The following is a 72,089-nucleotide window of genomic DNA, read 5'->3' on the forward strand; positions in this document are numbered from 1 at the left end:
TAGGTTTCATTCGCACTTGTGCATGAACAAGACAAATAGAAACATGAATTATAGACTAGAGTAATAGACATTTTACAACCCCAAGCAAAGGCCCCTGACCCAGAATCTCTTGCTAATTTTGTGTTAATCAGAGCTGACATAGCAAAAGAGAATACCATAGCAGCATTTTAAGAGTAAGATAGGATAGTGACACACTGACCTCAAACACTGAGGTAGACTTGGAAAGTCAGAAGCAACATAGGCATACTTCTACCTCTTGAAGTCCAACTCTCTGAAGGCAAGGCCCCAGGGGGTGAAGATAAGCAGTTTCCCCAAACCTAGTGAGGCCTGGCCTAGGTATGAATTGGACAAGGTGGTTCTAGTTTGCAGCTGATATATTGTAGGGTTGATATCAATCAAAATCATGGGGTATCCATTATTCTGTATGTCACAGACTCTAACAGTTATGAAGATAACCCTCATTTGCTTGGTTTAGATAAAGGGGATAATTAATGCCTGCTGTAACCACAAAAAAATTAACCCAGTGAACTCATCATTTTTCATGTGTTCTTGGAGATCCTAAGAGGAAGATGGGGAGTTGGCATGGGGAAGAATAAAGTCTAACATTGACATGCTTGTTCCCAGGTTTGCTTAGAAGAAGTTTAATGGACACTGTCAGGCCAAGCTTTGCAGCACTTCCAGGGATTCTTGCCACAGAAGGAAGAGAAAAAGAATGAAGAATGAACTCTGGGTATGGTTTTTTGATGTCCCTGGATGGCCCAAACAGATGTTGTGTCCCTCTTGTGAAGAGCTGCAAAAGAGAGAATATATAATAAGGTAGATAATTTTATTCATCAGAGTTCAGGGACTGTTTTCAACTTAAATTGAAATGCTACCTGGGATTCCAGGTAGGAGACCAGGCTGAATTTCTCAGAGGTGCAGGAGGCTGAGAGTCACTGGCTAGGAACAGGGTTATGTGAGTGGCATGGGCTGTAGGTGAAGGAACTTATCAGGGGTTTAGTCTAGTGATATGGAAACCTCATGGTTGAGAAGAAGGAAAAATATAAGCAGCTACTGTAAGTGGAAAAAATATTTGGAAAGAGAGAAATATCTAGGGAAGATTTTAGGCGTTTCCTGTTAAATATGCTGTGCAGATCATTTGCAGGGACTGCTTAAGAAAGCTTATGTGTTATTCTTAAGTGCTTCAGCTGTCAGTTGATGTTTTCTTAGATTGCTGTTACATGCTTGTACTGAACCATGTGAAGCTTCAGTTTTATTTAGGTTACACTCTGAAATATAATCGCCCACTGCTCAAAAAAGCTTTCCTTGACTTGGCTGCCTCCTTAAATTACTATCATCTCTGATTACTCCATTTCAATGGCAAACCTCAACAAACTATATCATCACTTTTTCAACTATCAAGTTAACAAAACAAAATGCAATAATTATAATAAAGATTATAAATATAGCATTTTTATAAAATATATAGCATTTTTTGTCAGACACCATGTCTTGATGATTTACCTACATTAGCTAGTTTACATTTTACAACAATTCTATGAAGAAGATACTATTATCGCCCCTATTTTATTTTTAATTAATTAATTAATTTATGGCTGCGTTGGGTCTTCATTGCTGCATGTGGGTTTTCTCTAGTTGCAGCGAGCGGGGGCTACTCTTTGTTGTGGTGTGTGGGCTTCTCATTGCGGTGGCTTCTCTTGTTGAGGAGCACGGGCTCTAGGCACATGGGCTTCAGTAATTCTGGCGTGTGAGCCCAGTAGTTGTGGCTTGCAGGCTCTAGAGTGCAGGCTCAGTAGTTGTGGTGCTTGGGCTTCATTGCCCCAAGGCATGTGGGATCTTCCCAGACCAGGGATCAAACCCGTGTCCCCTGCATTGGCAGGAGGATTCTTAACCACTGCACCACCAGGGAAGTCCCTATCACCCCTATTTTAGACATGGGGATACCAAGGCACAAAACTTAAGTAACGTGTCTGAGCTTATATAACTAGGAAGTGGTACAGCTGAGATTCAAACCCAGGTACTGTGGCTTTAGTGTCTATGCCCTTAACTACCATATAACTGTATCCTTGTTCACTGCTGGTGGCATCATGTATTTGTTCAACCTCAAAAAATTAAACATAGAGTTACCATTTAACCCAGCTAATTCTACTCCTATGTATATAACCAAGATAATTGAAAACATAGGTACAAAAAGTTGTACATGAATGTACATAGCAGCACTATTCATAATAGCAAAAAGTAGGAACAATCCAAATGTTCATCAGTTTTGAATGGATAAACAAAATGTGGTATACCTATACAATGAAATATTACTCAGTCATTAAAAAGAATGAAGTACTGACACATGTTACAACTTGGATGAACCCTGAAAACCTTATGCTATGTGAAAGAAGCCATATACAAAAGGCCATATGTTGTATGATTCTATTTATATAAAATGTCTAGAATACACAAATCTATCGAGACAGAAAGCAGATTAAGAGTTGCCAGGGGCTGGTGGGGGAAGGGGGACTATGGGGAGTGACTGCTAATGGGTATGGGGTTTCTTTTTGGGGTGATGAAAATGTTATGGAATTAGGTAGGGGTGATAGTTGAACAACATTTTGAATATACTAAAAGCCACTAAACTGTACTCTTTTAAACGGAAAATTTTATGATATGTGAATTATATCTCAATCTAAAATTTTCTAGGTAGGGAGAAAACAAGATTTGAGTCCACTGCTGCCATTATATTACAGTGCCATATGGTGTCACTTGAGGAATGGACAAAGTCCAGAGAAGGCTGTCCAAAGCTCAGTGATGCTCTGCTGGTTCAGATTGCGCCCAGGCTACAGTATGCCCCATGAATGAAGTCTAAAGTTAAAATTCAGACTGTGTTCCAGAGTATGCGCAACACAATTCCAGAATAGCTTAATACTGAAGACTTCTATCATTATCCCCACACATGCTCTTCTTCATAGACTGAAGTTCTTGGCTAAACCTGTTTCCCATTTTAATGAAGAAATTCACACTCCTTTCAAAAGCATCCCCTTAAAAGGGAATACCTCTAAGCACATCTTGAACTTTCAAAAACTTTTAAAAAATTTATTACTCTATAAACTTTTATTTATTATTCTAAATATTCTTTTTTAAATTCTGGGGCTTCCCTGATGGTCCAGTGGCTAAGAATCCATGCTTACAATGCAGGGGGCCCAAGTTCCATCCCTGATCAGGGAACTAGATCCCACATGCCACAACGAAGATCATGCGTGCCGTCACTGAGACCTGATGCAGCCAAATAAATAAATAAATAAATAATTTAAAAAAATAAAAAATAAATTAAAAAAAATAAATTCTCATTGGAGTATAGTTGATCTACAGTTTTGTGCCAGCTTCAGGTACACAGCAAAGTGAGTCAGCTACACACATACACATATCCACTCTTCCTTAGATTCCCCTCCCATATTGGCCACCAAGGAGCACTGAATAGAGTTCCTTGTGCCACCCAGTAGGTCCTCATCAGTTATCCATTCCATACATAGTAATGTGTATACGTCAATCCCAATCTCCCAATTAAAAACTTTGTTTTCTTAAAAAACTACTTTATGGATATACAGGGAAATATTGAGTAATTTTACTGTCCTGAGGTAGGGGACTTTAAATGAGTTGAGGACTTTACGGATTTTACATCAATTCTTTCTATAATATGTATACTATTTAATCCAGTATTTCCAATCAAAATATTAAAAAGCTATATATATATATGAGGCGATCATCATGATGTTATTTTTTTTAGGGTCTGGGAAGCCATCTAATTCTTTTTTTAAAATTTTTTATTTTATATTGGAGCATAGTTGGTTAACAATGATGCTACTGACAGTAGCAAAAAAAATCAGAAATATCCAGTGATGGATATTGTATACATACTTGCTGAAAATCTTACATATATTAAATGGTATATATGAATTCCATTTAACAACATGAAAATCCTTATGCTATAATACAAAATGATTTTTTAAAGTACCTATTTGTATGTGTGTATAAAGCATATATACATACATTCACAAATTCATACAATTAGAAATAATATACACACCAGTTAGTTATATGTCATTTGATATTGAAATAATTTTCCTTTAATCTTCTCACCCCACAGTCTATAAAATGTGTTCAATATCTATACCAAGATTTCTCTCAATTCCCAGAGTAGATATTCTCATAGTCACTTTTTTCACTTATATTTTAAAATACATACAAGAGTATTTATAATGTATGTGTATAAAGTGTATCCATTGGGTTTCCATCAGGAATCAGAATTCTACTCAGTTGGTCTGACTAAAGAGATCTTAGATGCTAATTAAAGGAGTGGGGGTAGGGTTAAGAGAACCATCTAGCTCCCAACCACCAAGTTGGGGTGAAGAACCATCAGGCTGAGAGTATAACAGCAGCGGGAAACCCATAGCATCTCTAGGCTGAAGAGCAAGGGAGGAGAGCATTTTCAGAGCTCTGTGAGCTGGAGCCACAGAGGAGGGGCCACGGGTCAAGAGCTGAAGTTGTGGAGAGACACAACCACTGCCAGATCCTCAAACAGAGAAAGAATGGATAAAACATACCCTACCTCTCTTTTCTACTGCCTCCTGTCTCCTGTGGATGCCTCCAAAGTCCCAACCCAAATGTAAGCCAGCTGAGAAGAGCCCAGGTGCTGTTTTCCAAAGAGGTCAGCTGCTGGGGTATAGAATAGGGCAAGGAAGGGAGGAGAATGGATATGAGGGGAGGCAAATAGAAGACCGAGATAGTCTACCTGTTTTGCCACCCAGTATTTATTCTTTCCCTTTGCTCAGATGGAGAGAAACTCATCCCCTAAACATGAGAATCACAGAGTCCTACCAAGTACTATATTGCTTTGAGGTGACGGCAATACTCTGACCTAGAAACTAAATTATAATGTTTGTCTCCATCAGTATTCTTCATCCAAGGAAACAGGGAAAGGAAGGGCAGGGAAGAAATAATCAATTAACGTTTTATATACAGAGCTACAGTAGTCCCTGCCTCTATAGCTTGTTGCTAGGCTAAAATTGATAATCATAATTTCCTACTTCATTCACTTTTGTTTCCCTTACTCTATACAGTATCTTAGTAGATTAGGATTTTTTACCTGGTATGGTGATACAACACTTTAATCCCTGTATGGTCTGAAATTTAAGTGCTCCTGACTTTATCAGGTTACTGTAGTTATCTAATGATCATTATTATTGCACATGGGAATATTAACATATGCTCAGTGAATCTTTGGGAGTCATGCACATTTCTCCTTGCCCTCATTGTATAGCTGCAACCCAATTTCCTCTTTGTAATTAGGATCAGTTATTCCAATTCCATCATCATGAGGAACCAAAGTGATCAAGGGGCAGTTTCAGCTTCCAATTCAATGGAGCTATGGCTGGGTCCTCTAGTGGAAGCATTTCTTCCTTTTGAACTAGGACATCAAAGTATGATAAGCCCAAGGTTGTAGAAATGGTGTGCTGGATATTTTCATTTGTCCTAGGAACCTCTACAGACTGTATGGACCTGGCTCCCCTATCTTCTGGCTTTCTTGTGGATCCAGCCAATGGAAGATTTCAGCAGGATTTCCGAGCATGGAAGGACAGAAAGATGTATCTTTCTTTTCCACCCTATCCCCACTTGGAGCTGAGGTGCTAGCAGTGGCTACAACTATAGGATCTTACCCTCCTGGGCCAAAGGTCAGCATCGACTGCTTTCCTGTCCTGAACAACATAGCTCCTGTTGGTAGCCCTCTTATACAGCCACAGCTATGGCTCTCGCCTGGTTTTAGTAACTGCTCCCTTACCTTTGTTCCTTCAGACCTAGAGTTAGTAACAGGATCCCACTGTTGCTGGTTACTACTGTTTATTTAATGCTAACTGTGTGCCAGACATGGTGCTAAGTGCCTGAATATATTATCTCATTTAGTCTTCACAATCCAATAAATTAGATGGCTTTAGTCCTATTGTAGAGACAATAAAAGTAAGTTTTGGAGAGGATGAAGAGTGACAGTGATGGAGCTGGAAATCAAATCAAATATAGGTGTGCTTATGCTAGAGTCCAAGCACTCAAATGCTATCATACCAATTGTTATCCCCTCTTAAAGAGTCAAAGTTCCATATGGCTTTGCTTCTACGGTGCCCCAGTCACTCTGGCAACAGGTCGGTGTGGTGTTCGCTCACATACAGAGCCTAGGGAAGGTTAGATCCCTTCTCCACAGGTGTGATGGTCAGCCAGGGCTAAGGGCAGTGACCTTCCTCATTGACCTTCCTCAAGGCCAGAGCCTGGTGAAGTCCATGGTATTCTTCCAAGCCATTTAATAACAAAGAACAGAATGCCAACAGTTCCTCAAGTATTCTCTCAATAAAGCTGGGAGAGAGGCTTGACTTACTCAAGATAGAAATTACTAGTGGGGTGAGAAGAAATGAATCTCTCAGAACAGAAGGAGAGAAAGATAGCTCTGTCAAAAAAAATTTTTTTGATTTGGTAACTCTGGTCAAGTCTGCTCTTTTTCGTTTCCTGTCTTAATCTTTTTGCCACTTTAATGGTGGCAGCTCAACAGATGGAGTAGGCTGAGGCTCTAACAAATTAAATAAACTATGCCTGTGCTGAGATTTAAATGGGGAAAAAAAGTCCACGCTCAACATAAACCTATTCTATAAGAAGAAAAGCCCTTACAAATGTTTGTAACTGTGGATTATGCTTAAGTGACAACCGCTCACGAGACACATTCTCTTCTAGAAACAGAGCCTACAAGTGGTGGTTGACATCGTATGTGAACAACTGTGAGATGGCTCATTAAGCTGTATGGAGGTTTTAGCTCTGCGAGGGAGCATGGATTGCTCAGGCTCCTCGTGGGTAACTGACAAACCTCACTGAGGACTTTAAGTGAGATTTCCATTATGCTTCTTCTGCCTCCCCTCAAAATTTGAGTCGCTGGATTTTGAATTTGCCTTTTTAACCCGCCCCTTCCAGGCGCCAGGCGGGAAAGAAAACACCAGGCCTCCTCGGTCAGGCAAGAGGGCCCTTTAAGGAAGACGAGAGCTGCGCTGATAGGCTGAGGCTCGGAATCCCTGCCATGGCCAGCCAATCCCAAAGCTCTGCGGGGCGAGACCCGGTCCGTGAGGCGGTCTCGGACTCCGGCCTGGAGGCCTCTGCTTTGATCAGTGTTCCCGCACTTCCACTGCCCACTGCCCAGTGAGTGAACGCCGGCCGTGCGTGCCAGGCCGGCCGCAGGCTGCTGGGGAGGGCGGGTCCGCGGGGCTGCGTCTGCGTCTGCCGGCGCCGAGCTCAGGGCCTTGGGCTTGCTGGGCCGCGCTGGGGGCCCTCTCCTCGTGAGTGCCCTTGGCTCTCCCGCTCCTAGTATCGCCAACTTCGTTTCGGAGGAACCGCTTCTAGTGCTAAGGCTCCAGACCTCTCCCATACCATTGTAATTAAGTTGGGGGAAGTAGGCAGAGCGTTATCAACGGAAATCAGCATACCACTGCAGGAATTCCCAAGTTACTGTGATTGGGTCCAGGATGAGCGGGTGGAGTTATAAATTACAGAAAACCTACCTGAAGCTGTGAGTTCTCGGCTGGAATTTGCAGGGGAAATGGGCTAGTTGGAATGGAACCCAAAGACTTATTGAAAATGATTGTAATCATGCAACCAGTCAGAAATGTAGGTAGTTAATGTGTCATTCGATCAGGAAATGAGTCAGCGCAGAAACTTGGATGACAGAGGTTATGGGTCATGGAATTATCCTTTTTTTTTCTTTTTAAAGTAAAATCAAATCCTGGCTCCTAGATGCAACCTGAGAAGGGCTGCCTGGGACTTGTGGTCCCAACACTTCTTCCTCAGAAATACCCACGCCTGTTGTAATCTGTAGCACAGTTGAGGCAGGGTTGGAGCATTAAAGAGTCCTTTCTAAGGTCTCAGGAGTAACTGAAGGAAAACGGAAGGCAGAAAGGACCCAAATCAGCATTCTTAGCCCTCTGACACACGCTGGTGTCAAAGTTTTAAGTAGCAAGGCGTTTGTCACCAATGACAAAGTGTTAGCATTTTTGAAAGACTCACCTTATACAATTTGGTGAATTCAAAGTTACTCCTATTGCAAGGTCACTCCTGTTTATTTTCTGATATGTATTTTGTGAGTGGGAGAGTGAAAGCTGAGAGTATTGTGGATACCCTAAGGAACCTCCCAGACTTTGGAAAATGGCTTTCTTAGGGTGGGAAAAGAAGGAGAAGAAGGTTGAAAATACCGAATTCCAGGGCACAGTTCACAAGGTGTGGTGCACTCATTTTCAGGTGTGGTCTCCTTTGGGAACCAAGGGAAAGCTCTTCTTCCTGCTTGGCTTCTACCCTTAACCCGTGGGAATATCCCCTGATACATCGAAACTACAATCCAGACCCAAGAGAGCAAGGACAAGAAAAAGGGAAGCCTAAGTCCTAACTTTCCACATAGTTTCTCTTCCCTGGATGACTGACATGAGGATTGTCACTCCGCTTCAGGGAAGAGTCCACCCCCTTATAAATAGGAGCACTCTAAGGGACATAACTCTGACATACAGGGTGTGTGTGTGTGTGTGTGTGTGTGTGTGTGTGTGTGTGTGAATGGGATTAGAGGACAGCTGTTTTCTTTATAAATGTTTGCTGCATATGTAAAAATTCAATGATCTACTCCTACACGCAAAAGAAAAATAAGGAATGGCAACTTCCTGAGCTACACTTTCTCTTGTGTCACTCATGCTTTCTGCTCATTTGTGGGAAAGAGACACCTTGGTGACTGCCAAAATGGATAATATATTGCTTCTGCCTTCAGGCAAGTTCTGCTCTGCTGTTGGAGACAATGGACTTGGGGCTGTCAAATCTGGAGACAGCAGAGAACTTCTGCTAGATCTGCCCACCCTTACTGGGTGACTCTGCCTCTGGTCACTCACAGGATGGAGGAGGGCAGCGGCTGAGGGGTGGGGTGGGTAGGGAAATCTCATGACCTCCCAGGCCTGTTCAGGACTCTGCCTCTCCTCCTCTGGCTCAGCCTCCTGTGCCTAGCATTGAAGCTGACTCTGGCTCGGAGACCCCTATAAATCCAGGGTGCATCTCTGGCCAAAATACAGGGAAGCCAGTGAAGTCTGGCTTGTAGTATACACTTACTTGGAGCCCCATTAGCAGGGATAACCCATTGCGTCTGGCATGAAATATCCTCCCTCTCCCATCATCTTCTCACCAGTTAGCTAGAACCCAAGATTTTCTGCTGAGGCTATGGAAAATAGGAACTCTGTATGGGCTTCCCACAGAATATTGTGAATTCTGGGCAGAAAGCATTAGGAATGGCCACTCTGACCTGATGTTCACAAAGTGCTCAACAGCCTACCAAAGAGAATCAGCAACATCGCTGAAGCGGGTAGAGTAGTCGTAACTTCCCTGAGTTCTGCAGTCTTCTGAAGGTAGAATCAACAACTAACTGAGGTCTTCTGTACCTACCCAGTTGACTTAAGAACAGAAATTGGAGTTCTGGACCATCTAGAATTGCCAGCCCACTTAAGAACTTCTTAAGTAAGATAAATAAGATAGACGATACCATGTATTCATTTAAAATTTGTGTTTCCCAGAACATTTAAGTATCCTTAGGTTTTCCCCCTTTTGAGAACTTCAGTAGTAGCTTAAGAAGAAAAAAGTGAGGCTAGAGGAGGATGGCCAAGGGATGTTAGCAGTGGGTGGATGGAAAGAGCAAGTGGGTAGGAGAGGGGTAGGGATTATAGGAAGAGTATTGATATAGTAACCTTGAGATACCTAAAACGTCCTAAAATACAAATGCAAGGAGCACAGAGAAATCGGTCTTCAAGTTGTACAGTGCATCTTCTAAATCACTCCTCCTCAGAAGCAAAGGTTCTGTCATCCAGCTGTACAGAAGGTAAGAGGGTGGATGGTATTCACCCTGCCCCTCCTAAAAATGAGAGCGTTTTTCTTTTTTGTTTGTTTGTTTTTAAGTGCTCAGTTCTTCAAGATATACAGTGGAAAGAAAAATCAGGAAACATGAAGCTATAGAGCAGGAAAAGATTTTGGAAATCATCCAGTTCAATCAGCTGTTCTTATGTAAGTAAATGATGGCCAGACTGGTTAAGTTTGTCCAAGATCAGACAGCTAGTTAGGAGCAAAGACTAGTGTCCATACTGTGTTCCCAGGTCAGAAAATTTTCTTTTTTTACTTTGTCTTAAGCTCATGGTAGCCTGAAAACAGAGCATATGAGGATGCATGTAGAATATATTGTTTTAAACTTTGCTTTTTTACATTTTAGGTCAAGATGGGGTTTATATTTTCAAAATCTATGAATGAGAACATGAAAAGCCAGCAGGAATTCATGCTTATGAATGCCCGACTTCAGGTACATTTTAATTTTTTTAATTAAAAAAATTTTTATTTATTTTTGGCAGCGTTGGGCCTTCGTTGCTGCACGTGGGCTTTCTCTAGTTGCAGAGAGCGGGGGCTAGTCTTCACTGCAGAGCATGGGCTCTAGGAGCATGGGCTTCAGTAGCTGTGGCATGTGGGCTCAGTAGTTGTTGTTCACGGGCTCTAGAGCGCAGGCTCAGTAGTTGTGGCGCATGGGTTTAGTTGCTCCGTGGCATGTGGGATATTCCCAGACCAGGGCTTGCACCCGAGTTCCCTGCATTGGCAGGGGGTTTCTTAACCACCGAGGGAAGTCCTTCAGATACATTTTTAGATAATTAAGCTTTTATGTTGTTACAGTGGTTAAAGTTTCTGTCACATGTGCTCCAGCACTATGTTATCCTTAACCTCCCAAAAGGTAAAATGCCCTCGGTGCTCTACCCTCAAAGCCAAGATGAAGTAGACTACTAATTATCTGGTGAATGGGCTTGTTTAAATCTCTAATCTAGATATCTAATGTAAAAATTTCCATACTGCAGGAAGAGATAACTGCTTAGAGTGTATGGTAGAATAATGCCCCTCCCCCACCCTGCCAGAAACGACATCTGCATCCTAATCCCTGTGAATATGTTACCTTACGTGGCAAAAGGGATTTTACAATGTGATTAAGCTGAGGAGTTTGAATTGGGGGAGACCCTGGATTATCCTGGTTTATCTGGATGGGCCCAGTGTAATCATAAGGGTCCTTATAAGGGAAAGAGGGAGGCAAGAGGGTCAGAGTCAGAGAGAGAGAGAGATTTGAAGATGCTATGCTGATTGATGACTTTGAAGATGGAATAAAAGGGCCATGAGCCAGAAGATTCAGGCAACCTCTAGAAACTGGAAAAGGGAAGGATACAGATTCTCCCCTAGAGCCTCCAGAGGGAATGCAGTCCCTCCAGTCCATTCCAGACTTCTGTCCTTCAGAACTGTAAGGTAATCAGTTTGTGTTGTGTTAAGCCACTAAGTTTGATAACTTGCTATAGCAGCAATAGGAAATTTTAATACAGTGTGAACATTCGACATTGGATTTATACAATGGCTGGATAAAAAGATCAAAGCAAAGTAGAAGATTGTCTAAATGCCTAATATAGGTTATCAAAAGGTATTTAAAAATGTTGTACGTCAATCAAGTATTAAAAGTTTGACTGAAATTATTTTCCTAAGACGTCTAACAAAGATCTCTAGGCCTCTGTGGTTCATTATGGCCCTGGGAATAGACGGTCCTATTGTGAGACATATAGTGAGTGGTTAAAAGTGAGGACCAAAGCCAGGCAGCCTGGGTTTGAATCCTAGTTCCACCTCCTAACTAACTGTGTGGCTTCTGCTTCAGTCTCCTAACCTGTAAACTGGAGGTGATAGTATCCCCCTCAGAGGGTTGCTATGAGGAGTAAAGATGACGGTATATAGAGAGTGTGTAGAACAACGCCTCAGGTCTTTCGAACAATGTCTCTCACTCTATAAGCATTAGTTGTTGCTGTTATTATTGCTACTAAAGAGTGATAAGACTGTCTTGTGCAGGATAAAGATCTCTTTGGGGGGAATGGAACTGTTGAAAGAATAGGCAATTGAATTGTTTAACAGAAGAAAGTGACCTAGAGGAGACCAAACATTAGGTTTATGAACCAGCAAAGTATGTCACATACTCAGAGAGTCCTTGTCCAAGACCTCTGGAAACTACAGGGCTTTTACTTTTATGTCAGAAGTCAGGGTCTGTGAAGGGTTTGGGATTTTACCCGACTTGCAAGCTAAGAGATTAGCTTATTACTATCCCATGGATGCTGGCTGAACACAGGAGACACCTACATCAGACAGAGGACTTTATTACTCACAGCACAGCAAGAGCATAAGCATGAGGTTCGTGTCAATTCCCCATGCCTCTCAAGTCTCACAGAGGTGACAAAGATGGGTTCACATGGGTGCTGTGCACTCAGTGGGTTGGGGCACCCTTGAACTTTGGGAATCTGCTGCTTTTCTAGTTAATGAGGAGCTGGTGGAGTTGAGGTGGGGAGAACTTTAACCCGTTCCTGAAGGTTGTTCCCTGCAAACATAACCTCAAGAAATGGCCTGAATAAACAGCAGTCTGGGCCTTGCATTCTTGGCTTACCCAGAATGTGGGGGTACCTTCAGGGACCGTGGCAGACTGCCCCCTCAGTGCAATTGACCAGAGCTTTAGAACAGCCTTGACTTCTGCCCACTGATCCCAGCGACCATTATAGCTGGTGCTGAGGGTCAAACTGGCCGGAACACTATCAGCACCATTAGTTTTCAGCTTAGCTGAACCAAAGGTGAACCAGGCCCAGGCATTTAGGACAGTCTCTGTGAACCCAAGGGCCTTTTGAGCCAGTAGCTTTGCTTCAGGTGGCAGAGTCAGGGATAAAGTTTTCACCAAAGGGTAGCTACTACTCCTTTATGCAAAACTGAGATGACATCAGGGCCAGGCTAGGCACATCCTCAAATACATTATTTTCATTTGACCAGGAAATGGGTGCTTTCCTTGTAGTTGTCATCTCCTAGTTGACCCACCCAAAAATGGGGATGTCAGGCCTGAGTCATAAATTCTCCAGCGGTAAGGTGTTCATTTTTAACAGGAGCTCAGTCAGGCCTGAGTCATAAATTCTCCAGGGGTAAGGTGTTCATTTTTAACAGGAGCTCAGTAATAGGCCAATAACTTCCTCCCCATTTTGAAAGGGATCTGTTATGGGTTTGTGTCCCATCCCCGCCCTCCAAATTCATATGTTAAAGTCCAAACCCCCACTACCTCAGAATGTGACCTTATTTGGAGATAGAGTCTCTACAGAGGTAATCAAGTTAAAATGAGGTCATTAGGATGGGCTCTAATCCAATACGACTTGTGTCCTTATAAAATTTGGACACAGAGACGTGCATACAGGGAGAAGGCCATGTGAATATGAAGACACCATCTACAAACCAGGAAGAGAGTCCTGAAACAGAGCCTTCCTTCACAGCCCTCACAAGCAACCAACCCTGCTGACACCCTAACTTTGGACTTCCAGCCTCCAAAACTGAGACAATTTATTTCTGTTGCTTAAGCCACCCAGTTTGTGGTACTTTGTTATGGCAGCCCCAGAAAACTAATACAGGATGTATCTGGTGCCTGTGTCCAGCGTGTGGCGCTGCTGTACTGGGCAGTGGCCTCTGGAGATGGCTGTGATTTTCTTTTTCCCTGGGATTCTATATTGTTTCTATTGGACCACTTGGAAGGGGTCAGAGAATCCCTGAATGGGAGAATGTCCTCTCATCACTATGAATGTTTACAATAAAAGCAAGCAACACAGAATACATTATATATTTATATTCAGGGGACACAACTGCAGTACGTTGAATCAGCTGAATGTTCTTTAACTTCCCTTTCTCACTGCAGACTGCTCAAAGCCTATCAGTTGAATTTTGCTCTATGGGAACACAGATCAAAGATATTAACATAGGTACTTCAGGGGTTATCATGATAGTTTCAGGAGATTAGGCTGTTTCCCAGCTGGGGGAGATAGAGAATACAAATGTGTATTTGCCCTTTGGTTTCTCATCCCAGAATTGGTATTACTTCCTCCCCTGGGCTCCCCTGGCTTCTGGAGAGCACTGGGGCTCAGGGGCATCATTGTTTTAGCCAACACTGGTGCCACTGCTCTGCCCTGTATCCTCAGCATTTTGGGCCACCCTGGCACTTAGCACATCCTCCCTGCATGGGACCAAGTAGACATGGGTGCCCACATCCAACAAAGCTATAAACATTGAGTTCTTCCTCTCCCCTCCCTGAAATTCCCTGGCACACTCAGCCTTCTTCCCTAAAGCAGCTCAAGTTAGAGGAGTGGAGGAGGGAAAGAGCAGCTCGGTGCCAGTCAGCAAGGGTTTGAATTTACTCTGTTTCAAAGGGCCTCCTGTCGCTGGACTCAACAAACAAATTTCTAATGTATTTAGCCTATGCAAAGTTCTATATCTTCATTGCTAACACCATTATTTCAGCCACATTGCATGACTTTTGGCTGGGGTGTGGGGCTTGCTGTCCCATTGATGTCATGAAAACATCCTTTCCTTCTCCCACTCCAGAGGAGAATGTGCCACAACCAAAGCACCATCTGGGAGTCTTGTTTGGACCCTACCTTTTGTTTCTCAGCCTCATTTAACACATAAGATAGTGAGAGATCTTCACTCTACCCTCTTACTTTCACCACCACCTATGCAAAAGCATTTACTTCCAGATCTCAGGGAGCCTTCTGATATCCTCTAACCCGACCAACAAGGGCCCTCTTCCAGAACGCCATCTCTATCAGCATCTTATCCTTGTCACCCAAACTGGCAGGCTGCATGAAGGGTCTGGGATTTTACCCTACTTGTAAATTAACAAGTTAGCCTGTTACTGTTTCACAGATGCTGGCAGAAGGTTTTGTTACTCACAGCACAACAAGGAGCGTAAGCATGGTGTTGCTGCCAGTTTTCTATGCACTCCAAGTCCCGTGGAGGTGATGGAAGTGGGCCTAGTTGTATGCTTAGGTGGATGCCTGGGTTTGTGACATGGGTGAGGAACAGTGAGCTTATAGAATCTATCACTTTTGTCATGAATGGTGAGCAAGGCTGCTCTTTGACTGGGAAGAGATGTTACTTCATCCCTCGAAGTTGCTTACTGCAAACACAACCCTGACAAATGACCTGGGCAAAGAGTAGTCAGAGCCTGCATCCTTGGCCTACTCAGCAAGAATGCTTAGGGCCCATGGCAGATTGATTCTTCCAACACATGTGTTGGTTAAGATGATTAGTTTTTCCTTGTTGAGCAGGATATATTTTATTAATTATCTTTTAATTTCAAGGAAGGATGACAAAAAGAATATAGATCAATACAGTTGAAGCAGCCTTCCAACCCTAAAGCTGCTTGAGTTCTCATCCTAACTGGGGCAGCCAAGGGAGAAACATACTCATCTGTAGCAGTTTTGGAAGATTGGGTTGGTCCTTGAATGTTCCTCATTTAAAGAAACTAAACATCTAGCATCATTTTAAGGCTTAGAGCTATTCTCCTTTATATATATAAGAAATATCATGAAATATTTTACATATACAAGAGAATATATTTATAAATTATGAAGCATAATAAAATGAACACCAATGAACCCATCACTAAATTGAAGAATTATATTATCACAATACCCCTGAAGCTACATATGGGTTCCTCCCTATCTGCTGAATGAACCCAAACAGCTAAAGTTGGGCTGGAATGTCCCAGGGTTCCTAGAACTAAGCATGACTCTGAAAATGGAAGGAATGGGCCACTGGGGTGGGAGATGGCATGTCAGTTCTTCAAAGGGGAGGTTTAAAAAACACCAGGCCTACTAATATCTCTAGCCTGTGATGGCATGTCTTTTGGCTTTTTTCCTATTTGATGGCACTTTAATTAAAAAGGATAAATAGAAGAAATAAAGCAAAACATTTATTAAAAAGAAGCCTAATAACTATAATCCTTTTCCCAGTGGGTTTTTTTAAGTTCTACTTTTATTTTGGTAAAAAAAGATAAATCATAACGTGATAATTCCATATTATTGGTGCTTATCTTTCAGAATAAAGCACCAGAATTAGAGATTCAGCTACATCTTATACCAGGTTCCCGCCTCTGGCTGTATATTCGATTCAGAGGGGCTTTTGAATGTACAGGTCCCACCCCAGACCAATCAGATCTCTTCATGGCCAGACATGTAGTTGCTTTAAGCTCTCCAGGGGACTATAATGCACAGCCTGGGTTGAGAACCTTTGCCCTTTCCTTTTGCTACATAATTGTAATTGGTGATTGGCAGTGATTTAATATAGCATACATTGGAGATAAACCCAAATAAGTTTTCAATTTAGGTAAGTTAATCATGAAATTAAATCAATCACTGGAGTCTGGTTAATAAAAATTTATAAAAGGCTTCAAATCAAAATGGTTTCTTTTTTATTAACAAGTTGGTTCCAGATGAGCTAGAGGGGATTCATACTACTCAGTATAATAATGTTTTCAGATCATCAGCAAAAGTCAGTTTCTCACTGCTCTGTCTAGCCTCTGTTACTGAGGATGGTGGATGGATGGCTGTATTCATTAAGCCAAGTATCAATCAGGTAAAAATGAATACTTCCTTAAAAATGCCACTAGATGGCACACCTAAACCAATTTTATATGACCTAAGTGGCCAGAAAAGCATTTTGATGTTATAAAATAGGATAGAAACTGGAAGTATAAAGCAGAAAAAATGAGGGAAGATTCCATGGGTTTTTGCTGTGCTGTAGTGCTTTGTAGGAAAAGCAGTCATGGTCCATGTATAAGATTAGTAGGGCAGTTTATTCATTGTTCACTATGAGCAGGCAACAAACTAAAGACTTAAAAAAATATATGAGGGACTTCCCTAGTGGTGCAGTGGTTGAGAATCAGCCTGCCAATGCAGGGGACACGGGTTCGAGCCCTGATCCGGGAAGATCCCACATGCCGCGGAGCAACTAAGCCCGTGCGCCACAACTACTGAGCCTGTGTTCTGGAGCCCACAAGCCACAACTACTGAGCTTACATGCCACAACTGCTGAAGCCCGCACGCCTGGAGCCGGTGCTGTGCAACAAGAGAAGCCACCACAATGAGAGGCCCACACACCACAACGAAGAGCGCCCCCCCGCTCGCCGCAATTAGAGAAACAGCGAGCCTTTGACCTGTAAGTCTATGTAGTGTTTGGTGTTAAGAAAATGAGGTATAGTTATAAACCAAAAATACAGTTATTTAATATATGAAATAATGTGCTACATGCTAAGCAGGATTCAGATGTGTATAAGGTGTGGGCTCTATATTCAAGGAACTTCTCATCTTATTTGGTGAGAAGAAGGTGAGGTATGCTGCAAATAACCAGATGTTTGTGGCATGAATGTGACAGGTAGAATAATGACCCCCTAAAGATGTCCACACCCTAATCCCTGAAACCTGTGAATATATTACCTTATATGGCAAACAGACTTTGCAGATGTGACTGAGGGAACAGGCCTTGAAATGAGAAAATTATCCTTGATTGTCAATGTGGACCCAATCTAAACACACGAATTCTTAAAGTAGAGAGTTAAAAGAGTCAGAGAGATGTGATGTTGCTGGCTTTGAAGATGGAGGAAGGCACCCCCAACCAAGGAATGCAGGTGGCCTCTAGAAGCTGGAAAATGCTAGGAAACAGATTCTCCCCTAGACTCTCCAGAAAGGAACACAGCCCTGCAGACATCTTGATTTTCGCCCATTCAGACCTGTGTTGGACATCCAATGTCCAGAAGTACAAGATAATAATCTGTGTTGTTTTAAGCCACTAAGATGGTAGTAATTTGTCTGTACAGCTATATATGTTAGGGTTATTTTTACAACATAAAATATAGTGTAGACTCAATAAATGCTTTTTCAAATATTTAAAAAGTAAAACAGCAAATAATAGCAAATAAGTTATGAGAACTTGAAATTGCTTAAACCCCTATAACTCCCAACATCTATAATTCTTGTGCCCTCCCATCTGTTTTTTTGAGGTGAAAGCTGTACCAACATCTTAGAATAAAAAGGGCTTGATGTTCTGAGGAAAGCAAGAAAGTACAGTGTTTGCTTTGTATAGAGTCTTGTGGTGACAAGGAACCCAAAATGTAGCGTAGGTAGTGAAGAGGAGAGGAAAGCAGCCAACTCCATCTATAGCAAAAAGATGACCAAGTGGGAGTTGGCTCAAGAACTAGAAGTGTCAGGAGACTTAACTAGGAAGTGCCTTGGAGAAAAAGGCAGCATGATCAACACAAGTTCACCTACAGTGGGAGCTACAAGGAAGGCTACAACAGCTTAATTCTTGTGCCTGGATTCATAACTGTCTTCAACTTACCCCTCTGAAACTCATTTCTGCCCATGTCTCCATCCTGGTTACCTGCTCTTAGCCGCCCTCTTCTGAGATTCTTTTTTTTTTAATTGTGGTAAAATACACATAATATAAAATTCACATTTTTAAAGTGTGCAATTCAGTGACATTTAGTACATTTACAGTGTTGTGCAACCATCACCACTATTTAATTCCATAGCACTTCCGTCACCCCAAAAGGAAACCCCATACCCATTAAGCAATCACTCCTCATCCCCTCTCCTCTCAGACCCTGGCAACCACTAATCTGCTTTCTGTCTGTATGGATTTGTCTGTTCTGGACATTTCATACAAATGGAATCATACAATATGTGGTCTAATGTGTCTGGCTTATTTCAATTAGCATAATCTTTCCAAAGTCCATCTGTGTTGTAGAATGAGTCAGTATTTCATTCCCATTCATAGGTAAATAATATTCCATTGTATTAATATACAATATTTTCTTTATCCATTCATCGGTTTAAGGACATTAAGATTGTTTCCACTTTGGGCTATTTCCCACTTTGGGAATAGTGCTGCTATGGGAATTCTTGTACAGGTTTTTGTTTGAACTCTTGCTTTTCAATTCTTTTTGAGTATATATACCTAGGAGTAGAATTGCTGGATCATATGATAATTTTATGTTTAATTTATTCAGGAACCACTAAATGTTTCCCACAGTGGCTTTACCATTTTACATTCCTACAACAATGTATGAGGGTTACCATTTCTCCAACATTCTCACCAATACATGTTATTTTCAGTTTTTGTTTGTTTGTTTTTAAATTCTAGCCATTCTAAGTGGGTTTACAGTGGTATCTTATTGTAGTTTTGATTTGAATTTCCATAATGACTAATAATAACATTAAACATTTTTCATGTGCTTTTTGGCCATTTGCATATCTTCTTTGGAGAAATATCTCTTCTAGTCCTTTGCTCATTTATAAATTGGGTTGTTTGTCTTTTCCTTGTTGAGTTGTAAGAGTTCCTTATATATTTTGGATACTAGATCCTTATCAGATATAAGATTTGCAAATATTTTCTCCCATTCTGTGAGTTGTCTTTTTACTCTCTTGACAGTATCCTTTGATGCATGTGAGTTTTTAATTTCTATGAAGTCAAATTTATTTTTTCTTTTGTTGCTTGTACTTTTGGTATCATATCTGAGAAAGTGTTGCCAAATCCAAGATCATTAAGATTGTACCTATGTTTTATTCTAAGAGTTTTAATGGTTTCAGCTTTTATATTTAAGTTTTTGAGTTCATTTTTGTATATGAAGTGAAGTAAGGGTCCATTTTCATTTTTTTGAATGTGAATACCCAGTTATCTCAGTACGATGTTCATTCTTTATGAACATGAAGTTAGACATTGCACAGTAAAGATTAGGAATCACATAGTAAGTCTGTTACTGACACAGATGAAGAAGCTGTTCACCTGGGTCCAGGCCCTCTGAAATGAGCATCTTGACTTGTTAGTGGCCTTCAAGTGCCTGAACTTCAAGATGGTAGTAACCTGCTAGTGTCTTTCTTTACCAAAGTTGGAACGAATGGAAATAAGTTAATTTAACTATATTATGAAGGATTGGGTCTAAATGCACAGAATATACTTAATGAATTTCCTGACTTTTAAAGAGACTTCTAAAAATGTTAAGTCTGTTTAAGTGTGGGATAAGATATTAATATGTCTGGAATCACTTAGAAGAGTTAATAAAAACACTAAGATTTCCTGTATATTGTCTATGTTGAGAAATGGTAGGAAATGAAAGTAAAATAATTAATAAAAGTCATTGGTAATAGGTCAAACCCCCAAGTTGATCCTTTGCTGCCTAGCCCTTCCATGCTGACAAGTTGGTCCAGGACCCTTCTCACACTCAATTCTCCAAGGGGGACATTGGTTTTAAGTTTGTTCACAAACTTAAATGAGATCAATAAATCCAGTTATAGATGATCAGAAAGCTTTTCCTTTTAGTTTCCTCCCTTAGCTACAATTCTATTTTCATAAATCTAATCAGAGTCAATTTAATTTATTTCTAGTTCTTCATTGCTTGAGCAAGCAGGGGATGGAGGGTTACTTTACTTATTCATTAACTTGAGCGTTTACTGAATGCCTAGTATATAAGATTTTGGGCCCAAAACTATTAATTAAAAAATGATCCTATGGTTTTAATAATTATCTTCACTTTCCTCTATAAATCTTCATAGTATGTACATAATGTGTACACATATACACACTCACTTCATCTTATTTTGAAAAGAATGTAAAGTAGGCTTGCTGTTAAAATCTTTAGACTTCTCATATGTGTCTTGTTTCTACTTCATTTTCTTCCTTAAGATAACTGACGATATAGGGCAGCAGGGGGAAAAGGATTTTAGAGAGAAAAAGAGACCCATAAACATCCTTAATATACAATTAATAAAAGGGAACAAGCTTAAGTGTCATTATTCTTGAATAAATTTACTAAAATGCAGAATAATAGTGAATCCAGGTTTTAAGAAATGTTTTAATTTGAAATAATTTTATATTTGCAGAAAAGTTGCTAAACTAGTAGAGAGTTCACATATACCCTTTGTTTAGCTTTCTTTAATATTAACAATTTACAAAATTATAGTAATGATCAAAACCAGGAAATTAACATCAGTACAATACTGTTAACTAAATTACTGATCTTTCTGAAATTTCACCAGTTTTTCTCCTAATATTCCTTTTTTGTTCCAGGGATCCAAGATCTCACATTGCATTAAACTGTTGTTTCTTCTTAGTCTCCTTTGGTCTGTGACAGTTCCTCATTCTTTCCTTGGCTTTCTTAAGTACTTTTAATAAGTACTGGTTATTTAGTATAATTTCTCTCACTTTGGGTTTTTCCAGTGTTTTCTCATGACTAGATTGAGGTTGTGCATTTTTTACATATTATTCTTAAACCACAGGATGCTGTTATGTCTCTCTCATTACATCATACCAGAGGATACTGTTGGTATAACTTATTACTAGTGATGTTAACCTTGGTCACTTGGTTAAGGTGGTGTACACCAGGTTTCTCTACTGTAAAGTTACTATTTTTCTTATTGATAAATATCTTTGAGGAGTTACGTTGAGACTCTGTTAATATCTTGCTTCTCGTTAAACTTTTGCCCACTGATTTTAGCATCCATTTGTGGGATCTTATATGGAACAATTATTACTGTGGTAATTTTTGCCTAATGGTAAATTTTGTATTTCCTTCATTCCATTTATATTTGTTCATTGGAATAGCTGTCCCTTCTCCATGTATTTATTTATTCAGTTATTTATATCAATATGGACACATGGACCTACTATTCTGTGGGTTATAATTTAGTACCATCATTATTTATTTTATGGCCTAAGTTGTTTTGGCTATTGGGAATTCCTTCCAGTTGGTTCCCTATGTCCCTTTGACGTATCCCATCCTTTTTTGCTCATTTTCTGTATCATAAGTTAGTTCATATATATTGCCCAGGCCTGGAATTAATCACTCATTCAAGGAGTCCTAGTTTTTTAATTAGAGAATGATATTTAGAAATCAAGATCTGGGCTCTAAGGGTGCTTATTGCTATGGCCACTGTTCCTAGATCCTTTCAGCAAAGACATGTACTTATATACTAACCCATGTATATACACAGACTTATACATAGAAGTATTTCATACTATAAACCATGAGTTCATACTGATACCTCTAATTCCAATGCATTATAATGTTTCATTCTGACCTTTCCTTTTTCTTTATTTTTAAGTTCTTTCTCAGACAATGAAAAGCCTGGCTCTCATTTTCTACAATATATTCACTTCAATCCTAGTAGAAACAAGAAACAGTTACAGGATTGCCAATATATACTAACCAGCATACATTATTTGCATGTTCTTTTCCCTTTTACACTATCAATTCAAAATACTGTTTTCCTATAAATTAGGTTCTTCCTGGGCTACTTCAGGGTGGTAATTTCATTTGCAATACAGTTATACTTTGTATTCTGTCCACATCCTGTTTGAGTTTAGTTACAGGGTAGGGGAGTATATGAAACAAAACTATGTTCTAATCATTAAAGCTATACAAAAAGATACACTCCAAGAAGCATCCCTCCCTCCTCATCCTCGCTAACCTATTCCTATTCTTCTCTTTATATACCCTTTCCCATGCTGTCTCTATGTCTGATCTCTCTAGTCTTCGGTTTATCATTCCTGCATATCTTTTGTACCATAAACAGATACACGTTTATTTTCTATGTCCCCTTCTTTCTTACATGAAGGGTAGTGTACCATTGTACCCTTTTGTACCTTGCTTTTTTCATTTAACTGTATATCTTGGAAATCATTCCAATCAGTTCATAGAGCTCTTCCTCATTTTTTAACAGTTACATAATGCTCCATTGTGTGAATATATCATTTATTCAAATGGTGTATGGGCACTGTATTAGTTTCCTATTGCTATGACAGATTATCACAACACAAAATAATTATCTTACAGTTCTGGAAGCCAGAAGTTTGAAATGGGTCTCACTGGAAGAAAGTCAAGCTGTCAGCAGGGCTGCATTCCTTCTGGAGGGTCTAGGGGAGAATCCCTCTCCTTGCCTTTTCCAGTTACTTGAGGCTGTCCAAATTTCTTGGCTCATGTCTCTTTCCTCACTCTTTAAGCCAGAAGTGTAGCATCTTCATCTCTCTCTGACTCTCTTGCCTCTATCTTTCACTTATGAGGACCCTTGCGATTACATTGGGCCCACCTGGATAATCCAGGCTAATCTCCGCATCTCAAATTCCTTAACTAATCATATCTGCATAGTCCCTTTTGCCATGTAATGTAATATATTCATGGGTTCTGGGGATTAGGACATGGACTTCTCTTGGGGGGAGGCATTATTCTGCCTACCACAGGTACTTAGGTTATTTCCAATATTTTGCTGTTACAAATAGTCCTTCAATGAATAACCTTGTGCTTTTACATTTTTGTGCTGTTTGAGGTATACCTTCAGGGTAGAATTCTAGAAGTGGGATTGCTAGGTCAACAGCATGTGCCTTGTAGTTTTGTTAGGTATTGCCACATTTCCCTTCAGAAAGGTTGTACCAATTTGAGAGTACCTGTTTTCCCAAAGTCTCCCCAGCAGAATATGTACTTGCTTTTTAACTTTTGCCAATCTGATAGGCAAGAAATGGAATCTCAGTCTTGCTTTAATTTGCATTTCTTTAATTATGAGTAAACTTGAACATTTTCTCACATGTTTGAGGGCCATTTATATACCTTGTTTTTGTGAATTGTCTGTTTATTGGGTTTTTGTCCCTTGTCTCAACTTTTAAGAGTTCTTTATACATTGGAGGTATTGATCTCTTGCCTGTGGAATATATTGCAAATATTTTCTTGCAGGTTATCATTTGTCTTTGACTTCGTTTATGATGGTTTTCTTTTTTTGCCATGAAAAAATTTTAAAATTTTTATGTATTCAAATGAACAATCCTTTATTGCCTCTGCATTTTGAGTCTTTATTTTGAAAGCCTTTTCCTGTACTAAAGTTAAAGAGGCAGTCACCCATGTTTCCCTACAGTACTTGTATAGCTTCATTCTTTTTCCTTTGCATTTAGATCCCTCATCCATGTGGAGTTTGTTCCATACATGGTGGGAGATATGATTTTAATTTTATCTTTTCCCAAATGGCTACCTACAACATTTATTAAAAGCTCCATCTTTACCCTCAGTGATTTGAGATGTCACCTTTAATAACTGTCTATATGTACTTAGATCTGTCTCTGAACATGCTATTCCACTGGCCAACTTGTCTATCTGTGTACCTGTACCACAGTATTGTAATTAAAGGTGCTTTATAATATGTTTTGATGCCTGGTTAAGCTAGTATGCCCTTGTAGTTTATCTTTTCAATGTTATTACATGCTTGCTTTTTCATAGAAACTTTACTGTCAACTTGTCCAACTCTTTAAAACAGTTTGTCAATGTTTAAAATTGGGATTGCATGCTTTTATAAGTTTATTTAGGAAGAACTGTTAAGTAATCCTATCCAAGAACAAGGAATGTTTTTCCATTTGTTTGAGTCTATTTTTATGTCTTCCAGGAGTTTATAAATGAATTACAGACTAAACCAAAGTGTTTTTGGTTAAAAAAGGGAAAAATTTAAGTTAAAATTTAAAATTTCCTGCAAATGATCATACAGATATACTTACAGTTGGATTCCTTACCTGTTTGGTAAGGGACTATGTTACCAGTGCACATGAGGGAGGGACATTCTTATTCTGAAATGTGTGAGACTGAAGACTAGAAAGAGAGAGAATGGCAGAACCTCCAGGCAGATTGGGATGGCACAATGGGAAATCTAGAAAGAAAAACTGGGCCCCGGACTGTTGCCTGCTGGATGTAAGGCCAGGCTATGGCTGCTAAGGACTGTGGAATTAATCTTCTTGCAATGAGATGTTCACAGGCATTGGAGACAGAAATATCTAGGGCCAACCCTGGCTCCATCACTTACTAGTTGTCTAACCTTGGATAAATGACGTAGGCTCTCTGAGCCTCAGCTTCATCACTAAAATGGGGAGAAGGATACCCAAGTACTACTAACTTGTATGGCAAAGGAGATGCTCAATAAATGTTCCCTTATGTCCAATTTTTCTACTTTCCTTTCTCTTATTTACTCATAGTCTCTACTTCATTCTTTCTTGCATCTCTAATTTCATTCTCCATTTTTCATTCTTTATCATTTTTTACTCTTTCCCCATCTCTTCAATTCTGTGGTCAGGCATATGCTTTTCTAGTTCTCTTTCTCCTCTGTCTTGCAGGATGTTTAGCACTTTAAAAAATCAATTCTGGTAATGAGAAAAGGGAACTAATTAGCCTTTTAGCCCCACATACTCTCATAGGCATTCCTGATCCCACTAAGTATGCTCAGCCTTGAGACACTAAGAGACCTTAGCAAGTGTCCCCTCCAGAGCCATGGCAGAACCTAAGTCATTCCAAAAGATCCCTGTGACCTGGTCCAGAGGACATGGATGTACTCCTGTGTGTCCACCTTGGTACAAAAAGGAATCACTTCTTGTTCATTTCTTTTGCACATATGATATTTCAGGGTTTTTATGCTTTTTCCCCCCAGGAAATTTCAGAACAAAAAAGAATCCCAGTTTAAAGTGAGTTCACTAAATACCAATTTAGTTGTGATGTATGTGAAATATTGCAAAGGAAACAGCACAGATTTAGATAGGTACTGAGTAGACATTGTCCTGAAGAACCAGAGTAATTGGGGAGAAACTAGCTTCTCTCTCTTAAGAGCCATTTATTTAAATTTGACTGACTATAATAGCAATTTAAAGTATAATTGCTTCTATTATAATCATTGAATAAAAGTATTTCTTGGGCTTCCCTGGTGGCGCAGTGGTTGAGAGTCCGCCTGCCGATGCAGGGGACACGAGTTCATGCCCCGGTCCGGGAAGATCCTACATGCGGAGCGGCTAGGCCCGTGAGCCATGGCCGCTGAGCCTGCGCATCCGGAGCCTGTGCTTCACAACAGGAGAGGCCACAACAGTGAGAGGCCCGCGTACCGAAAAAAAAAAAAAAAAAGTATTTCTTATATCTAATTTTTCTTGTCAAGAGATCTGATACCTATTCTAATACTTAGCATTTACTTTACAACTAATATTGATTTGTATATGACCATATTATTTATAAAAAAATTAAAAAGTGATTTACAATTTTTTGCCCATCTTTTTTAATACTTTCTAAGACTTCTGGATCTGATCTAAACCAGAACTCTGAAAACATTCTTTCACACAGAATCACATCATTATTTCATATAAATCAGGTCACCACTTTGTTGGTTATTCTCTGTTCGACACCCCTTACCCTGCCCCCACCTAGATCCATTCTCTGCCCTTGTCTACCCTGCACTGGGGGTCTGACCCTTGGCCTTGCATCTCCCAGACTCCCTTCCCCTCTGGCTTCTGGTTGGACCATTCATTGGGAGGCACCAGCAGGAGCCTGGAGGGTGGGAAGGCAGTGAGTTCTGGAGGTGGTTCTGAAACATAATTTTTACAGCCCTTCCTACACTTAAACTTCTTATTGCTTAAGTTATTTATTCTTCATGTTTTTGATGGACATCTGTTAATTTTCATGTTTGAACTTATAGTAATGTCTGTTGTACAGACTGGAAAATAGAACACTAAACTTCTGTACTTGAAAATGACAGCCTTAAAAGCTCATATCAATCACACACACACACACACACACACACACACACACACACACACACACACACACACAAGGAGGTACAGTCAACTCCAGCAGCAGCAAATTTTCCTTCCTTTCGAAAATAAAGTTTTTAAATCAAAACATTACTTTAAAACTCTAATCCAATTTTATGATCTCTCTAACTTGGTTTCTGGGGTTTTTAAAGATAAACTCTCCCAATACCCAACTTCTACATTTGTCCAGAAACTTAGGCATTTGCAAAGCAATGCCTCAGAATGTTTCTAGAAAAATATGCAAGAATTACATTAACTTTGCTGCCTAGCATTGTAATTGACATGTTGTCATTTCTGTTTGGTTCTCATTAATGTTTATGTAAAGAATAGAACTCCAAAGAGACTATTCTGATACTGCTTTATTAATTCAATGCTTATTGAACACTGACCACGTGCCAGGCCGTGTGCTAGTCAATGAGGATATAAAGATGCAAAGACAAAGTTGAGTAATTGTATTATGTTCTGAAATGGTTCATATTATTTCACAGAGTGCTTTTCTTGGAAGAAGAAATGGTTGGGTCATTTTCAGGAAAGAAAAATTTTGTGTTCTCTTTGAATCTATTCGGTAAATTAACGATAGTTTTAGGTTTGGGGTTAGGTTCAGCTTGGGTATATTTACTGATGAAAAATTAGAAATGTGTAGGCTATTTTTTATATTTATTACATTAATGGTAATATATAATTTAGACTTTGAAATTTTGTTATGTATGAGCACATTCACTTGATTTTTAAATCATTGTACATGGCTCAGACACTGAATTATATAGCATGAAATATTTATTTTCAGTTATGCACCCAAAAAGAAAAATATTATTTTGAAGCCATGTTTGTTTTGAGGAAAAATTGAACATCAAGACTTCAAAGCTTAAAAAAAATTATATTAGAATAGGTGATTATCAGTGTTTTTCCTCTCTTGAAAAATCTTTCTGTGATTATATGTATATTTATAATATACACAAACAAGTAAACAGGGAGAGCTGCAGTTGTAGACCCCGTACCTTAGCATTAGCAACTGCCAGTCTACCCACAAGGCTTCTGGTAAAAGGTTTTTTGCACGTATCATAATGAAAATCAATTCCACCATAAAAGCTGATTGGGAATGTATATTTTAATAGAATATTTTGCTCATGTTTTTAGTATTTAAATATTTGCATATTTAAAACCTTTAGGAACTTGAAAGCAAAGGAAACTCCATTAGGTTAGATTATTTTTTAAATGTGTTAAAATTGATATAAGTAACACTCTGTTGGTGTGCCTCTTTAATAAGTATGTCAATTAGAACTTTCATTTGCAATATAACTCATTTTCAAGAACCGGAAACCCAAAATGCACACCTCTGAAAAAAAGGGAAAAAAAATCTGCCCATGTGACAGATAAAAGGGAAGAGACAGGCTTCCAAATTATAATGCAGTCACACAGGAGGACAAAAATTTCTTGAAGTTGTGAATAGAGATTATTATACAAAGGAATGTGCCCTGTTCTAAAGATGTTCTTAAATTTACACTTTTCTTTTCACCTTCTCTTATGTTATTTTCTGCTGTATGAGTTCATACTTTTTTTTCCCCTAATGATCACTGCCCTTATTTTCTAAAATTGCTCCATGTTTCTGCGAAGTTATCTACAGAGAGATGGTTAGAACCACTAACCAGACTTTCAGTGACTTCTGCTTTAGGTAATTGACTGGGTAGCTTTCTTGCCAATTATTACAGAAACTAATATCATGCCGCAGAGTAATGATCACACAGTCAGGGAAAATTCTTTTTTCAGTTACATGCTTCTGTAGCTTACGTAAGTACGGAAAAAACCTGAACGAACTTCTTGGCCAACCCACTAATTTAACCTGAATCTTAATACAAGTCTGTCCACTTAATGTGTGTGTGCAGGCACTTAACTACTGTTATTTCTTGAGTAATTCTCATGCAAATTGATAAGAAAGAAGCCCCCCTCCCAACTTTTGTATACAGCAACTATTTGAAGATAATCTTTCACAAAGTTTTCTTTTAGCAAAATATTTTCACAGCTAGGAAAATCTAAGTGTGATGTTTTGAGTATAATGTTTTGTTGTAATAATAGTTTGCTAATAAAATAATTAGTGAATTAAAACATGTCTGAATCTGTCATTGCTGCAGCCTTGCAGAATGGGCAGAATGGGAGCGCCTCTGCCCCGATCTCTCTACCCACTAAGCAATCACCACCTTCACATAGGTGTCTGTTGTAGCCAGCAACACCTCAGATTGCTGTTTGGAAATAGTTCAACTTTAGGCTCTATCTCAGGCAAACAGAGAGTTGATGAAAAACAGATGTGTTTAAATTGGTGCTAGAGGAAACTGATGGTGTATTTTGTCTACAGCATCCAATATTTGGCTTTTTCTAAATGAAAAGTTACTTGTAAAAAACCTTTCATGAAAGAGAAGTTACATTGAGAAGTTTCATACAGTTATATTACTTCCAATTCTTTCCCCCTTGTTCTTTATTTCCTTACATCTTGACCATTTGTTTTGCTTTTTTTCTCAGTGACTGTGTTGCCTCCTCTACTTTCTGTCTCCTCATCCCACATTGATCAGTAAGTGATAAAGGCTTCATGTTCTTACTTCCCAAGAATTTCAAAAACCTCAGTCACTATATCAAAAAGTCTAGACCATTAAGCCTTTGAAAAGTTCACTTAACCAAGTAAATTATAACTAATGTGTTCACAGTTCCTTAGGAATGTGTTCATATATATGAAACTTGGTGTTAATAATAAAAATAGCAACACTAGTTGGAATACTGAGCTAGGGAGATGGTCATTCTACAGATTTACTAATTGAAGGAGAATGAATCTCTATAAAATATAAGATTCTTTCCTTCCCAAATCATCAGATGTCTAAGTACAGTTATCACAATTCAGTTTTTTTTTATGGTCATTTCCATGAAGGCACAGGTTTGTATTTGATTAGGCTTTTTGTTATTACCAATCATATAAATCTTTAAAACAGAAATATATTATCTTTGGAAACTACCCAGGAAGAACTAGTTTTACTTTAAATCAACAAATGGTTAAATATTATTAGAAGGAAATTACTTGATTCCTTGAGTTTGCTGGTCTTTATTATCAGCTTATTAGAGCAATAAAAACCTGAATATAAACTACAAACTAGTAACAGAATATCTGGAACCAAAAGAAAATAATAGATAAGAAAAAAAAGAAAATTGTTAGTTCTGTTAATCTACAGTTCCCTTTGAGAAAGCACATATTATCTGTTGCTAAGTAAAAAAGATTAATGTTGAAAGACCATATTAAATTATAGAAGAAACTGCTTTGAGGGGTATGGTTATGAAAAAACAGTTATACCTATTTACACATGCCTTAGTGAGATTTTTACAGCAACATTATTTAACTGCTAGAGCCAATTTTTAAAAAATCTATACCTTTCACAGTAACTATGCTAACAATCAACAGGAGGTATAAGGTATACACAGAAGCCTTAAAATTTGTTTCATATTATTATGAGATGTTCATTGTTCAAACCAGCTATTTCTTATTACTGAGTAGATGATAGGAGAAAAATAAAGAATACTATTCATCACCCCCTGCCCCAACTTCCACCAATCAAGAGAGAAGTGAAAATGGCAGGATGAAGTCTCTTTACTATAACATTGCAAATTATTTTACTTTTTAAAATTAATTATTTTATTTTATTTATTTTTGGCTGCATTGGGTCTTCGTTGCTGCACGCGGGCTTTTCTCTAGTTACGGTGAGCGGGGGCTACTCTTCATTGTGGTGCACAGGCTTATCGCTGTGGCTTCTCTTGTTGTGGAGCATGGGCTCTAGGCACATGGGCTTCAGTAGTTGTGGCACGTGGGCTCAGTAGTTGTGGCTCGTGGGCCCTAGAGCGCAGGCTCAGTAGTTGTGGCGCTTGGGCTTAGTTGCTCTGTGGCATGTAGGATCTTCCCAGACCAGGGCTTGAACCCGTGTCTCCTGCATTGGCAGGCAGATTCTTAACCACTGAGCCACCAGGGAAACCCGCAAATTATTTTTTAAATCCATGAATTATTTTAATAAAGAAACATGTTGATAAAACTAATAGCTAATTTTTACTGAGTGCTTACTAAATGCCAGCCACTATTCTGAGCATTTTATGTATTCTCTTGTTTTATTTCATGATAACCTAATAAGGAGATCAATTATTATTCCCATTTTATAGATGAGGAAACTGAAGCCCAGAGAGGTTAAGTAGCTTGCCTGAAGTCACACAGTCAGTATATAGTGTATATAGTAAGATTCAAACCAGGGAGTCTGACTACAGCATTTGCACTTTTACATAACAATACTTGTCTCTTTCTGCTTCAAGTAGTTTTTCGCAAAACATATACAAAAACCCAGGGTAATTACCTAATATGAGAAGGTGAGTTAACCTTAAACAGTTTGGCTTATGAATATCTATGTAGTAATTGCACAGTAATGATACAGGAAGTGTGAGCAGGAGTTTTAAGATAAAATTTAGCATAAGCCGTGGAAATAAGAAATACACTCTCCTGGGGCTTATTGTCAATGAAAATTAATTTATATGAGCATATCAACCCTAAGCAATTAATCTGAATTATGATATCATCTTTATTGTAAGCATCTATAACAACTTGGCAAGTGTCACTTAATTTATTCTAAGAATTCCTCTCTGGAGCAGTCCTGAGGAAAGCAGATTATATAACAGTTATTGCCATGTCTAAAACAGAAATGGGAAAAAACCAAAGGCAAGGAAAAATCAGGAGATTTATTCCACAGTGTTCAGCCTGCTTAAGTCTCATTTTGATTAAACCCCAGTTCCCCAGCATTGTTGTTCTAAGAGATTTGCTGCCTTTCCCCCTCTGGATATCATAGTACCAATGTCATAAATCTAAGAAATGAGTTCAGTGCTGTCCAGGCCAGGCCAACTTCTCACCTCTGAGCATCCTTGCAGCTAAGGAGGTTGGCCTAGGACTGCCCACTTGAGGAGAACATGCCCACACCCTTCAGCATGTTAGCAGTGGGTAAGGGGGAGGTGTATCCAAATTACCTGTGAGGCTTTCCAACCAACCTTTCTTTCCCCAAATTTTATACTGAACCTAGTAAGTCACCAGCTTCAGGGTGTCTTGGCTAGCTAAAAGATTGAGGACAGCTGAGAAGGACAAAGCACAAAAATCAAGGCACATACCAGAACACCTATGCGGCTGCCTGCTTTGTTGCATGGTTCGACAGCTTAGGGCCAACCTTACTCTTGCTTCAAGGCCACAGACCCTGCCTTTGACTCTGGAGGACAATCTCAGAAATGTGTGCCACTGATCACAGGATGATGCACAGAAGGCAGAGCTCAATCAACACCAGCTTCTCACTGCTTGTGACCAAAGCTCTAAGAACTGGTCAATGCGACATCACCTTTGTGCCCAACAGCACATCCTTTGTTTCCTACATGTGACAAACTACTTCTGTGGAATTTTCTAATAGAAAACTAAAGTATACTACCCTCATGAGAAATACTATGATAATCTAGATAAAATTAGTATTGCAGTAGGTTATGACTTCCTTCTTTTATCTTAACCTTTCCCCCCAGACAATGTTTTAAGACATCTTGGCTATTTTCTTTTCTACACTGAGTAAACAAATGTCATCAATTGCGATTGCTTCAAAGAAAGTAATCTTATTTTGATTTAGCACAAATCAAAATCATATTGCTTCATCCAGAGTTTACGCAAATCAATGATTTTAGATAAAGTTAATGATGCTTTACGCACACACAAACATTTGACCATCTGAGACAAATTTAAGGTCTTTTGTGGCCAACATCAGCTCAGCAAATTATTTTTCTGGCTATTAGGATATGCTATATATCCTTCAATTGCTGTTCCTAGAAAATCTTGCTACTTTGGTATTTAGGGTAGAGAGACTTAGTAGTGTAAAAGAACAAATGTCCCTTTGTTACAATTTTTCTGACAGTTGAGCATTACGTTAGTCAGTAGATTTTTAAAGTCATTTTATATTTGGAAGACATTTAAAAATTCCTCCCTGAAAATATTCCCACTTAACATGAGATGTAGAAGGCAGCAGAGATGTAGATCTGACTGGCTATCATCATCCTTTGTTTCCTACACCCTGGGCTGCCTTTTTACAAATATTATCTCTAAGTCTCACAGTAACCTTGCAAGGGAAGTATTACTGGTTGCATTTTACAGGTTGAGGAAACTGCGGTGTAGAGTTCCATGCTTGAGATCAGATAACTAGTAACCAAAGGAGGCTGATAATCTGGTCTCTCTGGCTTCAGAGCCACAGACCCCAACTTGATTTGGTGAATCATGTAATGCCACAGAGAATAAACATTGTAGAGTAAAGGTGAGAATGATGTAATAGTATTCACATTGTGCCCTTGCACCCTGTGGGGATACAGCCCAGGCAAGAAGGGTCTCCAGGCTCCACAGCCTGCTTCTTTGACCCTCTCTGCCTGACACCACTCTGTTTGGTCTCTCCTGTGATTTTCAGATTCTGAAATTGGTCCAACATCAGGCTGCCTTAATTCTGTCAACATGTTCAGGTCTACCCCTGGCAATCCATGGTTTTACAGGATAATTTTACTTGGAGAAAGGCAAGCAAAATATAAACAAGGACTTAACTACGTACGAGTGGGCAACTGCTGGGATTCTAAACAGAAACACCCCCCTAGCCCGAGTCAAATGAAGGCAGGCACCAGGATTTCAGAACCTTCTAGACAGCTTGCATTGGGTCCCCTGATTCCACTGGGTTTTGACAATGAATATCTGACCCAAAAGATTCCTTCTTAGTGCTACTGGCCACACTACAACAGCTTTCCTGGTTGATTACATTTCAGACCCCTGAAAACTTCACCCTTGCCCCTTTCTCCTCCTTGATATTTCTCCTTGGCATTTCAGTTTTCCAGATGTACATTCTGGCTGGGAGTTCCCATGGGCTCAGTCCTTCAGGGAAGGTCAGTCCTATTTACTGTGAAGCTAGTTTCTTCACTTCATCTTCAAAATGGCTTTGGATCACCTAGGAGAACACCATCTTATCCTGGAGTATGTGCCAGGATCTCTTCGCTCCAAGAGCCAGAAGCAAACTCCCATCACCTTCTATTTTCTCCCTGGGCTCACCTCGAGTCACCCACTAATTTTCTATCTTTTTCAGAGAGCTTCCCGAGAGTAGCTCAAAGCAGAGATGATGGGCACACCTAGGACTAAGCAATCAGAGTTCTCCTCGATCAGTTTACCCTCTCTGCCCACCTCTCCGGGTTCTCTTTGATGACTCATGACTCAGGTGTTTTCAGAGGAAATTGAAAGTCTTCCTGAAGTCTTTTTTTTTTTTTTTTTTTTGCGAAGCACAGGCTCTGGATGCGCGGGCTCAGCGGCTGTGGCTCACGGGCCAAGCCACTCCGCGGCATGTGGGATCTTCCCGGACCGGGGCACGAACCCATGTCCCTTGCATCAGCAGGCAGACTCTCAACCACTGTGCCACCAGGGAAGCCCTTCCTGAAGTCTTTTGATCACCCCCTCAAAGCACATGTCATTTTACACAGAATGAGAAAGAAAACTATCCCACTGACAGCTAGGAGCTGATCTGGCACTATCAGCTAGTCCATGGTGTTCTCCTGTGGAACATAAGTAGTTTCATAGATCACCACCATCAGGCAAGACCACTCTGTAATTATTGTCAGGAAACAGACAAAGATATGAACATTGTCCAAACTGCAGAATGGCCAAGTATGCCCCCACCCTGACTAATATGAGTGCTACTGCATCTTTACTATTTACCACTTAGATCTGCTTGGTTCCTCTCACCTTCTCGATAAGAAGACTTAAGATCTCCAATCATGGAATTACTCCCACTTCCTGGTAGCACCCCATCCAAATGATCTTTGAACCTCCCCCAAATCACTTAACATAAGTCCAGATGGTATAAATCTTTTTCTAATACCTTCTCACTGAGACTCCCCACAGTTCCCCATAGTGTGTCTTCTTTACTGCAACAAGTCCATGAATCCTACTTTTTTTGACTATAGGTATGTTCCTGGTATTCTTTAGCTGGAGGACATTGATATCACTATGATAATGTGATAAATGTCTACTGTTTATTTAGCGCTTACTTTGTGCCAAGGTCTGTTCTAAGCTTTTTGTATATATTAATACCTGTAATCCTTGTTACACATCATGAAATGGGCATGATAATTAGTCCCATCTTGTTGATGAGGAAACTGAAGCACGGGGAGTTTGAATACGTGGTAGTCCTGTTTCCCTGAAGCAGGATATTCCCTCATGAGTTTGGGCAGTCTTTAAACTACAGAACAGGCCAAGAAAACACTTTGTTTCTCTATGATCTCTAGGACCGAGGTGGCTGAAGGCTAGGCTAGTTCCCTAGGGCTGTTCCAAATGGGGAGAAGATCCTTTCCACTTGCCCATCTTAAGCCAAAACCTCAAGGGCCAAGGGGAAAGAGTAGAAGCGTGAGCTCATTTCTGAAGAACTTTTATTTTCTTCACTGCAAAACATGATCTCCTGCCAAGAACAATGATTTGATATATATAGGTTTTAATGTATATTCTCCATGATATTCTCCATATAGCCTATGATATTTGAACACTTAACTATGTGACAGGCATAGTTTCAGATGTTTACTAGTCAACATAATTAATATCTCAGTCCTCATCACACTCAATTTCTCAGCAACTCTTGACACAATTGACCATTGATCACTCTCTCCTTGAAACACATTCTTTAGTTCCTTTCTGGGAAAACACACCTCTTAGTTCTCTTCCTACTTCCCTGACCACACCAGCTCAGTCCCCTTTGCCTCCTCTTCTCCCTGACTCCTGCATATTTCTGGAGTGGCCCTGGCTCAGATCGCACTTGTCTTCTCTTCTCCATCTATACTCACTTCCTAGGGGAGCTCATCTAGTCTCATAATTTCAAATACCACGTATATAATTGATGACTTCAAATTTCTATTGCTAGCCGAGACTTTGGCTGTAACTACAGACTGCTGACTTGACATATCCATCTGGATATCCACAAACATCTCAAACTAACATATGCAAACCACAATTCCTCATTCTCACCCATTCTGACCCCATTCTTATCCATCAAATCTGCTCATCATCCTGCAGGCTTCTCCATCTCCATAAGTGGCACCACCACGCTGTGGTCAGGCTACAAACCTGGGATCGCCTCTTACTCTTCCCTTTTTCTCACATCCCTTTATCAAGTCCACTAGAAAATGATTTTCAGCTCTAAATTCTAAACATATCCAGAATCCAACCACTTACCACCTTCACTGCTGTCACTCTACTCCAAACCCCCTTTTGCTTGGATTAGTGCTACAGCCTCCCAGCTGCTTTTGCAGTTTTTACACTTGCTCCCCTACAACTTCTTATTTTCTTGAAGTATATCATAGACACAGGGAAGTGCACAAATCTTGTGTGCAGAGCTCAGTGAATTTCTACATACGTTTATACCCATATAATTACCATCCAGATCAATATATAGAATATTTCCAGCCCAGGAAGCTTCCTCCTGCCTCTCCCACTGCTAAAAGCAACCACTATCCAGACCTCTGCCTCCAAAAATTAGTTTTGCCTTTTTAATGCTTCATATATATGGGATCATACAGTATGTACTTTTTCATTTTTTTTTAAATTCATGTCTGTAAGATTTATCCACATTGTTATTTGTAGCAGTAATTCATTCTTTTTCCATGCTTTGTAGTATTCCATTATATGAATATACCATAATTTATGTATCCATCCTACTGTTGATGGATATTTAGATTGATTCCAGTTTGGGTCTATTATGAATATTGCTGCTATGAGTGGTAAACGTATGTGCTCATGTCTCTTGGGTACATCATATTCTTCAAAGTCAGACTGATCCGTTAAAATGTCATATCACACAGCTTCTTGCTCAAAGCCCTCCAGCAGCTTCCCATCTTCCTCACAGTTTTTACTGAAGTTCCAGCAAAGGCCTACAAGACTTGTTCTCAAATATGGTCCACTTTTTAAAAGCATCAACACTGGAGCTTGTTAGAAATACAGAACCATGTGTCCCTCCTTGTCCTACTGAATCAGAATCTGCTTTTAATATATCCCCCAGGTGATTCACATGCATGCCTGAGAAGCACTGCCCTTGGTGATCTAGCCCTTTGCCATCACCTCTTTGACCTCATCATCTACCACTTTCCCCCTTGCTCATTCCTCTGTGGCTACACCGGTTACTTTGCTGTTCCTTAGATACCCCAGACATGCTCATCATTGAGAGGTTGTGTGAGCAGGACCTGGTCAGCAGTTTCTTCTCCTGACCCAGTTGTTGGCTTACCATGTGACCTTAATTTCACAGTATGGTAGCTAACTTCTTTTTACCCATAAAGAATGAACCCAGAGTATAATTATAGGTGAAGGACATGGGAAGACTAAGATTAAGCAGTGGTGATGGGGGAAAGGGAAGAAACAGATGTCAGGAAAAAAAATACATATATATGGGGATATATGTATATGTATAGCTGATTCACTTTGTTATAAAGCAGAAAGTAACACACTATTGTAAAGCAATTATACTCCAATAAAGATGTTTAAAAAAGGCCCAAAAAATACATATATAGCCATATATATATATATATATATATATATATATATATATATATTAGGCTGATATATATTAGGCTGAAAGATTTTTCCACATCAGAATATATAGCTGCATAGGAATAATGATGATGATGATAAGAAGAACAGAAAAAACAACTAGTTTTTATTAAGTATTGACTCAGCCTGAAAGTGGAATTGCTAGATCAAGGGGTAGGTGCATTTAAAATAGATGTTTCTAAATTCAACCATATGGTTGTATTATTTCTACATGCTATTCTCCTTAATAATGTAGTCCTCAAGACAACCCCATGAGGTAGTTACTATTATTTTCTGTATTTTACAGATGAAGAAACTGAGGTACAGAGAGATTAAGTGACTTGCCCAAGGACACAGTGTTAATAAGTGGTGGAATCAGACTCAAATGCAGGCAGTCTGATTGCAAGGCCCACACTCTTAACCCCTTCACTGTGCCTCTCTCGTGTAACCATCACTACCATCCAACTCTAAGAACATCTTCATCTTTCCCAACTGAAACTCTGTATGCATCAAACACTAACTCTCCACTCCCCTCTCTCCCCAACCCCTGGCATGCATCATTCTACTTTCTGTCTCTATGAATTTGACTCCTATAGGTACCTCATATTAGTAGAATTATGTAATATTTTTTATTTCATGATCTGCTTATTTCAACTGGCACAATGTCCTTGAGTTTCTTCCATGTTGGAGCATGTGTTAGAATTTTCTTCCTTTTTAAAGCTGAATAATATTCCATGTATATGTCACATTTTGTTTATTCGTTCACCTGTTAGTGGCCATTTGAGTTGCTTCTACTTTTTGGGTATTGGGAATAATACTGCAGTGAACATGAGTGTATAAGTGTCTACTCGAGTCCCTGCTTCCATTGCTTTTGGGTATACACCCAGAAGTGGAATTACTGGATCATATGGTAATTCTGTAACTTATTTTAAGGAATTGCCATGTCATTTTCCATAGCAGCTGCATCACTGTACATTCCCACCAGCAACGTACAAGGGTTCCAGTTTTTCCATATCTTTGCCCCAGGCCAATACTTGTTATTTTCTGTTGTTGTTGTTCATAATAGCCATCCTAATAGGTGTGAATTTTTTTATTTTTCGTGTATAAAATCTGTTAATCTTTTCCTTCATGTTTCCTGTTTTTCTTGGAAAGCTCTTTGACTTCCTAAGGTTATACAAGTAGTCTCCAAATTTTCCTTATAACATATTTATCACTTCATTTGGTATATTCAGGGCTTTGATTCACCTGGAATTAATTTTCTATTTGATTTAAGATAGGGAGTACTAACTGTCTTCTTCCAGACTGAAGAGTCAATGATGCAAGTGTCATTCCTGATAGTTCGTGCTTTTCCCTTTCTACCACTCTGACTTTCCTGTGGCTCCCCCGCCCCCCAACCCAGGGCCAATACTGAGCCAGTATTGTTTTTAATACTTCCTATGTTCGCTTGCTTATCAATGCTATCAAATTAGGCTTACTTTTATCGCAAGAAAGTGAGTGTGAATAAACAGCCCATAATAAAAAATGTATCTCTTTCTTATGAAAATAAAACATTCAGAAGGATTATAAAAGAAAATCTTATGGCTGTTATCATTTGCCTTATATATTGAGGTGCCCCTATGTTGGGTACATATATATTTACAACTGTTATATCTTCTTGGATTGATCCCTTGATCATTATGTAGTGTCTTTCTTTGTCTCTTGTAACAGCCTTTATTTTAAAGTCTGTTTTGTCTGATATGAGTATTGCGTCTCCAGCTTTCTTTTGATTTCCATTTGCATGGAATACCTTTATCCATCCTCTCACTTTCAGTCTGTATGTGTCCCTAGATCTGAAGTGGGTCTCTTGTAGACAGCATATGTACCAGTCTTGTTTTTGTATCCATCCAGCCAGTCTGTGTCTTTTGGTTGGAGCATTTAATCCATTTACATTTAAAGTAATTATTGATATGTATGTTCTTATTGTCATCTTTTTAATTGTTTTGGATTTGTTTTTGTAGGTCTTTTTTCTTCCCTTCCTCTTTGTTCCCTTCTCTTGTGATTTGATAACTATCTTTAGTGTTGTGTTTCAGTTGCTTTTTCTTTTTTGTTGTGTATCTATTGTAGATTTTTGGTTTGTGGTTACCATGAGGTTTTGATATAGCAGTCTATATATATACAAGGTTGTTTTAAGTTGCTGTTCTTTGAATATCAAATGCATTTCCAATATCTTGCATTTGTGCTCTCCTCTTCTCACGATTGCTCCTATTGATATCATATTTGTGTGTGGATGACTTCCTACCTTTACTGTATGTTTGTCTTTACTGGTGAGCTTTCCCATTCATAACTTTCCTATTTGTGGCCTTTTCTTTTTTGCCTTGAGAAATTCCTTTAGCATTTGTTGTAAATCTGGTTTGGTGGTGCTGAATTCTCTTAGCTTTTGCTTGTCTATAAAGGTTTTGATTTCTCATTCAAATCTGAATGAGACCCTTGCTGGGTAGAGTATTCTTCATTGTACATTTTTCCCTTTCATCACCTTAAATATATTGTTCCACTCCCTTCTGGCCTATAGAGTTTCTGCTGAAAAATCAGCTGATAACCTTATGGGGATTTCCTTGTATGTTATTTGTTGCTTTTCCCTTGTGGCTTTTAATATTTTCTCTTTGTCTTTAATTTTTTTCAATTTGATTAATATGTGTCTCAGAAATATAGATCATGGAACAGTATAGAAAACCCAGAAATAAACCCATGCACCTATGGTCAATTAATCTACAACAAAGGAGTCAAGAATATACAATGGAGAAAAGACAGTCTCTTCAATAAGTAGTGCTGAGAAAACTAGACAGCTACATGTAAAAAGAATGAAATTAGAACATTCTCTAACACCATACACAAAAATAAACTCAAAATGGATTGAAGACCTAAACGTAAGACTGGATACTATAAAACTAAACGTAAGACTGGATACTATAAAACTCTTACAGGAAAATATAGGCAGAACATTCTTTGACATAAATTACGGAAATATCTTTTTTGATCCACTTCCTAGAGTAATGAAAATAAAAATAAACAAATGGGACCTAATTAAACTTAAAAGCTTTTGCACAGCAATGGAAACCGTAAACAAAATGAAAAGACAACCCACAGAATGGGAGAAAATACTTGCAAACGATGTGACTGACAAGGGATTAATCTCCAAAATACACAAACAGCTCATGCAGCTCAATATCAAAATAACAACTCAGTCAAAAAATGGGCAGGTCTAAAGAGGCATTTCTCCAAAGAAGACATACAGATGGCCAAAAAGCACATGAAAAGATTCACTACATCGCTAATTATTAGAGAAATGCAAATCAGAACTACAGAATGGCCATCATTAAAAAGTCTACAAACAATAAATGCTAGGGAGGGTGTGGAGAAAAGGGAACCCTCTTGCACTGTTGGTCGGAATGTAAATTGGTACAGCCACTATGGAGAACAGTATGGAGGTTCCTTAAAAAACTAAAAATAGAGGTACCATATTATCCAGCAATCCCACTCCTGGGCATATATTCAAAAAAGATACATGCACTCCAATATTCATTGTAGCACTATTTACAATAGTCAAGACACTGAAGCGACCTAAAATGTCCCTCAACAGAGGAATGGATAAAGAAGATGTGGTACATATATACAATGGAATATTATTCAGCCATAAAGAAGAATGAAATAATGCCATTAACAGCAACGTGGATGGACCTAGAGAAGTAAGTCAGACAGAAAAAGATAAATATCTTATGATATTTGTCCATTTGTATGTGAAATCTAAAAAAATGATACAAACGAACTCACTTACAAAACAGAGACAGACCCACAAACTTATAGTTACCAAAGGGTAAAGGTGGTAAGGAGGGATAAATTAGAAGTTTGGGATTAACATATATACACTACTATATATAAAATAGATAATCAACAAGGACCTGTTGTATAGCACAGGGAAGTCAACTCAATATTCTGTAATAACCTAAATGGGAAAAGAATCTGAAAAAACATATATATATGACACTGAATCATTTTGCTGTACATCTGAAACTAACACAACACTGTAAATCAATTATACTCCAAAATAAAATAAAAATTTTAAAAAGCCACTAAAAAAAATTTATGTTTACAAAAAGCCTGTGTGAAAACGTTTATAGCACAAAAAAACTTATGACATAAAACTCTAATTACATTTATGTTTATTTCTCAGTTTGACTTCTCTCTCCCTATCTGTGGCTATTTAGTTTAGGTTTTTATTTAGCATTGTATTTGAAAAGAAATGAGTGTCACTACAGGGATTAAACAGCAGCAAATCTAAGACTTATTGGTCTTGACTGGGTCAGGCTCACCTTTCTGCAGAACTCTGAGATCCATACAAATCAGAACAGGACAACATGTAAAAATAACATGTTTTTCCATTTCAGGAATTAATGATTATTTTCTTATAATAGTGAGATGATATTTTATTTTTAAATTCATGTGAACATGAATTATCAGAAGTATCTTTTCCCAGAAACGGATAACTAAATAATGAATTCTTTCCACAATCTACTTTTGTTTTCATATTGAAATCAGGTTTAAATAAATTTCTAATTTAAAGGCTTGCCTAAAATTAATTAAATTGGAAATGATTTGCCCCACAAATTCTTCCCATTAACAATTATTATATCACTAGGTTAACCTTCCGGTGTTAACCGGATTCTGATTTTAGCTGCTGTATAAATGTATCTTCCTCTAAATAAAAGAATCTCTAGATTAACAGCCATCTAAGCTGAGCTCCCAAAATAGCTTGCAAAACTGGTGATGAGCCGACATTTGAGCAATGTTTTAAAGTAAGATGGATCAGCTCAACCCACCCTTTTAACCAAAAATTTGCTGTGGTATATATTGCACCTCTTTAGGGCAAATAAGGTCTAATACCCAGAGAGGGTGATATGAGTATTAGGGATAGGAATGCTTGAAGAGAAAATAGAAACATTTACAGAGAAAAAAACAATATCCTCCCCGCCTCCTGACATTGCAAGGAAAATTTTGGTGGTGTGTTTTAGTATGAAAATAGAAAATGTATGGAATATAAAGCTTAAAACTAATTATTTATGAAAAGGACTACATATATAATGCTAAAAAGTTTTTTCTTCCCTCTTTGATAAATATAAAAATGGAATATATTATTATAAAATGATTTATAAAGTCTTTGCATCTGAATAGAGTTATTCCTTACCAAGTGGCTCAGATGTTTCTGAACAGTTCTTGAGAGCGGAACATGAAAAACCTCACTAAGACAGGAATAATTGTGTGGTCAGGCAGCTATATCACCACAAAGCATCATCATTTTTGTTAATGATTTAAAATAAACGCATGCTGTTACTTACTGATGCTGAAAGGCTACTCTGTCCCACTTCTATTTTTTAAACATCTTTATTGAGTAATTCACATACTCTAAAACTGTAGGGGTACACATTGTGTGGGTACAATTCAATGATTTTTAGTATTTTTATAGAGTTGTACAACCATCACCATAATCCAGTTTTAGAACATTTCCATCATTCCCAAAAGTTCACTTGTGCTCAAGTATAGTAAATCTTTGATCCCAACTCCAGACCCAGGAAATCATTAATCTACTTTTTGTCTCCATAGATTTGCCTTTTCTGGACATTTCACAGAAGTGGAATCATACAATTTGTGGTCTTTTGTGTCTGGCTTCTTTCCTTAGCATAATATTTTTGGGGTTCATCCATGTTGTGGGATGTTTCTCCTCCAAGGGACTTTTCGAATCAGTTTGTCAAGCAAATTTTTAAAAAATTCCTGTCAACTAGGTGGAAGGTCCTTTGTTCAACAATGCTTTTAATCCCTCTTATTTCTTGCTTTGGCTTCCTCATCTTCTGAAGCAATTAGAAGAATTATTTTATATTACTTATGAATGTAAGAAAAGCACATCAAAGTACAGAAATACTTTTTTATTGGATTAAAAAGAACCTCTAGGGGCTTCCCTGGTGGCGCAGTGGTTGAGAGTCCGCCTGCCGATGCAGGGGACACGGGTTCGTGCCCCGGTCCGGGAAGATCCCACATGCTGCGGAGTGGCTGGGCCCGTGAGCCATGGCTGCTGAGCCTGCGCGTCCGGAGCCTGTGCTCCACAACGGGAGAGGCCACAACAGTGAGAGGCCCGCGTACCGAAAAAAAAAAAAAAAAAAAAACCTCTAGTTTTGGGGATTCCATGGATACTGAAATGTAGGGTCAGAAGCACACACGACTCATTGAGAAGATAGAAGTGAAACTAATTAAAGAATGTTCTACATGGTCACAGTTGTATTCACTGGGGTTTAGTTTTGTCTTTTTGTTTTACTTCTCTTTTGCCTTGGCTTGTATTCTGAAAATAAGTACTTTATTAATTTCCTGGCTATTATTATAAAAGGTGTTAAGTAGTATTACTAAGAAGTAAAAGAAACACCCAGGATGTACGACAGCTACAGGCACTGGCAAGTTACTTAATCATTCTTACCACCAGTTTTCTCATCTGGAAAAATGGGATATTAGTGACACCTGCCAAACATACTGTTATAAAGAGTAAATGACTCAATAACCATTAGCCTTTAAGGATACTATGTTCATTTCTGTGGAAACTTTGTCTTTTTCTCCTGAAACGTATTTTTACCTCCCTAGGCTTCAATATTTACAGAAATGTATTTCTGATTGACACTATGTAGACTGCTGCTGCTTTTCCCATACAAGCCTGCTCTCCCTCAACAACTACAGGCATGTTAAAAAAAAGATGCTCTAATTCCTTTTTAGTCTCATAAAAAAAAAAAAAATCCCACCAGGAAGGTACTGTTATTATCCCCACTTTACAGATGAGAAAACAGGCTGTTTAGACATGCCGTGACTCACCTAAGGTCACAAGGCCAGGAAGAGTCAGATAGAGCCACATTTGGAAAACTGCAGGAAGTCCACCCGACCAAAGCTGGGAAGGGCTACAGTAGAAAATGAGGTGAGGCACAGATCTGGTCCAGAGGGCTCAGAAAGCTGAGTAGAGCATTTATACATGATGTAGCAGAAAATAGAAGTTTCTGAGCAGGGGAATGACAGGAGCAGAACTTTTTATTTTATTTAATTTAAAATATTTTAAAATAATCTTGCAATCTTATGTCTATTTTCGAGGCAAGTAATAGCAGCTAACTTTTATTGAATCTTTATTAAAGCTCTGCTCTAAGACCTTAACATGTATTTGCTCATTTAATCCTTACAACAACCTTTTAAGGTAGGCATTGTCATTTGCCCCGTTTTACAGATAAGAAAACTGAGGCACAGAGAGATGCAAGAACTTGCCAGAAGCTACACAGCTTGCAAGTGGTGGAGCCAGGCTTCAGTTTCAGGCAGTCTGGCTCCAGTGTCCATAGTATTAACTTCTGGGCCACAGTGCTTTTTTGTTAATAGATCTATACCACAGGCTAGACATATAAGGATAACATGGGGCCACTGCAGTACCCAAAGTCTAAGGTGATAGGGATTTGGATTTCAGGGGAGGCAGCAAGAAAGGAGAAAAGGGGAGATTTCAGAGAAAAAGCTGGTGGTAGAATTTCTGGACTAACTAGATACGTGGGGAGTTAAGAAGAGTGAGTTGAAGATGGAAACCAAAGTTTTCATTCCTCTGGGAGAATCATGGAGCTTCTGAGGAGTACAAGGAGCTGGCAGGGGGGCTGGTCTGGAGGAACTAACAGTCACAGTGCAGGGAGTGCTGAATTCAGTGTAGTACCAGGAACACAAGTCAGCCAGCTGCAGCTGGCAGCATTGCTCAGTGAGTTGATGGGGATCTGGATAGAGATGTGGGCATCTTCAGCAAAGAGAAACTTTGAAGTCAGAAAACAGGTGAACTGTCCTAGAAAGAGAGAGGGAAGACAGTGAAGGAAAAAGGCTCTAAGTCTAGGTAACCATTGGGACAGGAGACAAGAGGAGAGAGCAAGACAGAGGGGCTAACAACATTCCAATGCCTGTGGTGCAAAACTCCCTTTCAAATATGCCATCTTCTTTAGGAGAGCATCCCTGTAAGGTAACTATGTTGTTCCTAGAGATAGTGAAATTGGAGTCAAGACATTTAGGGGGCTTGTGCACAATCACATAGCAAGTTAGTGACAGAACTAGAATTTGAACCCAGTCCAAGTGACTCCAATGTCTGTCTCTTTCTATGAGCAAAAAGCTGTGGAAAGATGAACGTTCCTAGTCTGGGTAAGGATTGCTGGCTGTGGTCTAGGGGAAGACTGGCAGGACATGAAGCCCAAGAGTTAAATTGGAATAGGATTTTTAAAGGCCATGTCACATCTAGGAATTAAAGAACCAGTAAAATTTTTTAAGCAGGAAAGTAACATGAGATTGCTTTTGAGATAGGAATAGAAATGTAAATAAATATAGAGAGAGCCATATAAAAGATGGATTGGAGGGAGAAGAAACTAGGATAGAGACAGATTGGTGGTAATATAGTGCTTTTGTTGATGGGTAATGATGCTCTGAGCTGGAGCAGGAACAGCAGGAAGAAGGCTGGATTTAAGAGGTGTGCAGAGACATCTAGGTAAGACTTAGCTGTCTATCTCCCCGTGGAGATGCTCAGAAGACAGTTGGAAACACAATACCACTGAAAAGAGCTCCAGGGTAGAGATTTAGAATTCAGACGTCATCAGCAAGAAGTGGTAGTTGGATCCTGGAAAGTGATAATATCACCAGGAGCTAAGAAGACCAAGAGGAGATGGATGAGAAAAAAATTCTAGGGGAAAGTAAACAAATAAAGGATTTGAAGGACCTTCTCTGGAAAAGGTTCTAGTACCTCTGTGTTTTTAGGAGTTGCCTTTCCCCTTTGTATTTCATTTATGGAAGGGGAGCAGGTCTTGACTTTTCAGAACTTCCTTAGCTTCCTGTTCTGCCCTCACCTTGAGCACAGACACTAGTTTCCTTATAGAGCCACGGGCTGACCTTGTTCTCTCCCAGGGCCCTTGGCAGGAGCCCCAAACCCACGCTTGCACAACAGCGTAGGAGAGGCCACATCTCAAGAAATGTTTAGAAATCAAGTCTCCAGGCCATGGTCATTATTTGGATGTGGTGGTTGCCCCCAGTTCTCTGAGAAATTAGATATGACAACGAGGAGGAGGTCACAGGGGCCTTAGGAGGCTCACATTCAGAGAGTGCTGGTCACTGAAATCACTACAGGGATGGGGGCATAAAATCAGAGACAGTGTGTAGAGAGGCTCTTTTAAGGGGAATTAAACAGAGCAATTCAGGTCAGCCTGTACCCCCGTAAATTTAGAGCTCATTACGCAGTGTCTTTTTAAAATTCTTGTATTAATTATAATAGAAGGCCAAAGGCTTTTCAGATGGTAACGACATACCCTGCCTGCTTTACTCCCATTTTCCACATTGACTTGATTACTGCCAGTGTACTGAGAGTAGACTGCAAGGTTGGGCCTTGGAACAGGCAGGCCTGAGTTTGAATCCTAGATCTGCCATTTGATAACTGAGGCCACAGGGAAAATCAATTGAACTCTGATCCTCAGTTTCCTCAACTGTAAACTGAGTCAATACATCCTCTGCTCGGCTTCCATTCCATCCAACTCCCTTATGGCAACAGAGGCTGGAAAGCCAGAGGCAGATTTCTCAGACTCTTGCAGCTGGGTTTCACATCTGACATGGTTCTGCCATCTAGGCACACCTGAAGGAAACCTGGGAGGTGGACATGGGCAGTATAAAGCTTCTAGAAGATGTTGGATCTTCTTGTAATCACTGTAGTGGAGCTGACTGACATTTGGGAATGTGGAGGTGGAATTTCAGTACTTGGTTCTGAGCATCTATGACAGAAGGCAGTAGCTGTGGGGTTCCCATAGGAGAATCCCCTGTTCTGGCTGAGCATTTCTCCCTGCTATGTTATTCCTGATAGTATAGGACGCAAACTAACTTCCATGGCTCCCCTAGAAATTCTTAACCTGCCAAATACCTTGCAATAATTCCCATTCTGTTAAATTACTAATTGGAGTGGATTCCATTATCTTCAACTCATAGACCAGCCTCATAGGGTTTTGCAGGAAAGTCAATATATGTAAATTAAGTACAGTGCTTAGCACCTGGTGAGCCACATTATTATTTCTATCAGTGTATCAGCTGCCACAATAAAGTAGAAGTAAGCATCTTACAATATCTTAATGATTTTCTAATTTTATTTTTGAAGCATATTTTGTTTCTAAGATTTTTTGTTCTAAGTATTATAGAATAGAGGTCTTAGCTTTGTGCACAGCTAGGATTGACATAGAGGAACGTTAATTATCAAAGTAAGAAATATGTACTCTTTAAAATGAGGAAATCCAGGATAAAAGAAAATACACTTATTATCGTTTTTTACTTAAGTTCTGGAATTGTCTTCAACTTCAGTTAATGGCATTTATAATGTACCAGACACTGTTAGCAGCTGTGTCTTTACAGAATTTTAGATAACGGACGAGAACGGCATTGATCTTTCGTTCTTTCCCAGGCTCTACTCATCTTGTCAGCATCTTCTGATCTTGCTGGAGAAAGTCCATATATTTTAGAATCCATAAGTAATATAAAGGGCTTTTGCCAAACTGGAATTCTTAGTTTTTACATAGGGTGACCTTATTGTTTACAAACATCTGAGAGTAAGAGTGGATTTAATTGTGTTGTAATCTTTATTGGAAGGTATGTAACAAGATGCTGTAACCAAAGCTTTTAAGCTTCTGAATAATACTTCAATTTTTTTATTTTCAATTATTTTCATAAGTCTTTGATTAAACAATGGACTTATTTTAAAATCTATTTATTTTTGGCTGTGTTGGGTCCTCGTCTCTGTGCGAGAGTTTTCTCTAGTTGCGGTGAGCGGGGGCCACTCTTCATCGCAGTGTGCAGGCCTCTCACTATCGCGGCCTCTCTTGTTGTGGACCACAGGCTCCAGACACGCAGGCTCAGTAGTTGTGGCTCACGGGCCTAGTTGCTCCGCGGCATGTGGGACCTTCCCAGACCAGGGCTCGAATCCGTGTCCCCTGCATTGGCAGGGAGACGCTCAACCACTGCGCCACCAGGGAAGCCCTGGACTTATTTTTAAAAAGCTTCAATTTGTTATTCATTTCCCGTTCCAGATTCCTCCCAAACTACTTACTGGATGTTGAACATTTAAAACATCTGTAGAGCAAGTTAAAGTTAAATGCCACTTGTCACAGCTTTCATTATGGTTGCTTTATTTTAATGATCTTTATGGTTTGTTTACCTGAAATTCTGATTTTGCTTTTAGTTTAGAAGGTATCAATAATGTCTCTGTTAATTTAAAAAAGGCATAGACAAATATAAAATATTCATTTCCGATAAAAACAAAATTTCTTTTGTGACAAAACATGCAGAATCGCTTTTTGGCATTGTCCAGTTAAGCAAATAAAAAGACAACTTTTCTATTACATGTGAATATATTATGCATAAGTTAAAAGACTGTTGGAAACTAAAAACACAGAAGTATATGGACTTTTTTTCAAGGTTGGCCTAATTATTTCTCAAAAATAGGAAAGGCTCTAATTAATAAAAAATTAAAACTACAATGAAGATAATTTATAGGACAATGTCATTGCCTTTTTTGTGCTGTGAAAATGTTCTATGTGTCCATATGAAATTTAATCATTTTAAGATTGTATTAAAGGGAAACGTATTAAATGGTCTATGGATCTTTACATAGTTGCCCCTTCTGAGACTCAAAAGATTGACAAATTACTGAGGTCAGTAATTTTGTGGCTGCCCTTAATATTTTTAAAACAAAAAATTTGAGGAGTTAAAATACACAAGAAAGAGTGGATGTAACAGTTTTATGAAGGTGGTCAGAATGTGGTTTCTCCTACTATGAACAATATTTTTTTTTAAAGAAATGCTATGATGATTTTTTAAATTAATTCATTTATTATTTACTTTTGGCTGCGTTGGGTTTTTGCTGCTGCGTGCAGGCTTTCTCTAGTTGCAGCGAGTGGGGGCTACTCTTGGTTGCGGTGCGCGGGCTTCGCATTGCGATGGCTTCTCTTGTTGCAGAGCACGGGCTCTAGGTGTGTGGGCTTCAGGCTCTAGGCACGCAGGCTTCAGTAGTTGTGGCACGTGGGCTCAGTAGTTGTGGCTTGCGGGCTCTAGAGCACAGGCTCAGTAATTGTGGTGCACGGGCTTAGTTGCTCTGTGGCATGTGAGGTCTTCCCGGACCTGGGATCGAACCCATGTCCCCTGCATTGGAAGGCGGATTCTTAACCACTGCGCCCTGAACAATAATTTTTAATAAGCTAGCTCCCTTTTATTATATTCTCTTTAAAATTAATTGTCGCTCTGTAATTGTTAAACTAGTACCAGCTAAGCCTGTAAAATCATCTTAGTCTGAAGTCATAATGAGGAACATTTTAATTTCAAATTGTCCTATAAAGCAGTATCAAAAGTAACAGAGATAGGAAAATAATTATTATAAAAAGGTGTAAAATTCTTTTAAAATAGGATAAAGAATTTTATATTTATGATTTGGGTTAAAGACTGTTACTGAAACTTACTGTACATGTTCTCTTTTGCTCTTGTTATTAGTGTCAATATTTGGGGAAGAAGGGTGAAAATGAATGTACATTTAGTTAAATAATGCCTATTACTGGTAAATTAATAATTACATTAATGTAATTATCCCTTTATGGCTATTGAAAAAGTTTGGTGATAAAATTTATTAATTAATTTGAATTTTAAAATGTATTTGGACCTAGACCTGTGACTTTAAATACTATTTTATAAAGTATGTGGTAATTAATAAAGTTTTAATTGATAATTAGCATTATAGCTCAATGATGTCCTTCATCAGGATTTTTTGCCCATGAAAGAGAGGGTCTGCATGGATTTTTTTTCAACTCTAGACTTAGTTTATTGCAGATATAGTCTTGCTGATTTTCACAGTTTCTCTATGATATATGGAGATGATTGCTTCTATTCTTATTGGTAGAGAGTAGAGACCTAGAATATAAGATTTGTTTATAACCATTTAAAAAAATAAACTTAAATTTTAGAATAGTTTCAGATTTATAGATAAGTAAAGTTAGGGTATTCAGAGTTTCTGAATATCCTTAGTTTTTACCCAAGTGTCTGTTATTGGGTTCCTGGGCCCTAGGCTTTGGTGACTCTCTGGTAAGCCACATGCTTTCAATTATCAGCTACCTTCTATGACCCTATCCAGGTTGACCTGGGAACCTTGCAGACTTTATCCACAACCCCTGACAACTGAGGGAGACTGGGGTGGCCTCTCTCAGGCCTTCTTCTATAAGCCTAGATCTGCTCTGCAACCATTTCTGCTTTACTTTACTTTTATTATTTTTTTTTGCGGTACGCGGGCCTCTCACTGTTGTGGCCTCTCCCGTTGCGGAGCACAGGCTCCGGGCGCGCAGGCTCAGCAGCCATGGCTCATGGGCCCAGCCGCTCCACGGTGTGTGGCCTCTTCCCGGACCGGGGCACGAACCCGTGTCCCCTGCATCGGCAAGCGGACAGATGCCCCTTCCCAGAATTCTTGACAGGAGGCAGAGCTACAAGTGCTCTCTGTCTGAGGATTCGAAATCCATCACATCCCCTGGGGCTTCAACCCCCACGAGGGGTCACGGAGCCAAGCCCCATCTTTTTTCATAAAATCTCATTCTCCTCTTCCAGTCCCTTCCCACAGGAGAAAGAAGGCATGGAAGGAAAATTGAGTCACATTATTACTCATTCCTCTCACACTATGGTTTATATGCTTGCTGTCCTCTAGGCTTTGCTAATGATACACAGTGCCAAGATTGGAGAATTTAAAAAGAGCTCTTTTCTCTCTCAAGAATCTAACTCTTTTAAAATAATGGGCTTGGGCTTTCAGACTGTTGCTTCTCCTATGTATTTTCTAAAAAATCCATTCAGAAATACAGTCTCCTGTGTTCTGCGCTGTATCTGCTTTCTGTTCTAAGGCAGTAAAAGGCACTGACTAAAGTGGTGAAGGACTTAAGGCAACAAGAAAAATGTGGCAAAGAAAAATCTCTATTGATATCTCACAATAATACCCCTCTACCATCATATTATGATGCAATATGGACCCAATACTTCAAATGAATTTCAGTGTGGAGTTGGGTGGTTTTGGAAGACAAAATGATTTCAGTGTAAATGGTAATTAAGGCCAATAAAGTGTTTCTGTATTTAAAGGCACATAGATATTTTTCTCACATTTCATATAGTAAGCTGAACATATATTTTGGGCTTGGATAAACGTTCCAGACTACATGCATACAAGAGCTGAAGAAGAATATCATACTCCATATATATTCCAGATTTCACTGCCAAGATTACAGTTGGGGATAGCAGTCCAGAGGGACTTTAGTCAAAGTCTCTTGAGATTAAAAAAAGAAAAAACATGAATTAAAGCTAGAAAGAAAATCCACTAGAAAAGCAAATTATTAACTCTGTGCTCGGATTCAAAAGATGAATAACCATACTTTGTCTTTTGTTTTGTCCTCAGCTGGAAAGGCAGCTAATGATGCAGAATGAAATGAGAGAAAGACAAATGGCTATGCAGATTGCTTGGTCTCGGGAATTCCTCAAGTATTTTGGAACTTTTTTTGGCATTGCAGCCGTCTCTTTAACAGCTGGGTATATTTGCTACTTACTTTAAAATTTTCTTCTACTTCTTTTTGTCTCTGCCATGATCATATTATTAAGTTGGCCAAGATAGGACTTTGATCCAAATAGTACACATATAGGCGAACAAAGTAACCCTGATAGCTTAGTCCTTGGCGGTAACTCTGTAGAACCAGGATAGTAATAGTTAATTCTTCCTTTAGTTTCTTAGATTTCTTCTGTACTTTTCTCCATTTTATAAGTAAGAGAGAGGACTGACTTTGCACCAAGACAGAAAGAAGTCTCTACAAATTCATCTCCACAGTCCCTAAGGGATAGATATCAATACTTAAATATTTTTTAAATGAGTAATCTGAGCCTCAACATCAAATAAAGATGAACAAATCATAGACCCTACCCAAGAACTGCCGAATCTGCTGAGGGATTATGGGTAAGCAAATCCTATTTCCATAGAAGAATTAAGTAACTTCTGAAATGGAGGATATTCTTCCCAAAAGCAGATAACTTATTTCCTTTCATCAAGTACAAAGATATTTATTTACAGGTTATTCCTTGATATTCATTCTTTTTTGTTCTTGAATCAGAGCAATTAAAAAGAAGAAGCCTGCCTTCCTCTTACCTATCGTTCCATTAGGCTTTGTCCTTACCTACCAGTATGACATGGGCTACGGGACCCTTATACAAAGAATGAAAGGTAAGTCTTTGATAAGTCTTAGACCAGAGTCTCAATTTCTGATTCATTTTCTGGTTCCAGGATCCACTCCTCACACCCCCTTGACTTATGAAAATTCTGACAAGACTCTCCCTGAGCTACCAATGACCAATATTTCTGCCCCCTCTCACATAGTGGTATGCTGGAGTCACCTCGTACCAGCTCACAAGAACCAACTGTCAAATGTTCAGGAATTTTGTAAGCTGGTTGTTAAACACAGTCATTATTAAAAATTAAATTATATAAACTAACACAACATTGTAAATCAGCTATACTCCAATAAATTTTTTTTAAAAATTATATAAACTTACAATTAAATAAATTACAGAAAATACATAATATTAAATTATGTTAAAAACAAAAATAATAATAAATAATCAGAACTTAGTTTCTAATTACTTTACAAATATCTGTACTCTTAAGTTATGTATATCTGTTCTTTTAAGTTATGTATATCTACTGTATCTGTATGGTGGCAATGCAGATACAATATATAGACACAATAAAATACAGATACAACTGACTTCAGTGACGTCCCATTGGTATGTCAGCTTGAAGGTGGTCATGGTGGGAGTATTTACACCATGGAAATCTACAAATACCAAACCAAATCAAGGCTTGACTTACTATTTTGTTGATTGTCTAGATCAGGGGTTGACAAACTATGGTCTGCAGGCTGGCCACCTATTTTTGAAAATAAAGTTTTATTGGAACACAGACATACCCATTCATTTCTGCTTTTCCATTTCCATGACAGAGCCGAGTCACTGCAACAGATATGCAAGTCCCCACAAGCCTAAAATATTTACTATCTGGCCCTTTACGAAAGTCTGCCAACCCATGGTCTAGACTTAAGAAAATGGTGAAGAAAATGTTAATGATGTATATTAGTCTTAAAAGTGTGTTGTGTCCATATCCATTATGTTGTGAATAGCAAAAAGAATTCAGGAAATGTCATAATATTTAGAAACTGTTATCTGATTCAACAAAGTCCACAATATCACTGTTTCTCTTTTGTCCTACTCATTAACGTAAATGAAAACACCGACCATCATTCATGTTGAAATTATACTTTCTCATCAACTGCTTAGGCGAGCTATGGATAAAAGAGTTCAGCAAAAATCAATAAAAACATCCTTTGAGGATCAATTTGCTATATAGAATTTATGATAAAGGGTACTATACATGTTATTATCATTTATAAATTGTATGCTACATATATTTCATAGAAGTAAAATTTATAATAAACTTATGTACATAATAAACTTACGTACATTTGTTTTTGTTCTGGAAAGCTGGTTGTTAAATTTTCACCAGTACCGTACTGCTCTCACTGAACTCTGGCTTTTATTGCCCTAGAAAATAGCACTGCTGCCACAGATGCCATTCCTGTCCCAAGAAGACAGAGTTTCCCATTAGTCTAGGATATCCATGTCTTCCAAATTCCCACCACTACACACCTCTCATGAGGATCCCTATTTCCCTACTCCTCAAGCCTTCAACCCAGAGCATGCTGGAAACAGTGCTTTCCCAAGCCTTCATTTTTGCCATCCTGTTCTCTCCTGGGCTATAGGCCCATCACTATCCCTGAGGCTCTGTGGGGACTGGTTTAGTATGGGAAAGGAGAAGGCGCAGGTATTGGGAGTAGGCAGTAGAACATTTCATTCACAGACTTAGGGAAATGGAGGGATTATGTGTTCTTAAAAATTCCCATTTGAAAATAGAAGTACATTTTCCACATAGAAACTATATTAAAATGTTCTTTGGGGTCAGACATTATTGGTATCATAGTTCAGCTATATTGTGGGCTAAACAGTGTTTTGCTGATGGCCTAGAAATTTATTTATAGCATATATTACTGTGGGAAAATGTATTCTGAGTTCTAAAACACTGATCTACAAATTAACTTTTGGAGTACAATTCCATTTTAAGCTGGAAACTAACTGTACAAAACTGATTTACTTATGTTAAAACTCATTTCAATAACCTGCTCAGGTTCATGTTACTCATTTGCTTAAGAATTCATTAGTCTGAGCTCAACTATGTCTCACTGTTTATAAGAACATTAGAGTTCTCAGTCTCTCATAAAAGTTAGTATGTAGTATTAAGAAATCTCAACTCTATTATACAGCATTCACTTGAATGTATTACTAATGGAGAGCAAATTTATTTTCTAGGAATATTTTGATTGTATAATTGGGAAGTAATTTTATTACAGGTCCATCAGAGTCTATAGAATATAAAAATTTAACTTCCAAGGCATGTTGTGGAAATTTCCTGTTTAAAAAAAAAACTTTAGAATCCACCAGGAAATTTACCATATTAAAAAGTTTAGTTTATAATATATAGCCCTGTTAACTAGACATGGCCCCAAGATATATACTTCCTGTTTAATTGACTTTATTATCAGCCATTCTGTAAACACATACTAAGAATCTGCCATATGGAAGGCACTCTCCCATGGAAACATCTAGTCTGTCATCAATAGCCTGCCCAATTACATACAATTTATAATGATTTTTACTTAGTATTTAAGATTGAGAAAAAAAAATGTTTGCAGATTGTTGGAATGCTGTGATAATTTGCAAATTGTAGCCTGCCCTGTTGGGTTTGGAGTATAAATTAATTGTGCGTTAAAAGAGGAATACTTCAAGAAAACAACTGCCTTTATTCCCAAGGAAAGTTTATGGAATGTCAACAACACATATTATAGTTTTTCAAGATTTCGCTAGTCTTCAACAATAAAAGTTGGCAAATGTCACTGTGCCCAAGAAATTACTAGCTATTATTTAAGAGGAATTGTTTATAAAAATGTGTATATGTATGTATATATGGACTAAAGAACATTTAATATTATTTGGGGTATTTATAAGTAGTTTCAAGTCAAAGATTAGCTTTCCTGAAAAATTAGAGTTTTTAGTAAACTTTATTTTCTTCTCACGTCACTTATGATATAATAAGGGGCAACAAGAAGAACCATATGGGGTTTCACCATCCTAAACCCCTCCTAACATAACTAATAGTTATCATCCTGACTTTCCTTCAAGGAAAAAAAATATTACTTGGTATTCTTTCTCTTCTACATTTTAAAATGCTGTCTTCTGTCAGAGTCTCTGGCATCTGATTTATCTCTTTTTGAATCTTCAGAATTCATTATTGTGTTTCCTTTGGGAGGTCACTTCACTGGGGACAGTGGGTGAAATATTTAACTGTGAGATCTGGGGGCATGCCTCCACACAGTGTTACAGCATGTCAGTGGAACACAACAAGTAGGTCTTCTCACAAAATGCTGATGACCCCTTTGTCACCTTGCACATTTCTGTACTTTATTTAAGGTGAAGCCGAGAACATACTGGAAACAGAAAAGAGTAAGTTGCAGCTGCCAAAAGGAATGATCACTTTTGAAAACCTTGAAAAAGCAAGAAGGGAACAGAGTAAATTCTTCATAGACAAATGAAATCATGTTTACCCACCAAATCTCAAAATACAGAATTGTTGACTTGAATCATGGCCTTTACAATTTTTTAAATGCTTGAGATTTTGATATAATGGTTTTTATTTTAAAATAATAAAATTTAAGATGAACTTTGTTAAATTATTTTAAAATAAAATGTATAACATTCAACACAAAATCATGGAGGTACTCTTTCAGATTTCCTCTATATGTGTGTGTATCACAAACATCTAAATGTAAAATTAATAAACTACATTTTTTTGAATTTCTGGAAGCAAAAGTTCTGTTGTTCTCATTTCTCTGTTGCACACACTTGCCCCATCACAGTAATCTCCCACAGATACTGCTTTTATTTGGATTTCTCAATTGTGTCCTGTCTCCACATGATAGAAAACAACTAATATTAATGATTAACATGTATATTGCACTTGCTATGGCCATTGTCTGATTGTTTTGCACATATTCTTGTAATTATCCCAACAATCCAATGAGGCAGGCATCATTTTCTTTTAAAATAAATTTATTTTTGGCTGCGTTGGGTCTTCATTGCTGTGCACGGACTTTCTCTAGTTGTGGTGAGCAGGGGCTACTCTTCGTTGTGGTACATGGGCTTCTCATCGCAGTGGCTTCTCTTGTTGCGGAGCACAGGCTCTAGGCATGCGGGCTTCAGTAGTTGTGGCATGAGGGCTCAGTAGTTTTGGCTTGTGGGCTCTAGAATGCAGGCTCAGTAGTTGTGGTGCATGGCCTTAGTTGCTCTGCAGCAATATGGGATCTTCCCGGACCCGTGACCCCTGCACTGGCAGATTCTTAACCACTGTACCACCAGGGAAGCCCCCATCATTTTTATAGATGTGGAAACTGTGGCATAAAGAGATTGAATTGCTTGCCTAAGGTCATACACAGACAGAACTGGGACATAACCCTAAATGGTTTGGCTCCAGAGTCTATACTCTAAAAGGTCTTGAAAAAGTTATGCCTTAATGCATGCTTGACATGCAAAGACAATTGTGAAAGACAAAAGGTAAAAACATTCAAATAATGACTCAGGGCATAGTTTCTAGAGAGGTGGGAAGGAGGGGAAGGTTGATTAGGATGTCCACCTTTTTATTTCCACTCACCAGGAAACCTATACTCATAAAATAATCCTATTTATATCCATTCCTACAGTTGCAAACCCTACATACACTAATTCCAAAGATATTTATTAATACCTGCTATGTGTCAACCACTGTTGTAGGCACTGGGGCTACATGAGTGAATGCATAGACAAGGTTGCTATATCTTAGGCAGATAAATATGTTCTAGTGAGGCGTGGGAGAGCTGGGGAGAGAACAAATAAACATGAAAATAAACAAGTTCATTTCTGATGGAGACAAATGCAAACAGGATAATAAAAGAATGATTAGAAGAATATTGGGGGAGGCTACTTTAGATGTGGGATAGTAGGGACTGCCTCTCTGCAGAGGTGACATTTGAGCTAAGACTTGAATGAGGCAGTCCTGTGAAGAGCACATATGGGGACAGGGAAGAGATCTCTAGGCAAAGGGAAGAGCCAGAGGAAAAGCTCTGAGACTTGGCATGGCCAGAGAATAGAAAGAAGGCCAGAGAGAATAGTGGAAGATGAAATCTGAAGGGGGGAAACAATTATGAATATAATGGCCACTACCCTCAAGCATAGCAAGATACGGTTTTGAAACAATTAAAGGTGGATGGACCTAGAGTCTGTCATACAGAGTGAAGTAAGTCAGAAAGACAAATACCGTATGCTAACATATATATATGAAATTTAAGAAAAAAAAAAGTCATGAAGAACCTAAGGGTAAGACAGGGATAAAGACACAGACCTACTAGAGAATGGACTTGAGGATATGGGGAGGGGGAAGGGTAAGCTGTGACAAAGTGAGAGAGTGGCATGGACATATATACACTACCAAATGTAAAATAGATAGCTAGTGGGAAGCAGCTGCATAGCACAGGGAGATCAGCTCGGTGCTTTGTGACCACCTAGAGGGGTGGGAGGGAGGGAGACGCAAGAGGGAAGAGATATGGGAACATATGTATATGTATAACTGATTCACTTTGTTATAAAGTAGGAACTAACACACCATTGTAAAGCAATTATACGCCAATAAAGATGCAAAAAAAAAAAAAAAAGCTGTAGAGAACTTGGGCCAGATCTTGAAGGATCCACTGAATTTCTCCAGAAAGATAAGGAAGTGAAGAGGAAGGGCATCTTGGGCAGAAGAAGACTGATTAAAGGCACGTCCATGTGTGTCAAGTCCGGGGATCGGCTGCTGGTTGTTCAGTTTGCCGCGAGCAAGAGGTTCCTTACATGGGGTACTTTTTAAGAAGTGAGCCTGGAGGACCTTGGGTGTAACACTCTATAGTTTGCACTCTATCTTCAGGGTGATGGGCATGAAAGAATCTGAATTGGGATCGGGATTAGTCCATTGCGGGGGGAAGATCCCAGCGCCCAATCAATTGCTGCAATGTCCACCTGAGCATTCACCAGGGCCCAAATATGGCTAAGGTGTGGCTTTGGGGATGGATTCAGGAAAATGAAAAGGAATAATAACAGGACTAGGAAACCAGTTTGAGGTTGTAGAGTGAGAAGGTGATTTCCTTTCATTTAATCCACATGGATTATCTGGGGCCTCTGGAGAACATGGGAAAGAAGTGATTGGGAGGCATACTGGTAGTCTACTGGATATCTAATATCTAGCATTGGTTTGTAGACCATGTCAGAATCTGGAATTGTAAGTCTTTCTTTCCCCTTAAGTTCAATCATGCTGTCCAAATATTCCTGACATAGTCTAGCTAGGGCTTACTAAGAGTGGGTTTGAGTCCCCTGCAAGGGTTGACTGGCTAAATAACTTACATGGGATTTGTGTTGCTGTGAAACATATCCAGGCCCTGAGCCCCCTCTGAACCACCAGGTCATTCATTTGTCTTGGCTTCTTGGCATTGACCCTGAGTTAATAATTGTTACTGAATAGAGCCTCTGCTAAACACACGCACATACTCACACTTTTGTTTGCTCCCAATTGTGTGATGAGGCAAAAATCAAAGCAGAGCTATTAACTAATGGCTTTGCAACTTGACTATATTAAAATATATCCCAATTGTCTTTGGTATTACTGATTATCCAAAGCTTTCCCCCTAATTTATTATTTACAGTATCGTTTAAATGAAAAGACAAACATTTATGCCCTGATTCTTGAGCTGTTCCTTAGTCATTTATGTTAATTAAAACTTGCATTAATAATAAGCCCTGATTAACAACTAGACAGCTGACATTTCCAAATACTGAACCTGATAGGGTCTTTGTTCAGCTAGCTTATAACCACAAATTTTTGTGATATTACAAGAAGAATGAGGAAATTATTCTGAGAAAGTGTGTAAAGAGAAGGATGAGAAACTATTATCTGATTATGAGCAAAGATTTAGAGATTAAAATAATGGTAGCCTCATCCAGTGTCTTTATCAGTGATTAGGAACAAAGTTGGGGGGAAAAATCTCATCTTCAGTCCATGTGGCTATCCATTTCTCCCCAAACATTGTTGGTTCAACTAAAGCAACACAGAGACTCTCTTAGTGTATGTGGAGGTTGTCATAGTTTAAAGGAAATAAATACGAGTCCAGAAATTCTCTACAGCAGAATGACCCTTTTTGGAAATCACTTTACAATAGTAAATAATATTGTAATATTAAAAATGGAATTTATGACATCACAGTACCTAAGTGTTTTGAATGTTTTAAATTCATATTTAAATGAGACAACTGGCGAATAAAATTACAAATAAATAAAGTTTATATGGTGCTCCACCCAATTCAGTTTGTGTTTGGGGGTAATGTTGAAGGGTCCTTAGTGGCGCAGTACTTAACTGCACTTTGCAAAGATTATAGCAGTGTCCCAAATCTACTCAAAACAGTTTTAATGACAAATACTGAAATTATTGTCAAGATGTTAAAGAGGGAGGGAAGACCCTTAGAAGTGGTCTAGTCTAAGTCCCCATTTTTACTGTTGAGAAAATGGAGGCCCTTAGTGATTTACCTAAAGTTTCACATCTGGTAATGGTAGTTTGTACTAGAACTTTGGTGTCTGGTATCACTGGCAGGAGTTTTTCCAATGCAACATGCTGCCTGACTCTAAGAGGACAATGACAAAGTCAAAATCAGAAATAATTTTTAAAAACTATCACATATGCTCAGTCTCAGAGCCTTAGAAGGTGTCCTAAAGTGAGTTTAAAAGGGCATGAGTTAGAAGAGGATGGAGAGGAATCAGACTCAGATTGCAAAAATAATCTACAACAATGTAATAGGAATATGAGCAATATGAAATTGAGAACATTTTTATAGACTTCAACAATTTTAATATTCACATGTTCAAATGGGATATTCTAGAGACCCTTGCCAGAACCTATTGTGCTCCATTATTCTGGGAAAGGAACAAACTCTTACTGAGAAAATATTTTTTTTTAATATTAATTTTTTTGAGAAAATATTTTTAAATAAAGCCTGTAACTCAGGCGGTGTGGTTTCTCTTGGCCTTCGAGTGTGTATGTTTTGCATGAGGGTTGGAAATGTTTCCTTAGGTTTGGCCTTGTGGATGCCTACAGGAGATTTCAGGAATACCCTGCATACTACCCACTGTCAATTTGTAGAGAGTTGTTTCTAACATTCAGGGCTAACTATTTAGCATCTCTGCTGATTTTTCTACAGTAACTTTGTGTCAGTCTTGGAGTTTATGAAGGTTGGAGCAGTACTTGGGCTACAGGTGCACCAGGAAGCCCAGAATGGCCAGGGGCAGAGAAGGGGAAGTGAGAAAGGCCTAGAAAATAAGAAAAGGGCCAAGGAAGTATAGTATCATGAAGGAATAGAGCTGACTCAAATGCCTTTCACAGTAAACAGCTCAAGAATGGCTGCCAGGGTTCAGTTACTAGCTTGTTTGGGGGAGCTGAGCCCCCCAGGGACCAAAGTCACCCATGGGATCCCCTCACAGGCCAGTTTATTTTGCTGTGCTAACTTGTTCCTCTGGCTACTTGGAAGACAGTAAGAAGTGTGCCTGGGGCAGCACAAATTCATCATGACCACAGATAAAAGCAAATGGAAATCTGTACCCCACTGATAACGACTCAGTAGTATTGCTGAGTCTGAGGTTTGGATGACATTTTTGGTATACAATTTCTTAATCCACAAGTGTCACGGGGTTGAATGATGCAGTGCTAACCTCAGTTTACCTGGGTTTTTTTTGGAGGACTTCATCTATGGTCAGCGGCACTTTGTGGTGTTTTCTGCCCTGCCTGGACATAAGGGACAGACAGACCCTGAACCCAAGTTGGTTTTGGCATTTCATTTGGTATTAGGAGAACAGAGTTAAGAATGTGCCCAAATGAAGTTAAGTCCCATGGAAGACTGACAATCAGAGATCTATCATAGCTTGAAGGTTTCAAAAAACTGTAAGGACTCAGCTATTGAATGTATGTGAAAGTCAACAGACTAGAGATATTAGTAGACACTGAAATGTGATAAGGGAAGTCTGTGAAAAGCTGTCAGGATGTCAGGATAATATGGTTGGGCTTTGAGGAATATAGGTGACTATTTTTCCTTCTCTTCCCACCATCCCCACACCATTAAAGTACTGCTGATGAAGATCTGACTTGAGTAGAAGATAGCACCAACTCTATCCACCAAGGTGATTTTGTAAAAGAAAGAGACAGAGGCAGAGAGAGCACTAGGAACCCAATATGGATTCTGAGATACTTGACAATTTTACATCTTCCTAAAATAACAGAGAGAAAAACTGGCCTCTGGAATGCTTTTCTTTTCATCTTCAAAGAACTAAAATTTTTGAAAAGAGTCCAACTAATGCTACCTATTTCAAACTAGCAATAATAAAAAGATATCTGGGGTTTGAATACAGTTTGTGCCTATGGATAGTTACTTCTCTGAATTCAATAGCCATGGAAAACACAGGGTGCTGGACTGACCTTCCAGCCAGTTTCCTTTTCTGAACTGCAGACTTAGGACAAGCCCACTACCTCTGAAACAGCCTGAAAGTCTAACTAGGCAGGCAAAGGAGGTTCTGTTCAGGTTCTGACTTTCGTAAGTTCTTTTCAGCAATTCAAGCAGAGACATCAACTTCCTACTAGAACAGGAGTATTTTAGGAAAAGGAAAAATTCAAACAGGCTCATGGGTCATAGTTAAAAGGCATTCTGTTCTCCTTCCCATTTTCTTTTCCTCAGATATGTTCACTTTTATCTCTTTTAGCTGTCTCAGTATAGGTTCTCCTTGAAGCGAATTTTGCAATAATGACTTGATCAAGGCATTTATTTGGGAGATGCTCATAAAAACACTTGTGGGGAATTGGGGAAGAAAAGGAAGCCAGTAAATGAAGTCTGACCCAGGAAATTACCTCTGTGGGCAACTGGAGCTTAATCCTGCTGGGGAACTCTGAGAAATGGTTTAGAACACACCCTCCCCTCAGGCCAGAGTTATCCCACCCAAGGAGTGAAAGATCTGGGGTATTTATAACCCACTCTTGAGTTAATTGGTGGAGGGCAGTTCCTGGTGTGTTATTTCTCCAGCACAAATGGTGTTCAGGCAAAGTGGGATCTAGAGGCCAAAGAAAACCATCAGACAAGAGTGCACGTGGGAGGACTTTCAAGATGGCAGAGGAGTAAGACGTGGAGATCACCTTCCTCCACACAAATACATCAAAAATACATCTACATGTGGAACAACTCCTACAGAACACCTACTGTACACTGGCAGAAGACCTCAGGCTTCCCAAAAGGCAAGAAAATCCCCACGTACCTGGGTAGGGCAAAAGAAAAAAGGAAAAACAGAGACAAAAGAATAGGGACGGGACCTGCTTTGGTTGTGCTGTGCGAAAAGAAGAAGCTGTGCGAAAAGAAGAAGAGAAAAGGAAATCTCTCCCAGCAGCCTCAGGAGCAGCGGATTAAATCCACACAATCAACTTGATGTACCCTGCATCTGTGGAATACCTGAATAGACAATGAATCATCTCAAAATTGAGTCAAGGGACTTTGGGAGCAACTGTGGAGTTGGGGCTTGCTGTATGTGACTAATTCGTATTTGATTTTTATGTTTATCTTAGTATAGTTTTTAGCACTTGTTATCATTGGTGGACTTGTTTATTGGTTTTGTTGCTCCCTTCTTTTTTAAAAAAAATTATTACTTTTTTATTTTAATAATTAAAATTTTTTTACTTATTTATTATTTATTTTTCTTTCTTTTTTTCTCCCTTGTCTTCTGAGCCACGTGGCTGACAGGATCTTGGTGCTCAGGTGTCAGGCCTGAGCTACTGAGGTGGGAGAGCCGAGTTCAGGACATTGGACCACAAGAGACCTCCCGGCGCCACATAATATCATTCGATGAGAGCTCTCCCAGAGATCTCCATCTCAAAGCTAAGACCCAGATCCACTCAACAGCCAGCAAGCTCCAGTGTGGAACGCCCCATGCCAAACAACTAGGAAGAGAGGAACACAACCCACCCATGAGCAGAGAGACTGCCTAAAATCATACTAAGTTCACAGACACCCCAAAACACACCACCAGACTTGGCCCTGCCCAGCAGAAAGACAAGATTCAGCCCCACCCACCAGAACACAGGCCAGTCCCCTCCACCAGGAAGCCTACATAACCCAATGAACCAAGCCTACACAATCCACTGGGGGCAGAAAGCAAAAACAATGGGAACTATGAACCAGCAGCCTGCGATAAGGAGACCCCAAACACAGTAAGTTAAAAATGAAGAGGAAATAGGCAGTCTACCTGAAAAAGAATTCAGAGTAATGATAGTAAAGATGATCCAAAATCTTGGAAATAGAACAGAGAAAACACAAGAAATGTTTAACAAGGACCTAGAAGAACTAAAGAGCAAACAATGATCAACAACACAATAAATGAAATTAAAATTCTCTAAAAGGACTCAATAGCAGAATAATGGAGGCAGAAGAATGGATAAGAGACCTGGAAGATAAAATAGTGGAAATAACTACCACAGAGCAGAATAAAGAAAAAAGAATGAAAAGAATTCAGGACAGTCTCAGAGACCTCTGGGACAACATTAAATGCACCAACATTGGAATTATAGGGGTCCCAGAAGAAGAAGAGAAAAAGAAAGGGTCTGAGAAAATATTTGAAGAGATTATAGTTGAAAACTTCCCTAACATGGGAAAGGAAATAGTCAAGTCCAGGAAGCACAGGGAGTCCCATACAGGATAAATCCAAGGAGAAACATGCCAAGACACATATTAATCAAACTATCAAAAATTAAATACAAAGAAAAAACATTAAAAGCAGCAAGTGAAAAGTAATAAATATCATACAAGGGACTCCCCATAAGGTTAACAGCTGATCTTTCAGCAGAAACTCTGCAAGCCTAAAGGGAGGGCAGGACATATTTAAAGTGATGAAAGGGAAAACTCTACAACCAAGATTAATCTACCCAGCAAGGATCTCATTCAGATTCAACAGAGAAATTAAAACCTTTACAGACAAGCAAAAATTAAGAGAATTCAGCACCACCAAACCAGCTTTACAACAAATGCTAAAGGAAACTCTCTAGGCAGAAAACAAAAGAGAAGGAAAAGACCTACAAAAACAAACCCAAAACAATTAAGAAAATGGTAATAGGGACATACATATCCATAATTACCTTAAATGTAAATGGATTAAATGCTCCAACCAAAAGACATAGACTGGCTGAATGGATACAAAAACAAGACCCATATATATGCTGTCTACAAGAGACCCACTTCAGACCTAGGGACACATACAGACGGAAAGTGAGGGGATGGAAAAAGATATTCCATGCAAATGGAAATCAAAAGAAAGCTGGAGTAGCAAGTCTCATATCAGACAAAACAGACTTTAAAATAAAGACTATTACAAGAGACAAAGAAGGACACTACAGAATGATCAGGGGATCAATCAAAGAAGAAGATATAACAATTGTAAACATTTATGCATCCAATATAGGAGTACCTCAATACATAAGGCAAATGCTAACAGCCATAAAAGGGGAAATGGACAGTAACACAATCTTACTGGGGACTTTAACACCCTACTTTCACCAATGGACAGATCATCCAAAATTGAAATAAAAAAGGAAACACAAGCTTTAAATGACACATTAAACAAGATGGACTTAATTGATATTTACAGGACATTCCATCCAAAAACAACAGAATACACTTTCTTCTCAAGTGCTCCTGGAACATTCTCCAGGACAGATCATATCTTGGGTCACAAATCAAGCCTTGCTAAACTTAAGAAAACTGAAATTGTATCAAGTATCTTTTCTGACCACAACTCTATGAGACTAGATATCAATTACAGGAAAAAAAACCTGTAAAAAATGCAAACACATGGAGGCTAAACAATACGCTACTAAATAACCAAGAGATCACTGAAGAAATCAAAGAGGAAATCAAAAAATACCTAGAAACAAATGACAATGAAAACACAACGACGCAAAACCTATGGGATGCAGCAAAAGCAGTTTTAAGAGGGAAGTTTATAGCAATACAATCCTACCTTAAGAAACAAGAAACATCTCAAATAAACAACCTAACCTTACACCTAAAGCAGCTAGAGAAAGAAGAACAAAAAAAAAACCCAGTTAGCAAAAGAAACAAATTATAAAGATCAGATGAGAAATAAATGAAAAGGATATGAAGGAAACAATAGGAAAGATCAATAAAACTAAAAGCTACTTCTCTGAGAAGATAAACAAAATTGATAAACCATTACCCAGGCTCATCAAGAAAAAAAGGGAGGGCTTCCCTGATGGCGCAGTGCTTGAGAATCTGCCTGCTAATGCAGGGGACACAGGTTTGAGCCCTGGTCTGGGAGGATTCCACATGCCGCGGAGCAACTAGGCCTGTGAGCCACAACTACTGAGCCTGTGCGTCTGGAGCCTGTGCTCCGCAACAAGAGAGGCTGCGATAGTGCGAGGCCCACGCACTGTGATGAAGAGTGGCCCCCACTTGCCACAACTAGAGAAAGCCCTCTCACAGAAACGAAGACCCAACACAGCAAATATAATTAATTAATGTAAAAAAAAAAGAAAAAAAGTGAGAAGACTCAAAGCAACTGAATTAGAAATGAAAAAGGAGAAGTAACAACTGACACTGCAGAAATACAAAAGATCATGAGAGATTACTACAAGCAACTATATGCCAATAAAATGGACAACCTGGAAGAAATGGACAAATGCTTAGAAAAGCACAACTTTCCAAGACTGAACCAGGAAGAAACAGAAAATATAAACTGACCAATCACAACCAGTGAAATTGAAACTATTTGGTTTGGTTTTTGTTTATTTGATTTTTTGGCCACGCCGCACAGCACATGGGGTTTTGGTTCTCTGACCAGGGATCGAGCCCGTGCCCTGTGCATTGGAAGTGTGGATTCTTGGCCACTGTACTGCCAGGGAAGTCCCAAGACTTCTTCATGAATGTTTATAGCAGATTTATTTGTGATAGACAAAATCTGAAAACAAACCAAATGTCCCTCAACAGGTGAGTGGATAAACAAATTATGGGATACACACACAATGAAATACCACTCAACAATAAAAATTAGTGAACTATTGGTGCACACACTTCAAAGTAATTAGGCCAGACAGTGAAATAAGCCAGACAAAATAGTACCTACCATATGAATCCATTTTTTTAAATTCTAGAAAATTCATAAAACCTATAATGACAGAAAGTAGATTAGTGGTTACATAGGAACAGGGAAGGGGCAAGGCAGGGAATGGCAGGTGTAAGGATTACCAAGGGGACAAGGAAACTTTGGGAGATGATGAATATTATCCTGATTGTGGCTGTCATTTCATGGGTATATACATATGTCAAAACTTATCAAATTATACACTTTAAATATTTACATTGATTGTATCATAATTATACCTCAATAAAGCTGCCAGAACCATAAAAAAAAAAATCTTCCAATAAACAAAAGCCCAGGACCAGATGGCTTCACAGGCGAATTCTATCAAACATTTAGAGAAGAGCTAACACCTATCCTTCTCAAACTCTTCCAAAATATAGCAGAGAGAGGAACACTCCCAAACTCATTCTCTGATGCCACCATAACCCTGATACCAAAACCAGACAAAGATGTCACAAAAAAAGAAAACTACAGGCCAATATCAGTGATGAACATAGATGCAAAAATCCTCAACAAAATACTAGCAAACAGAATCCAACAGCACATTAAAAGGATCATACACCATGATCAAGTGGGGTTTTCCCAGGAATGCAAGGATTCTTCAATATACGGAAATCAGTGTGATAAACCATATTAACAAATTGAAGAAGAAAAACCATATGACCATTTCAATAGATGCAGAAAAAGCTTTTGGCAAAATTCACCACCCATTTATGATAAAAACTCTCCAGAAAGTAGGCCTAAAGAGAACTTACCTCAACATAATAAAGGCCATATATGACAAACCCACAGCCAACATCGTCCTCAATGGTGAAAAACTGAAACCATTTTTTCAAAGATCAGGAACAAGACAAGGTTGTCCACTCTCACCACTATTATTCAACACAGTTGTGGAAGTTTTAACCACAGCAATCAGAGAAGAAAAAGAAATAAAAGGAATCCAAATCGGAGAAGGAGAAGTAACGCTGTCACTGTTTGCAGATGACGTGACAGTATACATAGAGAATCCTAAAGATACTACCAGAAAACTACTAGAGCTAATCAATGAATTTGGTAAAGTAGCAGGATACAAAATTAATGCACAGAAATCTCTTGCATTCCTATATACTAATGATGAAAAATCTGAAAGAGAAATTAAGGAAACACTCCCATTTACCATTGCAACATAAAGAATAAAATACCTAGGAATAAACCTATCTAAGGAGACAAAAGACCTGTATGCAGAAAACTACAGGACACTGATGAAAGAAATTAAAGATGATACAAACAGATGGAGAGACATACCATGTTCTTGGATTGGAAGAATCAACATTGTGAAAATGACTATACTACCCAAAGCAATCTACAGATTCAATGCAATCTCTATCAAACTACCAATGCCATTTTTCACAGAACTAGAACAAAAAATTTCACAATTTGTATGGAAACACAAAAGACCCCGAATAGCCAAAGCAATCCTGAGAAAGAAAAAGGGAGCTGGAGGAATCAGGCTCCCTGACTTCAGACTCTACTACAAAGCTACAGTAATCAAGACAGTATGGTACTGGCACAAAAGCAGAAATATAGATCAATGGAACAAGATAGAAAGCCCAGAGATAAACCCATGCACATATGGTCAACTTACCTTTGATAAAGGAGGCAAGAATGTACAATGGAGAAAAGACAGCTTCTTCAATAAGTGGTGCTGGGAAAACTGGACAGCTACCTGTAACAGAATGAAATTAGAACATTCCTTAACACCATACACAAAAATAAACTCAAAGTGGATTAAAGACCTAAATGTAAGGCCAGACACTATAAAATTCTTAGAGGAAAACATAGGCAGAACACTCTGACATAAATCACAGCAAGATCCTTTTAGACCCACCTCCTAAAGAAATGAAAATAAAAACAAAAATCAATAAATGGGACCTAATGAAACTTAAAAGCTTTTGCACAGCAAAGGAAACCATAAACAAGAAGAAAAAACAACCCTCAGAATGGGAGAAAATATTTGCAAGCAAAAGAACTGACAAAGGTTTAATCTCCAAAATATACAAGCAGGTCATGTAGCTCAATATGAAAAAACCAAGCAACCGGGCTTCCCTGGTGGTGCAGTGGTTGAGAATCTGCCTGCCAATGCAGGGGACATGGGTTTGAGCCCTGGTCTGGGAAAGATCACACATGCCGTAGAGCAACTAGGCCCGTGTGCCACAACTACTGAGCCTGTGCATCTGGAGCCTGTGCTCCACAACAAGAGAGGCCATGACAGTGAGAGGCCCGCGCACCGTGATGAAGAGTGGCCCCCGCTTGCTGCAACTAGAGAAAGCCCATGCACAGAAACAAAGACCCAACACAGCCAAAAATAAATAAATAAATAAAATTAATAAAAAAGAAAAAACCCAAGCAACCTAATCAAAAAATGGGCAGAAGACCTAAATAGACATTTCTCCAAAGATATACAGATTCCCAAGAAACCCATGAAAGGATGCTCAACATCACTAATCATTAGAGAAATGCAAATCAAAACTACAGTGAGATATCACCTCACACCAATCAGAATGGCCATCATCAAAAAATCTACAAACAATAAATGCTGGAGAGGGTGTGGAGAAAAGGGAACCCTCTTGCACTACTGGTGGGAATGTAAATTGATACAGCCACTATGGAGAACAGTATGGAGTTTCCTTAAAAAACTAAAAATAGAACTACCATATGACCCAGCAATCCCACTACTGGGCATATACCCTGTGAAAACCATAATTCAAATAGAGTCATGTACCACAATGTTCACTGCAGCTCTATTTACAACAGCCAGGACACGGAAGCAACCTAAGTGTCCATCGACAGATGAATGGATAAAGATGTGGCACATATATACAATGGAATATTACTCAGCCATAAAAAGAAACAAAATTGAGTTATTTGTAGGGAGGTGGATGGACCTAGAGTCTGTCATAGAGTGGAGTAAGTCTGAAAGAGTAAAACAAATACCATACGCTAACACATATATTTGGAATCTAGAAAAAAAATGTGGTTCTGAAGAACCTAGGGGCAGGACAGGAATAAAGATGCAGACATAGAGAATGGACTTGAGGACACGGGGAGGGGGAAGGGTAAGCTGGGACAAAGTGAGAGTGTAGCATGGACATGTATACATTCCCAGATGTAAAACAGATAGCTAGTGGGAAGTAGCTGCATAGCACAGGGAGATCAGCTTGGTGCTTTGTGACCACCTAGAAGGGTTGGATAGGGAGGGTGGGAGGGAGATGCAAGAGGGAGAGGATATGGGGATATATGTATACATATAGCTGATTCACTTTGTTATAAAGCAGAAACTAACACAACGTTGTAAAGCAATTATACTCCAATAGAGACGTTAAAAAAAAAAAGATTGCAGGTGCTAGAAGTTGAAAGTCAGATCCAGTCAAACTGAAATGGTAAGGGTCAATGGGAAGTAGTTGAAAGCACTCATATTTATTTATAAAAATTTTTTTCACACACACACACACACACACACACACACACAATTTTATTTTTACAAGAGATAATAAACTGACACCAAGCACTGTAAATGGATAACCACAACAAAAGCAACAATGATTGTAATTACCAAACATGAAACAGACTCATACTATGTCATAATATTTATAAAATTTTTATTGGAGTATAGTTGCTTTACAATATTGTGTTAGTTTATACTATACAGCAAAGTGAATCAGCTATGTGTACACACATATCCCCTCTTTCTTGGTTTTCCTTCTTATTTAGGTTACCACAGAGCATTGAGTAGAGTTCCCTGTGTTGTACAGTAGGTTCTCATTAGTTATCTATTTTATACATTGTATCAGTAGTGTATATATGTCAATCCAAATCTCTCAATTCATCCCACCCCCCTTCTCCCTTGGTATCCATATGTTTGTTCTCTACGTCTGTATCTCTATTTCTGCTTTGTAAATAAGATCATCTATACCAATTTTTTCAGATTCCATGTATATGCGTTAATGTACGATATTTGTTTTTCTCTTTCTGACTTACTTCACTCTGTATGACACATTCTAGGTCCATCGATGTCTCTACAAATGACCCAATTTCATTCCTTTTTATGGCTGTGTAATATTCCGTTGTATATATGTACCACAACTTCTTTATCCATTCCTTTGTTGATGGACATTTAGGTTGCTTCCATGTCCTGGCTATTGTAAATAGAGCTGTAATGAACATTGGGCTGCATGTGTCTTTTTGAATTATGGTTTTCTCTGGGTATATGCCCAGTAGCGGGATCGCTGGGTCGTATGTTAGTTTAATTTTTAGTATTTTAAGGAACCTCCATACTGTTCTCCATAGTGGCTGTATCAATTTACATTCCCACCAACAGTGCACGAGGGTTCCCTTTTCTCCCACCCTCCCCAGCATTTATTGTTTGTAGATGTTTTGATGATGGCCATTTTGACAGGTGTGAGGTCATACCTCATTGTAGTTCTGATTTGCATTTCTCTAGTAATTAGTGATGTTAAGCATCTTTTCATGTGTTTGTTAGCCATCTGTATGTCTTCTTTGGAGAAATGTCTATTAGGTCTTCCACCCATTTTTTGATTGGGTTTTTTGTTTTTTTGATATTGAGCTGCATGAGCTATTTGTATATTTTGGAGATTAATCCTCTGTTGGTTGTTTCGTTTGCAAATATTTTCTCCCATTCTGAGGGTTGTCTTTTCGTCTTGTTTATGGTTTCCTTTGGTGGAAAGCACTCATATTTTAGTTAATGGCTGTGTTACTTCGTGTAACTTTACCTCTTTAAGTAACATTCCAGTGTAGTTACTTCTTTTTTTTAAATGCTTTTATTTTTTAATATTTATTTATTTTGGCTGTGATACGTCTTAGTTGCGGCATGCGGACTTCTTAGTTGCAGCATGCGGACTCTTTAGTTGTGGCATGCGAATTCTTAGTTGCAGCATGCGTGTGGGATCTAGTTCCCTGACCAGGGATCGAACCCGGGCCCCCTGCATTGGGAGCACAGAGTCTTACCCACTGGACCACCAGGGAGGTCCCTGTAGTTACTTCTTAATGTTTCAAAATATTTTTTTGATACTATTTCTTGACATACTATTTTGATCATGAAGAATCTGCTCTCTTAGCTTTCCCACCACACCAACTCCACCAGAACTGCCACACACTTGCATCCTTCCCATTCCCCCATCCTTCAAATATTGGTAGATAATCATTTTAGTTAGATAAATATTCAATGTTCACATTATAATGATGATGAAAACACTTTTCACAGCTGTGCCATGAAATAAAGTATAATTACTTTTCCTTTCTTGCTCAGCTTCCTGCTTTCTCTGGAATTAGTCTTGCTCCTGTTTTGTGTGCTTAATGTTCTATGCATTTATCACTTCCTTAACCTCTAACTCTTTGTTCGTTTCTAAATCTCCTCCCA

At 38.9% G+C, this 72,089-nt stretch overlaps 1 protein-coding gene across 1 annotated transcript; it reads left to right on the top strand.

The window, feature by feature from the left end:
• The first annotated feature begins 10,306 nt into the window (after positions 1-10,306).
• On the top strand, positions 10,307-56,248 carry PLGRKT (plasminogen receptor with a C-terminal lysine). The gene is made up of 4 exons (XM_065879515.1): positions 10,307-10,387; positions 51,684-51,814; positions 52,387-52,496; positions 55,850-56,248. Exons 1-4 carry the CDS (start codon positions 10,307-10,309, stop codon positions 55,969-55,971), a joined length of 444 nt encoding a protein of 147 aa, XP_065735587.1. The 3' UTR covers positions 55,972-56,248.
• The last annotated feature ends 15,841 nt before the right edge of the window (positions 56,249-72,089 follow it).

Source organism: Phocoena phocoena, chromosome 6 (assembly GCF_963924675.1).
Source record: "Phocoena phocoena chromosome 6, mPhoPho1.1, whole genome shotgun sequence".
NCBI classification, from domain to species: Eukaryota; Metazoa; Chordata; class Mammalia; order Artiodactyla; family Phocoenidae; genus Phocoena; species Phocoena phocoena.

Excerpts from the sequence above, each read along its gene's own strand:
- PLGRKT (XM_065879515.1), top strand. The coding sequence starts at position 10,307 with ATGGGGTTTATATTTTCAAAATCTATGAATGAGAACATGAAAAGCCAG. Across the intron at positions 10,388-51,683 it reads TTATGAATGCCCGACTTCAG|CTGGAAAGGCAGCTAATGAT; the intron begins GTACATTTTAAT and ends TTTTGTCCTCAG. Across the intron at positions 52,497-55,849 it reads CCTTATACAAAGAATGAAAG|GTGAAGCCGAGAACATACTG; the intron begins GTAAGTCTTTGA and ends ACTTTATTTAAG.